General features: G+C 37.9%; 1 protein-coding gene and 1 long non-coding RNA gene across 2 annotated transcripts; one reads left to right on the top strand and one right to left on the bottom strand.

The window, feature by feature from the left end:
• Window positions 1-13,075: 13,075 nt before the first annotated feature.
• On the bottom strand, window positions 13,076-14,666 carry LOC148848811 (uncharacterized). The gene is made up of 2 exons (XR_016100931.1): window positions 14,412-14,666; window positions 13,076-13,528 (listed from the first exon to the last, which is right to left on the bottom strand). It is a non-coding gene; the product is annotated as an uncharacterized LOC148848811 (long non-coding RNA).
• Window positions 14,667-14,719: 53 nt separating this feature from the next.
• On the top strand, window positions 14,720-55,487 carry LOC148848812 (coatomer subunit zeta-1-like). Its single transcript, XM_088950603.1, has 7 exons — window positions 14,720-15,291; window positions 15,423-15,480; window positions 37,496-37,655; window positions 38,950-39,097; window positions 39,201-39,278; window positions 54,929-55,013; window positions 55,159-55,487. The coding sequence occupies exons 2-7, from the start codon at window positions 15,478-15,480 to the stop codon at window positions 55,216-55,218; spliced, it is 534 nt and encodes a 177-aa protein (XP_088806729.1). The 5' UTR covers window positions 14,720-15,291; window positions 15,423-15,477; the 3' UTR covers window positions 55,219-55,487.
• Window positions 55,488-72,089: the final 16,602 nt, after the last annotated feature.

A 72,089-nucleotide genomic window follows, 5' to 3' on the forward strand; every position in this document is an offset into this window, starting at 1 on the left:
GCATTCACGAGGGCCAATACTTCACCAAAGACAGGGGGCTGAAAATTAAAACCACCATTTCATCTGTGTTTGGCAAAGCATTAAACTATCATGGAATAGGGGCTAAAAGTTTAGAGGATATAACTTCCCCTGACCAAAGGGGGGTTAGATGCCCGGCCTCTGATGTCTAACATTTATCTTTTGACAATTCACTTCCTACCAATAGGTAGGGGGGTTTAAAATTTCGCAAACAACTTGAATACATAGTTGCCTACTGACAAAAAGCAAATTTTCAAAGATAGGGGGATTGAATCATAGAATGAATGAAAGGTTAGTCCAAAATGAACACCCTGATTCCTATCCGAAGATATTACTAGGCTGAACACAAGACTACTTATTGACTGGTCTATACTCGTCAATAAGCAGGGGGCTAATAATAGACCCAATCAAGTTTTCTCCTATACGCAGAGGATCCGAGCAAGACAGGAACGATCACTGGACTTAAAACACAAAGATCGATAGGCCACAATGTCTTCAATCCCTATCTACATTGCTCCATCACAAAATCTAAAAACAAATCAAAGGACAAAGATGCGTATTAGTAAGTTTCCACTTACTGATAAGCAGGGGACTAATGTAGGTACATAGTTGTCGCTTAGACCACTAGAGTACAGAAGGTGTTGAATTAATACAACACAAATGCTTGTGATGAGTTCACAACTCATCGAACGTCTGTGATGAGTTCATAATTCACTGCATGATTACAACAAACCTGTATCCAAAATGGATTCCAGTGAACTTTGGCCAGAATAAACCTACGATAAGCTTCAGACATTCGTGGGCTTGCGATGAGTTTTAGACATGTGTGATGCCGCGATGAGCTTTGTAGATGCGCAAATTTGTGATGGGCTTCAAAGTTATTACAAAATTGTGACAAGCATAAGATTACCACAAACCAAGAATAAATGCTAGAAACACGTGCATCTTTAATATACACGCATGACGGGACACTCTGTGGGCCTAATAAGGGCACACCAAATAAATAATGACATCATTCATGCCACATCGGTTAAAAGGGTCATGAAAGGAAGTAGTACATGCGGATTATGAGAATCCTCGGACGAAAGGAAAGTTCATCCCTAATAACTAACAACTGACAATGAATCCAATATTCCCTTTCCTAGTGGGAATCAAATGATTTTAGCTCCTTCTATTTGGAAACTTGGATCCCTTTCCACAAATAGGGGTCTATCTCATAACGAAAAGATCATCTTATCTCACATTACCCTATCCTTTAGCCTACCTCATGCATCCAATCTTCCTTTATCATTTAAGGAGACCCTCGTACGTAGCCTCACCACTACACTTATACTCATACTGAATCATAATAGGGATCATGTCTCCATTTAACAATTTGAATGGGGCTTCCTATTCTAAATTAGGAATTTGATTATGGCAAACTGAGTTCACTTGTGTACTGACGGGTTTGTCGAAGCCCTCAAAATTAGTATTAGTCCCACAATCAAATAATTGCAGTACAAAGTGGTACTAGGTCGAATCTCACATGGAGCAAATCAGTAATCTCTTAGCCGAATGGTTAAAGTAATTGAGTGGGAAAATAACTAAAATTTAAAAGAATAAGAAAGCAATAACAAACTAAACAAACAAGAGAAAATCAATCTTACCGAATTCTGGTTCAAGGGTTCGGGTTGAATCGATTGGCCATCTATCCTAGGTAAATTTCAGCATTCTTGCCATTCAAGCATTTAACCTTAGATTTATTAGAATAGCCATAATAAACCTTGTGTTTTCCTAATTCAGTTGACCAAACCCAGCATTCGATCAACACTTATCTTTAATCAATGGGGTACGATAGCGCTCCTTATTAATTAATGATAGCATTAAGCTTTGTGAAAACATTTAAACCAAAATAACAATAATTGAGATAGTTACAATTATTGAATCTTGTTCCATCGATTCCCTTTAGGTTAAAACATGTCAATACATTGGTCAAAGGCTGTCATGAACAATTAACCCAGAAAGATATTAACCTAATTGCTACTTGTACCACTATTCGTGACAATTAAGGATCACCGAAATCATGGATGGCAGTAGGAAAATCAACATTAATTCATTTTGTTAGACTAATTAACATTAACATCCAATAAAAATATGCACTAGAACCAATGAATATTTGAATTAAAAAGTAAGAAAATAAATTAACTACAGAACCTCACAATGACATAATCGAACCTCCCCCTTCGAATAAGAAAAATAAGCATAGCTGCTCATGATCTATGCACTCTCCATGCTTTTCTTCTCCATAGCCGAACTACCTTCTTGAGCTTCTTGGTCTTCTTGATGATCTCTTGAATCTGAGAGTGAGTGATGCTAGAGTTAGTTTCCCCCCCTTTTTATATAGCCAAAGGAGAGGGTTGTTTTTCAACTCCTTGTAGGAGATCATCTTATCTTTAGGGAGTCTTGATCTTCTTTGAACTAATCCTATCCTATCTCTTATCTAATGATCTAATCTCAATCTTCTTATCTCTTTAGGATTACATTCAAGACTTTAGATCTGATAAGATTCTCTCTTTGGAGATTACATTCGAGATTTGGACTCTTGACTCTTGAATTCGAGTTGGGCTGCTTCAAGGTACTTCTGCGAGTTGGGCTTAAGTTGCAAAATGGGCCTAGCTACGAACATGCTTCAACTTTGGACTCATTTCCGTACTTGATGCGGGCCGAATCTGTGAAAATCCAAAACATAAAAGTTGTGGGCTTTCCTTTCATTTTTCTAGTGCTTCTTGAATTGTCCAATTCAGAGTCCGAAATTGGGAGTTAGACCCAGATTACTGACTGTCGCCGAAACTGTGCAAAATCACCCGATTTGCCCTGTTTTCTTCCAATTGCCTTCTTTATTGCCCTAAATCGAAATACAAGAGTAATGAATTCATTTAAGTGCTAAAGTGATGTAAAAAGATGAAAATTATAATACAAAAATAGGGTTTTTTTCAGTCTCATCAAATCCCCCCACACTTAAACTTTGCTCGTCCTCGGGCAAGGCAAAAACTCAAGTAACACAAAAGAAACCAACTACTGATTTTCAATCTTTCTTTTTCTCTACATGAGGCCTGGTTCATTGCATGCTTTAGTCCAGACTTGGTAACCTTCCCTCTTTATATCTCTTTCTCCCCTTCTTCTCGTCCAAAAATGATTGCAAATCACCATTCCCCATGGTCCCAGGTTAAATCGATAGTCCAGGAGACAAGCCTTCCTGGCTGAAGCATCCTTGGCTGAATGGGTACTCATTGCTCTAACAAACTAATACAGCCAGATTCACTTACCTTTCTTTATTTCTTAAGCCAAAACAAGGTGTGCTTATTTCCATAAGCTTGCTATGTATCACATCTCCACCACTTAGTATGAATTCTTAGGATTTGAAGGTGAGAATGGGGTTGGGGTTCTAGGGTGAGTGCATTTTATGCTCCATCTCACCCTTGCCTTCGTTTCAATATGTGAGTGCATTTTATGCTCCATCTCACATTTGTTTTTGTTTCTAGATGTGAGTGCATTTTATGCTCCATCTCACACTTGTTTTTGTTTCTAGACGTGAGTGCATTTTATGCTCCATCTCACATTAGTCACGATTTTATTTTCAATTTTATTTTTTTTTTTGCTCAAGAATCACAGGATTTCATCGCCTGATCCATGAATTCATTGATCGTGGTCTCAATTTGCCTAACATAGCAAGTTCTATAATAATCAAACCCTATTTGACAGATAATTATGTGAAAATCAATCAAATCTTTATGCATCTTGCCTATTGATCGATTAAAATCATGAGGTACCATATGCAGCCAAGAAAGATCTAGTTAGTCATGCTTGCATCCTATCTTATCTATTCAGCCTAAGCACATGATTCTTGATAAGTTGAAATCGTTCAAGGATAAGTTTCTAAGGAGCAGAAATTTCAAGAAGATAAGGTCAAGAAGTGATGATCGAAGCATGCTGGGATTATTCAAATTTCCATTAGATTTCCCTAATCCCCCCACACTTAAGTTGTACATTGTCCCCAATGTATGTGATTATGCATAAAGTAGAAGGATTTGGGGGTACTTCCCTGTTTGTTTTGTTGGGTTCCTACTAAACACAAAAATCAAAACCAAACAAAATAACAAAATTAACCAAACACAATAGGTTGCCTCCTACAAGCGCAACCGTTTAACGTCGTTATGCTCGACGTTCTCCTTTGCTACCCTAACTCTCGTGGTTGCAGCTTCCAATGTGCTCCCCTTCCATCCATCATGGGCGGGTTCAAATCTGGAATAAGGGCCTTCGTATCCAATTGTGCACTCGATTCTAGCTCCTCATTCATGTCTTTTTCAAAAATTTCTTGCACAGTTGGATCAATAGTGTCAACCGAATGGTCTTCATTTGGGTACTTCATAGCTTCAAAAATATTAAATTTAATAGTCTCCCTGTCGATTTCGACGGAGAGGGTACCCTCATCCACATCTATTTTGGTTGCTTAATAGAAATGGGGCTGAACTTTCGATCGTGTCCTCCATCTTCAGAATGTAAAAATCAGTTGGGAAAATTAAATCGTTAACCTGCACCATTACATTCTCAACAATCCATTCTGGGTAGGGGTTAGAACGATCAGCTAATTGGATAACAACTTTAGTTTCCTTTAAAGGACCTAATCTCAAAGCATAGTAAATCGAGTATGGCATGACACTGATACATGCACCTAAGTCTAGCATGGCATGCTCGATTCGCTTATTGCCAATCACACAAGGTAGGGTGAACATAATCAGCATGTTTTTCTAGTAAGGTCCTCTTGATCACGACTTAAACGTTCTCTCTAACTCTTGAGTCATGTACCTCTTCTTCTCCCTGTCCTTTATCCGCCTTCATTGGTGAGGTAGGTTCTAGCTGCAATTCCTTCCCACTTCTCAGCACCACTGCACTTACATTTTCCTTGGGGTTGACTACCGTTTGTGATGGTAGTTTCCCGGATTTGATTCCTCAAATTCTGAATGTTGGGTCTTGTTTCCTACTGAAATTGTTGAGTATTAGTAGCTAGAGCCTTAACTATATCTTCTAATGGCGTACCTGAATTTGGGGGTTGGCCTTGTGTTGTGATGGGTGTTGAAAACTGGGGTTGTCGATTGAAAAAATGGGGCTGATATTGTTGTTGTCCTCCTTGGTTCCCGTAGCTTAAATTTGGATGATCTCTTCACCCCGGATTGTAATTGGAGTAAGGATCATACTTTCGTTGGAGCTACCCCAGGAATCCTCCTACGGCATTTACTTGCTGCATCGATCCATCTTGTAATGATGGACACATGTCCGTAGGATGGCCAGGGATCGAACAGATACCACACACCCTAGCAGTTTGTAATTGTCCTACAGCGAGTTGTCTTACCAAAACAGTCGAGTCAGAAATCTGATTTTCTAAATTTACATGGCTTAACTCATTAACCCGTCTAATGGTACCGTCGTCCTTGCATCGAACTGTTGTGAATTTTCGGCCATGTTGGAGATTAACTCCCTGACCGCTTTGGGTGTCTTGTTCACCAAGGCTCCTCCACTGGCTGCATCGACCATACTTCTATCCATGGGCTGCAGCCCTTCGTAGAAGTATTGGATTTATAGTTGTTCGGGTATTTGGTGGTGTGGACAACTAGCAACAAGTTGTTTAAATCTTTCCCAATATTCATATAGTGTTTCACCACCAAATTTCCGAACTCCACATATTTATTTTCTTATATTTGCAGCCCGGGATGCAAGAAAATATTTGTCCAAGAATATCCTATTCATCTCATCCCATGTGCGTACTGAACCGGGAGGAAGAATATACAACCAATCATTTGCTTTATCTCTTAAAGTAAATGAGAAAGCTATGAGTTTTACCTGGTCCTCGGTCATACCTTGGGGATTTATGCTTGCATAGACGGCATGGAATTCCTTTAGATTCTTATGAGGGTCATCTCCTAGAAAACCATGAAATATAGGCAATAATTGTATCAAACCAAATTTCAATTCAAAAGCTACCTTAAGAGTGGGGTACGTGATGCATAAGGGTTGTTGGTTCATAATCGATGCAGCCAACTCCCTCAATGTCCTCTCTCTGTCAGTCATTCTTTCTACTTCTTCGAAGATGGGAAAATCAAAAGTCGGCAATTCGCAATCTGAGTTCACCCTTTTTGGTGAGCGATCATTCCTTTGCTTAGCCTCCTTCCTTAAACGACAGGTGGTCCTCTCAATTTCGGGGTTGTACTCGAGTTCACCTCGTTGAGAAGCACGAGTCATAAAACAAGAAGATTAACAAAAAGAAGGTAATAGCTAAGAAATTAACGTTGCTCCCTAGCAACGGCGCCAAAATTTTGACGGGTTTGTCGAAGCCCTCAAAATTAGTATTAGTCCCACAATCAAATAATTGCCGTACAAAGTGGTACTAGGTCTAATCCCATAGAGAGCAAATCAGTAATCTCTTAGCCGAATGGTTAAAGTAATTGAGTGGGAAAATAACTAAAAATTTAAAAGAATAAGAAAGCAATAACAAACTAAACAAACAAGAGAAAATCAGTCTTACCGGATTCTGGTTCAAGGGTTCGGGTTGAATCGATTGGCCATCGATCCTAGGTAAATTTCAGCATTCTTGCCATTCAAGCATTTAACCTTAGATTTATTAGAATAGCCATAATAAACCTTGTGTTTTCCTAATTCAGTTGACCAAACCCAGCATTCGATCAACACTTATCTTTAATCAACGGGGTACGATAGCACTCCTTATTAATTAATTATAGCATTAAGCTTTGTGAAAACAATTAAACCAAAATAACAATAATTGAGATAGTTACAATTATTGAATCTTATTCCATCGATTCCCTTTAGGTTAAAACATGTCAATACATTGGTCAAAGGCTGTCACGAACAATTGACCCATAAAGATATTAACCTAATTGCTACTTGTACCATTATTTGTGACAATTACGGATCACCGAAATCATGGATAGCAATAGGAAAATCAACATTAATTCAGTTTGTTAGACTAATTAATATTAACATCTAATAAAAATGTGCACAAGAACCAATGAATACTTGAATTAAAAAGCAAAAAAATAAATTAACTACAGAACCTCACAATGCCACAATCAAACCTCCCCCCTCGAATAAGAAAAATAAGCTTAGCTGCTCATGATCTGCACAATCTCCATGCTTTTCTTCTCCATAGCCAAACTACCTTCTTGAGCTTCTTGGTCTTATTGATGATCTCTTGGATCTGAGAGTGAGTGATGCTAAAGCTGGTTCTCCCCCCTCTTTATATAGGCCAAAGGAGAGGGCTATTTTTCAACTCCTTATAGGAGATCATCATATCTTTAGGGAGTTTTGATCTTCTTTGAACTAATCCTATCATATCTCTTATCAAATGATCTAATCTCAATCTTCCTATCTCTTTAGAATTACATTCAAGACTTTAGATCTGATAAGATTCTCTCTTTGGAGATTACATTTGAGATTTGGACTCTTGACTCTTGAATTCGAGTTGGGCTGCTTTAAAACTTGGACTATTTCAAGGTACTTCTGCGAGTTGGGCTTAAGTTGTGAAATGGGCCTGACTATGAACTTGCTCCAACTTCGGGCTCATTTCCATACTCGATGTGGGCCGAATCTGTGAAAACCCAAAATATAAAAGTTATGGGCCTTCTTTTCATATTTCTAATGCTTCTTGAATTGTCCAATTCGGAGTCCGGAATTGGGAGTTAGACCCAGATTACTAACTGTCGCCGAAACTGTGCAAAATCACCCGATTTGCCCTGTTTTCTTCCAATTGCCTTCTTTATTGCCCTAAATCGAAATACAAGAGTAATGAGTTCATTTAAGTGCTAAAGTGATGTAAAAAGATGAAAATTAGGGGACAAAAATAGGGTTTTTTTCAGTCTCATCATGTACTTCTTTCTACATGGATCAATTAGTGTTTTCAACCTGCTATTGATCTAGTTGATTAAACCATTCGAACCGTCACATGACCTTGCTTCCAACTTCAATTCTGTTGAAATTGCTATTTGGTCAAAAACTATTTAACCTAGGTGGTTTAATTGCTAACCCATTCGACCCTGTCGCTATGTCATAGGCTGCACATTTACTTGTATGTAATCTTTCAGAAGTCATAACTTTGCATTCCAATGTATGATTGAGGTGATCTTTATTTTTTTTTATTTTGGGTAATTTTTTGAGATTTATGCATCCAAAGGTGTTGTAAGGTACCTTGCTCCACTTTTTTTGCAAGAAAACTCTTTTTCTGGCCTCAAATCTTAATTATAGACTATCCATTAATAAAATATGTATTTTTACAAACATATAATATATGTGTGTGTATATATTTATTGATTGATTGATAAAATATGTATTTGTTAACAAGCCAACTAGGGCTGCCAATGGTCTATGTCTTGTTCGGGACATGCTAGAATTGTCCTGAATTGATTACTAAAACCAATATAATTATTCCAACTTCGGTTCTATTGAAATTGCTATTTGGTCAAAAATTATTTGACCTAGGTGGTTTAACCATTGACCCATTCGACCTTGTCGCTGTGTCATAGGTTGTGTATTTAATGTGTGTAAACTTTCAAAAGTCATAACTTTGCATTCCAATGTACGATTGGGGTGATCTTTATTTTTTTTTATTTTGGATAATTTTTTGAGATTTATGCATCCCAATGTGTTGTAAGGTACCTTGCCCCACTACTTTTTTGCAAGAAAACTCTTTTTTTGGCCTCAAATCATAATTATAGACTATTTATTGATAAAATATGTATTTTTACAAACATATGAAGGGACTAGAGATCCATCATATGGATGGCTGAAGACTATAGGAAGGTTGGGCAAATTTTCAAAAATTTCTTTTCTCACATCTGGGAATCGCATTCCCTAATTTAGAAAACTGCATTTTCAAGGTTTGTTCTTAATTCTAAAACCGGACCAGGTCTGAAACCAAAAGGGAGGAGAGGGATATACCTGATACGAAGTAGCAATAACTCCCAATGAAGGTTTTCATGCCCAAGGAGAAGACCAAAACCTGCTTCCAATGAAAATGACACAGTGTGTGATGAAGCAGGATCAGCAGGATGGCTCTTCAGCGAGAACCAAGATTCTTCAGCAAGAATGAACAAGGGCTGGTGAGCACGACTTCAGCTTGTTTCTTCAACCAAGGAACAATATCAAGAACCTTTCTTGATCAACTCTACAAGAGGAGAACGAACTGAGTAGGGATGGAAAGAATATGAGAGAATTATACAGGTTGTTGTGTATTAAAACTGAGGAATTTGCTCCTATTTATAGTCTTCTATGGATCAACCTCCTAATCTAATTAGGAGAGAGTTTCTTGATCCAAATCTGATATTTGGATCTGGACTCTTAAATGGATAAGACTTATCTTATCCTTTCAGCTAATCCTAATCAGATTATAAATCAGATCTTGCCTCTTTTTAATTAATTAATTTAAGCCTAGTTCGAATTGGGCTTTAGGCCCATTAAGCTTATGCGCTCACTTACCCCTTATCTTGCTGCCCAGTTGGCTCTCTTTGTATGGCGTGGGACCCAAACATTGAGTCCATCACCATGGGCTCTTAATGGGCCTAGCATTTACACTAAATGGTCCTTGGGTTCATTAATGGTCATTGCCTCCTTTTAATTAATTAATTTAAGCCCAATTCGAATTGGGCTTTAGGACCATTAAGCTTATGCGCTCACTTACCCCTTATCTTGTTGCCCAGTTGGCTCTCTTTGTATGGCGTGGGACCCAAACATTGAGTCCATCACCATGGGCTCTTAATGGGCCTAGCATTTACACTAAATGGTCATTGGGTTCAACCACCTTAAGAAAACCCAATGATGGGCAGATGCAAGATTAGCCCATTAAGTATTACCCTCAATGGTCTTACACTTAACCTCTCAACCCATAATGATCAAACATTACCTGACAAGAGAGGACCCATCCATCGGTTGCAAGGTACAGTGCTACACTCTCTACTCACATGGATCCTGGGAATTAAAACTTTTTTGCAAACATTTTGAAACTATATATATATATATATATATATATATATATATATATATATATATGTATATATATATATATATGTATATTGCAAAACCAAATCTCAACGTTTGAAATCAACTGCTAGTAGATTAGGTTTCCATCAGAGAGAGTGCATTACCTAATCATTCACTTTGTCCGACAAAGGGGCTGATCATGTCACTATGATCACCCACTCAAATGAATTCTTGGACTGTCCCAACATACCCAAGTTTTGACCCCCTCTAAAGATTTCACTAATTGGCATATCAAAGACAACCCAATTCGACACCTAGTGTAGTATTATAATTAAGTATAGGGGTCAGGTGTAACATTTTAGTTTTGCCCATTTGTCTCCAAGGTTCAGGGCAATACTGAAATTTGGTCTGATTCAGGGTTTCAAGAAAATCCACACTGCATATACCTCAGGTCTCACTCTAGTAGCTGAGACAAGCCACCCCAACCAACTTGGCGGCACATAAGTGTCAGCCTTAGTAAGATAAATCTCCCCAGATCTATCCAACGACTGTGAATATTCTAAACTAACATGAGTCTCATAAGTGTCTAGTTTAAGGGTATTACATAGAAATATACCACAATGACATGAACCAATGATGTACTTTATTCATTTACTATAAATGCCAAAAGATACATCAACCTAATTGGAGTTAAAGGTATAATCGTCCAACAACATATAATATACATGTGTGTATATATTTACTTATTGATTGATAAAATATGTATTTGTTAACAAGCCAACTAGGGCTGTCTAGGGTGTTGGTCTTATTTGGGACATGCTAGAATTGTTTCGAATTGATTACTAAAACCAATAGTACAAGAGCCGAACCAAACACAATCACTTCTATTATTTTAAAACCGGTACCAAACCAATGGGCAACTAGGAAAATCAGGTCTAACCTGATTGGACTCGATTAAATAAAAAACCTTCTTAATACCTAAGAACTATGATTTTTGTAAGAAAAAAATACAAGAGTTAGAGGTGAATCTCACTGCCATTGCCACTACCACCAATGACGAAGATGAAAAAGAGAAAATAAACATAAATGGAAAAAGCCTTGTTACACTCTAAAGTCTTCAACTTTGAATGATTTGGTTTTTCCAAGTTCAAACTAGAGAAAACACATGCTTTGGCTACAATCTACTTTGATGTTTTAGGGGTTTTTCTGATTTTGAAGTCTTCAAACAATCTTTCTTTAATATGGATTCAATGGAACAAAAATCTTGAACTGCACCTTTACGCTTTGGCCGTTGAGAGAGGAGGATTTCCTCCTTTCAGGTTTGAGGAATGAGAACACAACTTCAAATTGGAAGTTCGAACTAGAAGTTGAGCTAAGAGGTGAGAGCTTTGGCTTCCTCTTTTTTCGTTCAATTTTAGACATGGTCTCTAAAAATGAACCGGAAACAAAACCAGTTAGGGGACTGGTTTCCAATTAAGCGGTTCAACCGTTCGGTCGAACATTTCAACCCGTGATGTCATAAATAAATTAAAAATAAAAATATATTTATAAATAATAAAAATAGCATAAAATTAAATAAAAAATAGAAAAAAGTACAGAAAACAAAACTATCTAAATAAAAAACAATACAATACAAAATACATAGAAATTTTAAAACAGAAATACAAAAAAAAAACAAAAAATTCAAAAAATACAGAAAAAATAGAAAAATAAAACTATCTAAATGCAAAAATAATGAAGTACATAACAAATAGAAAAATACTGAAAATACTAAAAAAATACAAAAAAACAGTAAAATAAAACAAAAAATGCAAATAAATAGAGGAAAATACAGAAAAAATATAGAAACGTGCAAATAAATACAGAAAAAACTGAAAAATAAAACATAAAAGTAAAAATAAGTACAGAAAAAATAAAAAAATAAAACATAAAAGTACAAATAAATATATAAAAAATATAGAAAAATAAAACAGAAAATTGTAAATAAATACAAAAATAATAATAAAAAAATACAAAAACAAAAAACAAAATATTCAAAAAAAACAGAAAAAAACAAAAAGTGTTATTGCCACTACAAACTCCCCGCCTGCCATTGCAAACTCGTCGGACAGCCACTGCAAACTCGCCACCCGCCGCTGCAAACTCGCCTACTGCAAAGCTTAGAAGTGTTGCAAAATACGCTAGCCACCGTTGCAAATTTGTCGTCGTCAGTCGCCGTTGGTCGGTATGTGTCACCGTCGGACGTCGGAGGTGCTGGCCGCTGCAGGTGATCAATTGGGTGTGAGGGCTGAGAAGAGGGAAGGGTTAGAACAAAAATGGGGGTTCTAACCCTAAAGGGCCTAAACATTCGATTTGGGATGGGGATATTGAAGTCATTTTATTTTTTGTTTTTTATTTTATTTTATTTAAAACAGTGAAAATAAAAAGGATAACTCGCGAACCGCTGCCCGAGTCGAAGTCCGACCGTCCAGGTCAACGATTTTCTGACTTTTTCAACGTTTTTAAGGAATTTCTGATTTCTAGTATAATCGGACCCCGGGGGGCTGACCGGTTAACGATTTTTCCAATCCGACCGTCCGGTCCGGTTTTGAAAACCATGATTTTAGACATACATAATACTTTTATTACATATAACATAATACAACATGTAAAGTACAATAAATATATATAACCGGTTCAGATCTAATCTGTTAGGGATAGCCAAAACTGGTGTCAAATTGAAAATAATCGGGACAGAAAAATTAAAACCAGAACTGGCTTGTTGAAATAATTCATAAAACTAGAGGTTCGAACGGTTCATGTTTGTTAGGTAGACCCGGCCCATTGAGAGGCCTGAAGCCAGCTAAAACCTTAGGCCCCGTTTGACTTCAATTCTGGGATTTTCGTTCTTAGAATCCTTTCAAAAAAGAATGCATCCTCAGAATTTTCATCTAGAGAACCACCAGATGTATTTGACACAGTAATCTTATTCTTGTTTCTTACAAACAAAATCACGTTTGGCATCATCCTATTTCTTAGAATCAATTCTCAAAAATGAGGTATAAGGAAAATCGTGTTAATTCTAATAAATATAAGCCCAATTGAAGTTACATTGTACTATATTGTGTGTAAATCACTATTACATTCATATAAAAAAAAGGAAGAGAAGTTACATGTTCTTTTCTCTCTCTACCCAAACTTGTGAAATAAAATTTTATTCATACCTTACCAAATTCAGGAATAATAAACAAGAGACCAACGAATAAGCCTGAGCCGAGCTGTATACGGTGAAAAAAAAAGAAGGGAGCGCGATTTTGTCGTTTCCACGTACCCGTCTGATCTCTCTCTGTGCGATAGATTGGATTTAGTAAGTGGTGATCCGTGTGATCGCTGCTGGTCACAACGCAACGGCATTACCCACGTTGTTTTCTTCAATGAAACTGATGGTGGAGTTCATAAACAAGAGACCAACGACACCCACGAAATCCTGCCGGTCAGGAGGCTTTCCCTGAAAAAGACAGGTGACAATCTCCGTCAGACCCGAAAAATCCATTTATTTGGGCTCTCGGGGATTTCAGCTCTGCAAGTCTCTCTCTCTAAACCGAAGACAGATTAAAACTAAATAATTTAAAAAAGAAAAAGAAGAGAAAAGGGGAAGAATTGCAATTTCTTGTATGGCCGAGAGGAATGGAAAACAGAGGAAAGTAAGAAGAAGAAAGGAGAGGAGAAAAAGGGTAAGGGGAAAAAGAAAGATCGGGGGAGAGAGAGAAATGTGAAGAAGATATCTAAGATAGAAGGGATTATCACTGCTATTATTTGTGTATTGTGAGATCCGGGAAGATGAACAATGTTTTTCTCCCAACGGTGGATTTCAACGAAAGACTAACTCATGGTCATAGTACAAAGGATCTTTGTGCAAAACAAAGTATAGGGGTCTTTGTCACATACCCCATTATAGTTAAGGGTGTCTTCGTAATTTACCCTAAAAAATCTAGAATGAACCTATATAATCAGGCCTTCATGTCTTCCCAACTTCGATTAGAACGTTACAACACCACCACAGCATAAAAAACAAATCCAAAAGCTGCTGTCTGAAATTGCAGCTTGGGTTTACAACAGAGGAGAAAAACGTTGAAAACACGTAGAACAGAGAAGCAAATGGTTAAAAGAGAAATAAAAAAAAAGTAAACCAGTGCGAGATAATGAGTAGAAGTTTGCTTGCCTAGATTTTATTGTGAGGTGGATGTTTGAGATCTAACGTTTAAGAACAATAGAGCTTGAAGAAACCTGGAAAAATTTTCAGAACGGAGGCAAAGTAGATGTCGGTTGAAAGAGAACAATATGTGAGTCTATAATAGCAAAAAGTTTGAAGAAAACGATGAGATCTTTACCTGGAAAAATTATCCAGGTGCCGCCCATGTTCTCACGTGTAATCGTAAACGACTTTTTCTCGTTTTCGAGAATCTCAGATTTGAAGTAAAAATCCCATCCAGAAACGGAATAATTTTTTTGAACCAACAAGTCCAAAAAGCATTTATCCGATTCGAGAATTATGTCTACCTCTACCCATAAAATACTATTCCATAAATTGGGAACATTTCCCCCTCATATAAATACTATGTAAAGGATAAGGTATTCTCCATCATGGCTGTAATAAATATGGACAGAATTTGTATTGGGGGGACTCCATTTATCCTCGTTTGGCATTCTTATACGGAATCGTTTATGGAGATTGTAGAAAAGAAGAATGTATTTGGTTTTGCCCAGCTTCCATTTCTCATTTGAAATGGGATGAAAAAACGGAAAAGATATATTGCAATTCACTTCAAAATTCTGAATTCCACTATAGAGTTACAATAATTTAAAATGTCAAATAAACTCACCCTATACATCAATAATCACCCTCACCCTCAGTCAACAACGATTCCGAATTGGCATATGCCCCACTTGTAGGTTGGCCTAAGAGCTCTAACTCTGGGCTGAACCGTTATTCTCCCATAAACAAATCCGCCAGAAATTCTCGATTGAGGTGGAAAAATCTGGATTTAGGAAATGAAAATTCTCGATTGAAGTCATTCTCGCGTCGTCATCGTTAAAAAAACGAACTCATGTGACAAGGGTCACACGTGAAGAGTGAAGACACTAACATCTTTCAAACCAAGGATTGCTTTCTTCCCCCGTTGTGAATCTCATTTCAATCGTTTCTTTCTTTGCTTTTCAGTCTCGGAGCTCATTTACAATCCTCTCCAGCGCCGTCGTCGTCACTCACAGGTATGTAACGTTTTCAAATTGATACCATTCCGCTCAAAGAGTCTCTTCTTTTTGAGAGCTTTTTGTCTAGATTCTTTATAGATCGATTCGATTTATAGTAGAAAACCTAAAGGAGTATCTCGCGTTTGCAGAGTGAATTTGGATCTGCTCGTGTTTTGATCCTTCGTGCAGCATAACCCTTCGAATATGGTAGTCCGCAAGCTTCTCTTCTTTTTTTCTTTGAACCGCTTTTGCTTTTAATTTGGTTGCAGTTTTGTTCGTTTTAGTATTTCTGAACATGAAGGTTTATCGGTGTGAAGCATATTCGGAAGGTTTGATCTGAGTCTAAATCCAATAGATATAGATTTAATTTAGTATCTCTGTAGAGGGAAGTCATGAATTGGAATTGAAATCTAAAAATTTTCTTTTCAGTAGCAATTTTGGGGTTTTGTTGTATTGTTAGGGAGTATCTTTCTTTATGAGACTTGTGATGTTAAACATGTCTTCATCGGATCCGCTAAACGAAGAAGTAATTCGATGAAGAACCTAGTCTTTCTCTTTGACTCGTTCACCACCCGGGAGGGGTGGGGGATATATCGAAGAAAAAATCAGTTCAGATTCTACTAAGAATCTTTCACATCCATACACATGAACCTCAATAACCTTTTCGTTTTGGCGGATAAGCTGATCTGATGCAGAAATCAATCATTGGATCTACAGGCCTAAGTACTTATTCCGACCTTCTTAGTTCTTTCTAGCTGCATTTTGGCAAAATAACCTTGGAAAAATTAGTCTCATACATAGCCCAGTAACCAGTATTACTAAGAAGTCTTGTTTCCCCAATTTTGTATGCCTTATCTTCCTTTTTTTGTCCAGTTCCTTGTTTTCCTCCTTGCCATCCAGATTCCTTAATCATTTTGCATAATTGCGTGCCATTAATTGTGCTAACATTTTAAGTTTAGAAATGAGGATCTCTTCTGACATGTTTAATAGGTGAATCTCAAGATTCTAGGACCTTAAATATCATAGGGAACACCAATTCAGCTGAGGACAGCCAATGAGAGGATGTCTCAAATCTAGCAATTGGGAGGTCCACTGAGCTCATCGGTTTCATCTCAACAAAGAAGAAATATTTATTATTTGATGCATAACACAGTGTTAACCACAACGCTGACCATGGAATCAACAATTTTTTTTCTTTGTTTCTTGTTTATTTATTTATTTTATTCACAGGTAACTTGGATGGTTTGTACTAGTCTACCAGACCACCTACATGAAAAACTCCCCAGAATACTTAGTTGTTTGAGGGTTTCCTGTTTTCTGTTTCATATTTAATTTGTAAACTAGATACAAAATGGATCAGATGCCCATTTCAAACAGTCCATCTGTCTTGATCAATCCTGTTTCAGAACATATTTTCTTAGATGGTGTTAATATGATCAAATTGCTGCTAAATTCTAGGTTTTCAGGGTTGCTTAAGATAGCATAGTGGTGAATATTGCATATTACATTATTTAACTAGTGGTGAAGTCTGTTGTGAGTTCAATTGGAACATATTATTCCTCTATTTCTTTTGTGATAAATAATGAGATTAAGGTGGCGTTTGATTAATCTGAAAATTCAGATATGAAAAGTTAAAAAGATATTGTCTGAAATCTGAAAAGAGGCATAGATGCTTTTCTACTTTTTAGAGGATCTGAATTCATAAGTTTGTTTGTTTTGGATCAACCCTTTACCATTTGAAATTTACTGATTTTACTATTTTACCCCTAAAACATACTATTTGGAAATGTTGAGTTCAATTTGCATTATAAAAAATAATTTTCAACCACAAAATAATATTGGAATAATATAAATAAAAAATAATAAATTAATAATTACTAATTATAAATGAAACGATTAAAATAATAAAAATGATTATAAAAATATTAAAATAATTAATAATTTACACAAATAAAAATTAAAATAATTTTTAAAAATTAATGAAATAATTAAAAATTACTAGTTAATAAAAATAATTATTAACTAGGGACATTTCTTCAAGAAACTGGAGGTGTGTCGGGCTATGCCTAAGCCTGTGAAGGAGCTGTTTATGAGTTGGAGATTGGAGGCTCTTAGCAAGAAAGGCAGGCTTGTTTGGAATACTATTCCGCAGGCTGTTCTTTGGTCCATTTCGATGGAAAGAAACAACAGAAATTTTTATAATCAATCAAAAAGTCCAGATGAGATTGTGCATAAAGTGGTGGGGAAGATTTGCTCCTGGGTATCGGTGAATGAGGAGTTTAAAAGTCAGAATGTTTCTCTCCTTCTTTGTACTAAATCATGGATGTTCTTGTAATCTGTTTTGGGCCCAGGAAGATCTAGTTGGCTTGAGTCTTGTTGTAATCTGCTTTCTCACTGAATAAAATTACTTTACCTTTTTCCCAAAAAAATAAAAATAATTATTAATTAATAAATAACACAAATAATTTAATAAAAATAATTAATGTTTAATAAAAATATTAAAATAATTAATAATTAATAAAAATAATTAATAATTAATAAATAACACAAGTAAGTTTAATAAAAATAATTAATGTTTAATAAAAAGTATTAACATAATTAACAATTAATAATTAATAATTAATAAAAATAATTAATAAATAACACTAATTAATGTTGAGTAAAAAATATTAAAATAATTAATTATTAATAAAATAATTTATAATTAATAATTAATAAAAAAATAAATATAATAAAAACTAATTAATGTTGAGTAAAAAATATTAAAATAATTAATTATTAATAAAATAATTTATAATTAATAATTAATAAAAATATTATTATTATTATTCACCGAACCATCGTTGTTGCATGTTGTAGCGACGGTGGCAGTGGTGGGAAGATAGGGGAGGGAGAGAGAGAGAGAACCAACACGGGGAGAGATAGACACCGCTGCAACTTGCAGCGACGGTGGTGAGAAGACAGGGCAGAGACAGGGCAGAGAGAGAGAAATCATAAGATGATGAACACTGTGAAAGCCCTCTTAGCAGAAGCCATGCGATCCCACTGATGAAGCCCTCTCTATCCCACTGGCGAAGCCCTCTCGACCCACCAACGAAGCCCTCTCGACCCACCAATGAAGCCATCTGTCTTCATAGAAGATGAACCGGTGCTTTGCCCAAACGAGAGAAGGGAATGGCCTAACTGAACTCCGGTGAGAAGGGGGGTAGCTTGCTTCTGAGCTTCACAGAAGCCCTGATTATTTGGCGAAGTCAGTGGCGATACTACGCCGGTCCTCCGCTTCACGTTGAAGGTGGGATAGGCGGTGGAAGGAGCAAGGGGTCTGGGAGGTGAAAGAAATGGAGAAAGAGGGTAGGGGAGTTTTACAGAGCGGGAAGGAGCAATCGACAACATGCGGCGAGAGAGGGAGAGAGAGAGAGAGAGAAGACAGGGAGAGAGAGAGAGAAAGAAGATAGGGGGAGAGAGAGCTGGCGTTGCAACTTGCAGCGACGGTGGCGGGAATACAGGGCAAAGAGAGAGAGCGAGAGCGAGAGAAGACAGGGGAGAGAGAGAGCTGCCACTGCAAGTGGCAGTGGCGGTGGTAGGAAGACAGGGCTAAGAGAGAGAGAACGAGAGCGAGAGAGAGAGCAAGAGAGAAGACAAGGGAGAGAGAACCATCGTTGCAACTTGCAGCGGCGGTGGCAAGAAGACAGTGTAGAGAGAGAGAGACCGAGAGAGACCGAGAGAGAGAGAGAGAGAGAGAGAGAGAGAGAGAGAGAGAGAGAGAGAGAGAGAGAGAGAGAGAGAGAGAGAGAGAGAGAGAGAGAGAGAGAGAGGTCAAATGTTTAGGTTTTTTGGGTTTGGGGGTATCAGGGCTAACTCGGGTCATTTACAAAAAATTGTAAGGATATTTTGGACTTTGGGACGGCTGTGAAACGCGCCTGAGTGCGTTAAGAGCCAGCCCACGGTCTATGATTTTCAGATTTGAAAATCAGTTTCAGACCAAAGTTAAGAGGTACAACCAAACAAGGGGTGAGGTCTGAAAAGTAGCATTTTCAGATTCAGACCTCTAAAAAGTGCAATCAAACGCCGCCTAAGTTTAGTGTTTGAAACTTATTTTTTATGCATGTTTAAACCATCATGTTGTATTTTTAACTTTAATTATAAGGTGTTGACTGTTGAGTGAGGGTCTAACATGAGAGGTCTAATGACTTACTTCATTTTAGATTTGAAACATCTCAATTGGGACATAAATGGTTATTATATGATGAGGTGGTAAAATCTCAACCGCTAGCACAATGATTTAAATGGCGCGCCTAAGGCTCGCCTAGGCACACAGGTGAGGTGCATTTTAGGGTAGGCGCCTCGCCCAACATCCCAATCGGGAGCAAGCATGTGTAGCTCTCTTATATGGTTGGCACATATATGGTTACTATATGATGAGGTGGTAAAGTCTCAACCACTAGCACAATGATTTAAAAGGCTCGCCTAGGCACACAGGTGAGGCGCATTTTAGGGTAGGCGCCTCGCCCAGGTCCTAGGCGCAACACTTTCAAAAGGTGCACGTCTGGTGCGCCTAGGCATGCGCCTGATGTGCCTTGCACCTTTTGAAAATTTTATGCCTTTTTTCCTTTTTTGATCTAGCGGCTGGGCCGGGGGCAGAGCCCTCGGACCTCGACCATGCCTCTTGAGGCGAGCCCAAACAAGTCCATGTTAGGGTCCTAAATTTTTAGCTCTATTACAAAGAATAATGTTTCTATAATTTTAATTGCTTTTGAAGAAGATATTTTATTAAAATGAATGAATGAACAACATTAGCAAATGGGACCCTAACATGGACTTGTTTGGGTTTGCCTCGGGGGGCGTGGCACAAAGGCGACTCATAGAATCAGGAATGTAATATGTTTTACATCACATTAGCTATTTGAAGTAATGCAATTGAGGAAAAAAGGAGATTGTGGGTGACTAGCACTAGGTGGAGATGTAAACTTGTATATGGGTGTGTGCAGGATATACATTTTGGTGATCCAAATGAGTGAACAGTTAAAGAATAATCACCATCAGAGAGGCATGCTTTCACTCATGTGCAAAGACAATACTAGTGTTAAACCTAAGAAGTTTTTAAGACTTGAGGTTTCTTTCAATCATTTTAATATATCAATGGTTGACTTTATGTATGAACAATATTCTAATATGTTGGATCTTGGATGATTAGAAGTGATACTTGGGTTTGGGAATGTTCAATAAGGAATTGATACCCTCAAACAAGATGTGTCATGGCTGAAGAATTGTAACCGAACTAGGAATCTTGTAGAGGCTTCATAATTAAATTAGGAGTCTTGTGTTAGCTCCTAGACAAAAGCAAAATGATTGCAGGAAGCTTTCTAGTTTAACTAGGAACCCTATGAGAGGTGTCCTAGTGTGATGGGGACTCCTATAGAACATCTGAATGAGAATTTAGAAGGTTTGTTTGGAAAGAAAACCCTGGTGGAAATCATATGAAAGGAAAGCAGATGACCTGCCTTTTGCACGATCCAAAAGACTCTACCAGCTGGGCAAATTCTCCCTTATCATTTTTATTCTTTTCTACCAAGAACTTCTGCAAATTTAGCTTAGCTTTCCACCCTATATCTGTAATGGCGAAGATGATCTCATCCAATAAACCTTTTAGCCATCCTGCTACCTCCTTGTTTAGAATCACCATTGCTCTTTTGTCTTCTCTGATCTTGATAGTAGGACCTTCTATTTTCCTTGAACAGAAAGTAATTCTTCTCCATGCCAGAGTCTTCTTCCACCTGTTCGCTGGAAAGAACTTCTCCTCCATGTTCTATTTTTTTTATGATTTTCCTATTTGTTAGGGTTCAATCAACTCGCATGTTGGTGTGACTATTTGATAGTGAGGGGGAGCTCTTGTAAGGGAAAAGAGGATTGTAAGTACTCACTTATAAGCTTCAAAATTTTATTGTAGGCCAATTTCTGAGAGGTGGACTTTGGGTGGGTTGGATTGGGAGTGTCTGGATGAGAATCAAGTTCATTCATTAGAAAGGAATTTTGAGAAAGCTGAAGTTAAAGAAGCCATATTCTCTATGGATAGATCTAAGGCTCCTGGCTTGATAGTTTCACATTGGCTTTCTATCAAGATTGCTGGGAGATAAGAAAATTTTATTTGATGAAAGTGTTCAAGGAGTTCCATAGGAGGGGAGTAATTAGCCTTGGGATGAATTCATCATTTTTAGCTTTGATCCCAAATAAGAATGCTGCTACCCAACCAGGGGACTTTAGACATATAAGCTTAGTGACTAGTATCTACAAGATAATTACTAAGGTGCTATCTCTAAGGCTCAAAAAGGTTATTTCTTCTATCATTTCCCTTTACCAAGGATGCTTTGAGAGTTTGGGCTGATGTGTTGGGTTGTGAAACAGGGGAATGGCCTCTGCATTATTTGGGACTGCCCTAGGTGGAAATCCTAGATTGGTTAGCTTTTGGAACTCAGTAGTGGAAAGGTTTGAAAAAAGGTTGGCAAGTTGGAAAAGGAATTATATCTCTTAGGGTGGTGCATTGGGTGAAAACACTAAAATTGTTGGCTGATTTTAAGATAGATGAGTTTTTCAGATCATGGGGAACGATCGCAAACACTACATCTAGAAAATCTACTGTAATTGAATCCTGGTCCCCTACGGATGCTGGGTGGGAGAAACTAAATTTTGATGGAAGATGTTTGGGAAATCTGGGGCCAGCGGGCTTTGGTGGGCTGATTAGGGATGAGAATGAAAATTTGGTTGCCATGTTCTCAGGTCCTATTCAGCATGGTAATGTGGTGAACTTCTGAAATGAAGGCTGCAGTGTTGGCCAATCTCCTAACCCAACCCACCTGAATAGACATATTTCTTGACATCCATTTGAACCTTCTTAAATCATTCTTTAGCTGCTAGGTCACTCCTTCCCCTTTTGCAACCATTTTATCACAGTTTTTGAGTCTCCCTCGATGATCAGTCTATTAATCCCCAGTTCTTTGGCCTTCTCAACCCCATATACTACAGCTAGAAACTTTGCCCCAGCTAAATCCCCCTCCTCCACAGGACCGGAGAACAAAGCCATACTGGAACCATTTTCATTTCTAATGCCCCTCCCCAATACCTAAAAGGCCTGGGTTACCCACACAACTCCCATCAAAATTCAGCTTCTTTCAACCCTCTGTTGGAGGGGACCAGGTCTCACAAACCTGTCACCCTCATAGTTGATGAAGTAGCAATAAATCCCCAAACCTTGAAGAAGTCTTCAACTTTAAAATCTGAAAACTGCTTTAAACTTTTTACCCAATGTGCCACCCTCAATGTTATTGTTTCTGTAGAGAACACTGATGTGGGCCCCATAGCTACGGTTCCACTTTGTTCGTAGGGTAGAAGATGTTCTTAGTCTGCCTAGGGTTAGCTATTGGTCATTTAGTTGTTTCAGTTGTTATTTATTTGTCTTATTTTTTGCTCTATTTGTTATGTAAAGACTAAGGGCAGATCTGTCCTTTCCATGTAATGAGCATAACCTATAAATATTAATTAAAGTGGCGGTGGCAGGAAATTAAGCTTATGCTCCTCCTTTCAACCCTTGTGTTCTATTGCTTCTCCTCCCTCTTCCTCTTCTTTCCTCTTACCTTTCTTCTTATCTTCGATCCTGAAATCCATTAGGGTTCAAGACTGATAATAGTCCTGAACTTCTACTTGGTATCAGAGCTAGGGCTTCTCATGTGAGTCTAGTCCAGCCGACCACATGAGAACCATCTAAGGCTGGAAGCTGAGAAAGCAGAAAAGCACATCGGGACAAACAGAGTGTTTGAGTTCCTGGCAGGACTGAATTCAGAATATGATATTGTGAGGTAGCAAATTTTGACCAGAGATAGTGTGACCCTCTCTCAGGCATACTCCTTAGTGCACAGTGAAGAGACCAGGAGGAAAGTCATGATGCAACCTCAGCCGCTTACACCTGCCTTGGTAGCTGTCAAACCCAAAACAGAGGGTGATTCAGAGAGGGGCAGAAAGAAGGAAGATAAAAGGGATGTGGTGTGTGAGCATTGCAAGAAACCTAAACACACAAAAGAAACATGTTGGAAGCTGCATCCACATTTGGTCTCGACAAACTTGAGAAATAAAAGGGGTAATGCTCATGTGGCTATGACTACTGATTCAGCATCCTCATCTGGCACGAGAGGCACACCATTAGAGACCTTAGCTGCAGTTCGGGCTGCTCTAATACAATTGGAGAAGGAAGTTGGCAGTTCAGCTCAGTTACCGCAGTCATCATCAGCTCCGGCCACATTGGCCTTTGCACACTCAAGTACTCAGCCTACCATGCCTCCGTTCCAGGTACTACTGAACCGTGTTGGGTAATAGATTCAGGTGCATCCGACCATATGATTAGCTTGCCCTCTTTGTTTACTACTTATCACTTATCTTCTGGTAGGGATAAAGTATCTATAGCTGATGGCTCTCTTGTCCCTATTTCTGGCAAGAGTGACATCAAACTGTCGGATACTATATCCTTGTCCTCTGTCTTGCATGTTCCTAAACTGGATACTAACCTCCTTTCCATTAGTAGTATTACTAAACATTTGAACTACTCAGTAACTTTCTTTCCTGACCGATGTGTTTTTCAGGACCTGGAGACGAAGAAGGGGTGATTGGGACTGGCTGTGAGACGAATGGGATCTATCTGCTCGGGGAGAGTTCTCGTCGGAAAGAGTCAGTGGATAAGAAGTTACTTGTTTCTCAGGTTGTGAGTCCGGTTATGCTTTGGCATAACCGATTGGGTCATTTATCTTTTCGGTCCTTGAAGAGTCTGTTTTCTATTTTGTTTGAGTCTGTTGAGTCATCTCAGTTGAAGTGTGAAAGTTGTGAGTTTGCTAAACATTGTAGAAACTCTTATTCATTGAGTAATAAAAGGAGTAATAGTTCTTTTGATATTGTGCATACTGATGTTTTGGGGCCATATCACATTCCTTCTATGGGTGGGTACAGGTATTTTTTGTTATTTGTTGATGAACACACCCGGTTTTTTTGGGTTTATCTTATGCGATCACGAGATGAGGTGTCTGCTCTGACCCAAAACTTCCACCAAATGATCCTAATCCAATTTGATGCCAGGATAAAAGTGCTTAGATCTGATAATGCAAAGGAATACTTTGCTAAGCCATTGGCATCGTACCTCCTTAATCATGGGGTTATCCACCAGAGCACTTGCCCTCATACACCTCAGCAGAATGGGGTTGTAGAGAGGAAGAATAGGCACATCTTGGAGGTGGCTGGAAGTATTATGTTTACCTCCAATGTACCTATTCGCTTATGGGGTGATGCTATCCTTACGGCGGTATATCTTATCAATCGGATTCCTTCTTGGGTTCTTGATATGAAACCTCATTTTCCCTTCTATACCCCAATGAGGAGTTGTTCACTATTCCCCTCAAGACATTTGGTTGTACCTGTTTTGTTCAGCTTCTCGGTCCCCATCACTCCAAGTTTGAACCCAAGGCCTCCAAATGCATCTTTCTTGGTTATGCACAAACTCAAAAGGGTTATTGTTGTTATGATCCTGTCTCAGGGAAGAAGTTTGTATCCATGGATGTCACTTTCTTTGAGGAAACACCCTACTATTCTCAGGTCTCTCCTCAGGGGGAGAGTAGTGAGCGTGGAGATTTGGGCCCTTTTCTTCAGGGGGAGTGCAGTGAGGACAGGGTTAATACCTTTGGGGCTGTTCTCTTACCTATTCCATTTGGTGATGAGGGCTGTAGTAGCGAGGGTGGTCAAAGGGATCGGGAGTTGAGAGTTTATCACAAGCGATGCAGGCAAGTTGATCCTGGTCATCAGCAGTCCCAGCCAGCTCCATATGTGGCTCCAAGTCCAGATATTACAGTCCCAGGGCCCACAGAGACTCCTTCCATTGTTGCTACCTCACCCTCTACAGATGACCTTGACCTTCCCATTGCCCTCCGTAAAGGAAAACGACATTGCACCACATCTACAGCCCACTGCATCTCCCAGTTTTTGTCCTATGATCGCCTATCTCCCTCCTATAGGTCCTATCTCACCTCCGTTGCTGATGTCCCTATTCCGAGAACAGTGCAAAAAGCCCTATCAGTCCCAGAGTGGAGAGGTGCAATGCAAGTTGAAATGGATGCCCTGTTGAAAAATAATACCTAGGAGCTAGTTGACTTGCCCAAAGGAAAGAAACCAATTGGATGCAGGTGGGTATTTACTGTGAAGCACAATGCGGATGGTTCCATTGAGGTACAAAGCTCGGCTAGTTGCAAAATGGTTCACTCAGACTTATGGTATAGATTACTTGGAGACATTTGCCCCGGTAGCCAAGATGACCACCATTCGGGTTCTATTATCTCTTGCAGCAAGCTACACTTGGCCTTTGTACCAAATGGATGTTAAGAATGCCTTCCTGAATGGGGATTTGTAGGAAGAGGTTTACATGCAGTTGCCTCCTGGATTCTATGATACAGAGGAAGGTAAGAAGGTCTGCCGGCTCAATAAGGCATTGTATGGTTTGAAGCAGTCACCTTGGTTCGATAGATTCAGGCTAGCCCTTGGGAAGTTCAGTTATGTACAGGCCCAGTCAGATCATACACTGTTCATCAAGAGGGTGGAGTCGTCATTGACACTACTTGCAGTTTATGTTGATGATATTGTGGTGACAGGAAATGACAACCATGAGATTGAGTCCCTCAAACAGCTCCTTCATCAAGAGTTTGAGGTGAAAGATCTGGGTACACTACGGTATTTTTTGGGTATTGAGGTTGCTAAATCTAAACAGGGGATCTTTGTCTCTTAGAGGAAATATGTTTTAGATCTCTTGGTTGAAACTGGAAAGCTAGGTGTCAAACCTGCAGATACACCCATTGAACAGAACCACAGGATTAGTGCAGAGAGTGGGGAGCTGCTTGAAGACAAAGTTATGTTCCAACGGTTAGTGGGAAAGCTCCTATATCTATGCCTTACCCGACCAGACATCAGTTATGCCGTTAGTGTTATCAGTCAGTACATGCATTCTCCTAGAACCACGCACCTTCTAGCAGCAGAAAGAATACTAGCATACTTGAAGAGATGCCCGGGTAGAGGTATACTGTTCAAGAACAATGACCACATGAAGGTGGAAGTCTATACGGATGCCGATTGGGCTGGGAGTGTTGATGACAGAAGGTCTACCTCTGGATATTGTGCTCTTGTGGGAGGTAACCTGGTTTCTTGGAGGAGTAAGAAACAGAGTGTTGTCTCCCGATCTAGTGCTGAAGCTGAGTACAGGTCAATGGCTAATGGAGTGGCTGAAATTCTTTGGCTGAGATCACTACTTGAGGAGTTGGGTATTGAGTATGAGAAGCCCCTGATGCTGTATTGTGATAATCAAGCGGCTATTAATATAGCACACAACCCAGTGCAGCATGACAGGACTAAACATATTGAAGTTGATCGACACTTTGTACGAGAGAGGGTCTCATCACAAGAAGTGTGTCTCCCATACATCACCTCCAATATGCAACTGGCAGATATCCTCACCAAAGTTGTACCACAGAAGAAGCTAGAGGCAGATCTATCCAAGTTGGGAATGATAAACATTTATTCCCAACTTGAGGGGGAGTGTAGAGAACACTGATGTGGGCCCCACAGCTACGGTCCCACTGTGTTCGTAGGGTAGAAGATGTTCTAGTCTGCCTAGGGTTAGCTATTGGTCATTTAGTTGTTTCAGTTGTTATTTATTTCAGTCTTATTTTTTGCTCTATTTGTTATGTAAAGACTAAGGGCAGATCTGGCCTTTCCATGTAATGAGCATAACCTATAAATATTAATTAAAGTGGCGGCGGCAGGAAATTAAGCTTCTGCTCCTCCTTTCAACCCTTGTGTTCTATTGTTTCTCCTCCCTCTTCCTCTTCTTTCCTCTTACCTTTCTTCTTATCTTCGATCCTGAAATCCATTAGGGTTCAAGACTGATAACAGTCCTGAACTTCTACTGTTTCCACTAAAGCCTCCTTGCATTTTTCTTTACTTTCAAATATTCTATCATTTCTTTCCTCCCAAATGGTCCAAAGTATTGCTACTCTATTGCACCTCCAAATAATCCTTCCCCTCCTTGTCTTACCACTACAACCATTAGGGTTGAATAAACCTTCCAACCGGTCAGGAGAAGACCACCTGCACCCAAAAAGGGAAGTAAACCAATTCCAAATAAAACTGATAAAAGGGCATGATAAAAGAAGGTGGATAGCAGTCTCACCATTCAACTTACACATGACACACCAATTAAGGGACAAGCACCAATTTGGCCTTTTCCTTTGAAGTACATCAAAGGTATTAATACAACCATGAAAGACTTCCCAACAAAAAGCACTGATTTTAGGGGGAATAGGATGGCACCAAATTTCTTTGATTGGAAACTGAAGAGAGACTGTGGTAACCATCAAATGAAGAAAGGATTTACAAGAAAAAGATCCATCAGAATTAGGACCCCAAATTCTAGAATCTGACCCACCTTCCCCCAAGAAAACTGAATTCAGCAATCCTAACAACTCAAAGACCGCAAGTAGTTCAGACTCTCTAAGATTCCTATTAAAACCAAGGTTCCAATTCAATCCTGGAAGGTGAGAATGATGGTTTAGGAAATCAGAAATAGGCTTACCTTTGAATAGACAGATCACAAAGAGAAGGATTTCTCCCCTAAAGGAGTATCCCCAATCCACAAATCCTCCAAGAATCTGATTTTACTACCAGAATACAAATCATACTTGATAAAATTAAAGAACATAGGGAGGACATTATGGATGGCCTTCTAGGGAGCAGCCAAGTTAGCCCTACGTAGACAGTCAGCATCCCATCCATTGCACGACATGCCATGAATGCTTGCAACCACTTTGTGCCATAATTTCTCATTTTCATTTGGAAACCTCTAGAGCCATTTGTCCAACAAAGCCTGATTCTTCATTCTAACATTACCAAGGTAAGCCTAGGTATATTTTGTGCAATCATCAAGGTATAATACAAAATATCGTATCCAAGTCTAAAAATGACAGGAGATGACCAAACATCACTATGTATTACTTGAAAGTGAATAGTAACATGCTTAGAAGAAGATGGAAAAGGCAAAATATGACTTTTCTAGACCACAAGTTATGCAAGATTTACTAATAGAAACTGAAGTAATAGTAAGCAAATAACCAAAAGCAAACAAACAATCCAAGTTCTTAGCGTGTGTTTGGCCTAAATGTCTATGCCATAAATGCCACACATTATTACAATAAGGAGGCAAAACATCACTAGTAGCAAAAAAGTAACAAGAAGTTGGAGATGAAGGTTTTCTTCTCAAACTCAAAAGTAAACACCCTCCCAAGCCTATGCCCCTTCCCCTTCACTTCTCTAGTGTGTTGGTCTTGTATAATGCAACCATCATGAGAAAATAGAACTAGGTTACCATCAATCAACAAGTTGGCTAATAAATATGATATTGGTTGTTAACAAAGTTTTTGGGAGATGGAGAGATGGCTGAGAAGTAGAAAGAAATAAATCATTGTGACCATCAATTTTTAGATACTCTCCACTAGTAGTAACAATCTAGTCATCACGAGAGTAGGGTTTGGGAGTCTGACCAAATGAGGTGCAAGTCATATGATTTGAAGCACTCGAATCAATAATGCGCATATGGCTAGGTGAAGAACTTGTGGTAGAAGACTTGCCAAACAAGCTGATAGTAGATAAAGCAGAAGAAATAACCGAAGACATAAGCTGCTGTATCTTCTCCATGGTTAAGGTGCTAGAACTAGAAGATTCCCCCTTTTGAGATGGAGTGGAGGAAAGAATATTATCGGATGACTTTGCAATTGCCTGAAGTGCCTTATGCTGGTCTTTCTTGGGGGGCCAAGTTGGGCATTCAGTAACGATATGCCCCTTTTGGAGTAGGTACAAAAATTCTTCTTCTTATAGTGAGAGGTTACAAGTCCAAACTCTTTGCGTTTATAACATTGAATCTTGGAAAAATCCTTCCCCTTAGGTTTAGTGACTAAGAACACTGTCTAGATTATGTTCTCTCTTGCTATCAAGAGATGACTAAGTATGCAGTCTAGTCTCTTCTCTCAGAAGTTCACCAAGTATAGTGTCTAAATCAGGCATATTTTCTCTACTGAAAATGCTAGACCTTATCATCTCATAATCTGGTCTAAGATGCATAAGAAAATGCATTATTATCCTTTGATCTAAGTGTTTCTTCATAGTCTTCACACAATAGTCGGTAGTAATAGCCCCAAGATGAACAAGTTGATATTCTGTCTAGAGATTAACAAATCTGTATAGTATTCCTGGATCTTCCTCTTTCCCTGAGTATATGAGAATATGTTCATTTCAATTTGATATTGTTTGGACATGTTTAACTGCTGATAGACATTCCCTAGATAGTCATACATCTCCTTAGAGGTAGGAGATGTTTAACCGACAACAACTAGGGTGATCAAAACAGACCTAATCTCTTCTACTGATCGGAGAATATTGTAAATCCTAGTAGAGGGTAGGATTACTGCATACAATAAGTGTCAAGCAATAAGGAAATCAATTAGAGAGCAACCTGTTCTGATACCATGTTAGTTCTAGGCGAGAAAGGCAGGGAACAAGAAAGACACTTGAATTGGAGGGGTGTGTCCAGTGTACCACAAGCTTAGAAAGAAAGAATATATATTGAGTGAATGGACAAGAATAAATAAAATACAGCAGAGCATAGAAGTAGTGTATAAAGAGAGATAACCCCCATCTTCTCTACAAATGAAGCTGGAAGAAGCTCAAACCACTACCAACTAAGGGCCTTATTCTTTGAAAGGTAATACCCTACCCCCTTGTCTCTCCTTTGCTTCCGCCACCACCTTCCCCTACTAGTCGCTGTCAACCATCGCCATTGGAAGCCCCCTTTCTCTTTTGCCTTCGTTGATGGCACCACTTTTGTTGTTGTAGATTTGGATGCATCAATTTTGTTGTGTTGCTTCAAAGCTCAGGATCCTCTTCATCATACTCTTTTGTGAAACTAGATGAAAAATAGCCTGATAGGGAAGCATACGACGTACAATACACAAACAAGGTGGGTCAAAGGGGGCTCATTGTGTTGTCCAAAGAGCAACTCCAGAATGAATACAAGTTTGGGATCAGTGATCTCCCAAATACTTGTGCTATGTGACTTGGCATGTTATGCTAGTTGATTGTCCACGAGGTTACTATCCATTGACACCAAGACAAATGTTGGTTATTTTCATGGCAAGGATTCTAGTGAGGAGCAGGAGCGGTAGTGATCCCATCTTGTTCTTCCATCTTTGAGAATGAGAGGATTGGATCAGATATTTTTTTTGAAAATTTGTAGAACAAGCAAGGGTAAATCTTTTCATAAATTTCGTCTATCATTAATGGCCCAGTACTCTAACATTGGTACTAGTAGTCATATTAGCAAACAAAAGGTATGCTTTAGTATTTGTCAAATAGATGGTAGGTTTAAGTATTTAACCTTTTAAGTTTAATTAAATTTGGCAAGGCATATGAGTCTTGAGAAATGACATTTATCTTCTAAAGCTAGATATAAGTGCATATTAGGAAATGGAGAGTTGCATTTCCATTTCCCATATCTATGTTCGTGTCCATATCTGTATCTAGGCATCATAACCCTCCACTTGTTTTTGTTGAAGATTTAGTCAGTTTTTGTGTTGTTTTAGGAGTAGTTGTTTTATGTTATTTGTTAGATAGGAAGTAGGGACCACAACAGTTATGTTGGGTCCATTATTTATTATTTCTTTAAGTCTTTTATGTGTTTTTTAGTGTTTGCCGCCCTATAAGGGCATAGTAGTCATTGTACTTTTCTTATATTTCTAATATAAATATTAAGTGAAGGGGGCGACAAGATTATGCTCTCCTTTTCTTTCTCAAGTTCTTATCTTCTCTTCTTCTCTCTTTCTTCTCTCCTTCAAGAAAATACTTTTTCTTTCATAGTTTTTTAATTCAGCAGTTTTCTACTTGGTATCAGAGCTTTGGCTAGGGTTCTTGGAGTTTTCTCATGCAGCCTTAGATCGGCTAACTGCATAAAGGGCTGATCGATCTATTGCAAATTGCCCAGTTCTTGGATTTTTTGGTGGGATCTAGTCATCAGGAAGTTGATCTACTTTTCGGCATCAAAATCAGGAAGAATTGGAGTATGGGGAAGAGTCCTAGAAAAGCTGGACTCTTGATTTTTGGTCTGATCTTGGGCGCTCACGTATCGTTGGATTTCTCTTGTTTTTCTGTTGGGGGTAGTTAGGTTTTTGGAGTTTTCTGGGCCTCCTGGAGTGGCTGATTCACTTTTCTCTCTGGTGGGAGACAGTGGGAGGAGAGAGATTTCTCTCCAGATAGGGTTTTCTTCTTCCGGAAAGGTTTGTTTCTATGTGTGTGAGATCAAATTGCTCTTGGAAGCTCTCAAACCTATTTTTTCTTACTGTTGAATTGTTTGAAGTAAGATGGAGAGTTGGAGTATCAAGCTGAAATCCACCGGTACCATGGGACTGGGTGTTGGAGGTAGTAGTGATATTTTTGGGTTTGGAATCATTACTATAGTGAAGTTTGGTGGTACAAATTATTTAGAATGGGCACAATCAGCCAAGATGGCTATTGGTGCCCGTGGAAAATTATGGTACATTAGTGGAGAGGAGAAGAAACCTGATACAGATTCTTCTCGATGGGTGTAGGAGAATTACATGGTGATGTCCTGGCTATGTAATTCTATCGTACTTCACATTGGCAAAAATTTTCTATGGGCTAATATTGCGAAGGAGATTTGGGATGGAGTGACTGAAACTTATTCTCAGAAGTAGAATGTAGCCAGAGCCTATCAGTTAAGGAATCAGGTTATTAGTATAAAATAGGGAGATAAACCCCTTGCCATGTATTTTTCCATGCTGAAAACCCTTTGGCAGGAGAAAGATCACTTAGAAACTGTGGTGTGGGAAGGTGTAAATGATGCAACAACTTATCAGAAATTGGTAGAGAAAAATAGGGTTTTTGAGTTCTTGGCAAGACTAAACCCTCAATTCGACATTGCTAGGCAGCATATCCTTTCTAGAGAGAGTGTGACACTCTCTCAAGCCTATGCCTTTGTTTCTATAGAGAAGAGGAGGAATGTCATGCTGAGACAGCCTGGGATTGACTAGTTTGCTATGGTTAGTACAACCAACCCTAAGCCAAATGGAGACAGTGGGAGTAGTAAGACTAGGAGGGAGGATAAGGACTTGGTGTGTGATTATTGTAAGAAGCCTAAGCATACCAGAGACACTTGCTGGAAGTTCCATCCACATCTCATACCTGCTCGGATCAAGAATAAGAAGGGAAATGCAAATGTGGCCATTACAGGTGACTCTTTGGCCCCTTTTCCCAAACTGATTGGGAGTCCATTGCAATTGCAGTAGCAGTAGTTGGAAAAAAATGGAAAGGTTTGGATAGCTTATGAGTAAGAAAGATGCAACTAGTTCTAGCCCTTCAGATGGACAACAGAGTGCAGGAGCCAACTACACCACTTCTTTTGCTCGTCCAAGTAGTTCATATGCAACTGCAAAATTTGCATCCACTTTAGGTAAGGAGGGACCTCCCTAGATTATAAATTCATGAGCATCTGAGCACATGACTAATATACCTACCCTTTTCAGTTCTTATCAGTTGTGCTTTGGTAGAGACAGAGTCTCTACAATAGATGGTTCACATATTCCCATTGCTGGGAAGGGGACAGTTAGAGTGACCAATGACATTACTTTATTTTCTGTCTTACATGTCCCTAGACTCCATACCAACCTTCTTTCTGTTAGTTCCTTAACAAAAAATTTGAATTGTTCAGTGACCTTCCTTCCTAGTAATTGCGTTTTGCAGGATCTGGAGTCAAAGAAGATGATTAGGAGTGGTCATGAGATGAATGGATTCTACCTTTTGGATGGGATTCCGAGACATTAGAGCCACCATGTTAGGAGCAGCAGTAGTAGTGGATCAGAGTTAGCGAGTTAGATTATGCTCTGGCATAATCGGTTGGGTCATCTTTCTTTTAGTTCATTAAAATTCCTTATTTCCAAAGTTGTTTGAGTCTGTCTAGTTATCTATCTTAGAGTGTGAGAGTTGTCAATTGGGAAAACATTATAGACATTCTTTTAAACCAAGTAATAAAAGAAGTGCTTTTGCTTTTGATGTTGTTCACAGTAATAAAAGAACCACTCTTTATCAGTCCTTCTAAGGCTCTAGATTCAGCAGATACAATTCCAAGTATTCCCCTTGAGCCTGAGCTTGAGCCTGTTATTTTTTTTTGATGATAATGTTCCTGTTCCTAATACTATTGTTGCAGCTGATCCCATTGACCTTGATCTTCCCATTGCACTTTGAAAAGGGAAGAGAAAGTGTATAGCCCATTACATTTCATACCATCTCTCCTACAGTGCATTATCACCCTTCTACCGAGTTTTCCCTTCTTCCTTGGATTTTGTGTCTATACCCAGGAATGTTATTGGGACTCTCTCTGAACCTAAGTAGAAAACAACCATGCAAGAAGAGATGGAAGCCTTGGTTAAAAATCAAACTTGGGAAATAGTTGATCTTCCTCCAGACAAGGAGACAGTCGGATGTAGATGGGTGCTCAATATGAAGTATAGGGCCGATGGCAGGATAAAGAGGTCTAAGGCAAGGTTGGTTGCAAAAGGGTATACTTAGACCTATGGCATTGATTATCTGGAAACCTTTGCACTGGTTGCTAAGATGAGTTCAATCCGTATCCTCTTGTCTCTAGCAGCCACCTATTCATGGCCCCTATTTTCGCTTGATGTTAAAAATGCATTCCTCAATGGTGATTTGTAGGAGGTATATTTGGACCCCTTACCCCAACTGGATCTTTTTCTTGTGCTTTCTTCTTTAAAGTTTTAAGCTAGTCCACTGATCCTGTTACCCCCCTCCTTGGTGCAGACCAATTCCTCATAGGGTTGGTAGTTTTTGTTGGGAAGCCTATCTGGAAAGAATTAATACTGGTGATTTGCTCCAAAAAAAGAGACCCAATACTTGTCTCCTCATTGGTGTGTTCTCTGCAAAGCGGAGGGGGAAATTGGTTTCCACTTACTGGCATCTTGCCAATATGCAAAGTCTGTTTGGGAGTGGGCCTTTTCTCTCTTTGGGTGTAGCTGGAATCCCCCATCAAACATGTAGAGTCTATTCTCCCCTTCTTTTTTCAGGTGGACAGTGAAAAGAGGAAAGATTATGTGGAAGGGACTGAGGGCTGCAGTATGTTGGTCACTATGAGAAGAAAGAAACTCCAGGATCTTCTCAGAAGTCGAGAGGGGGGTTGATGAACTGAGGGCCACAATTCATATTAGGGCCGTACAGTGGCTGAAATCCTTAGCGCTATTTACAGATTACACAGTGGATGATATGCTGAGGAAGTGGGGAGAAATTGCAAATTGTTTGCAGAGCAAATCAGCAATGAGTGTGCTTTGGACCCCTCCACCTGCTGAATTCTTAAAACTGAATTTTGATGGCAGTAGTAGAGGGAACCCTGGACAATCAGGGATTGGAAGTGTTTTCAGGGATGAGAATGGGGTCATTTCTGCATTATACTTGGGTCCAATTGGAGTGGGGGACTTCCTTAGAACTGAGATTTATGCAGTTATGGAAGGGATACAGAAAGCTAAGGAGATGAATATCAGAAAAATCATAATTGAAGGGGATTCAGAGGTGGTAATAGGGTGGCTGAATAAAGATAACAGTAGCCTATGGAATTACAGTAATGAGAGGAAAAGGTTTAAGTGGCTGGTGAGGGAGATGGATGTGAAGATGAGGTGGGTTCAAAGATTGGCTAATTCCTTGGTTGATGGATTAGCTAAACGGGTAGAAAGGGACTCAATGTTTTGGGCCAATTTGTAAACTATTGTTTCCATTTCCTCTTCTTTTCTTAAGTTCTCTAGCTGTATGTGGAAGACAAGAGTGCTTGTCTTCTTCTTTGTAATCATCTATATCCTGAATTAATGAAATTGCTAATGAATGCGTTATTGATAAAAAAAATCTGAAGCTAGAATCTTATACAGATGTAGATTGGGCAGGTTGTTTAGATGATGGGAGATATACATCAGGAGTATGTACCTTTGTAGGTGGAAACTTGATCTCATGGAAGAGTAAAAAATAGGCAGTTGTGGCTAGGTCAAGTGCAGAGGATGAATATAGATCCATGGCTCATGGTGTCTCAGAACTACTTTGGGTTAGATCCCAATTGAGCGAGATTGGGGTAAAAGCAGAGGAACCTATGATGTTACATTGTGACAATCAAGCTGCAATCAATATTGCCCACAATCCAATTCAACATGACAGGACAAAACACATTGAAGTTGGTAGGCATTTCATAAGAGAAAGGGTAACAACTGGAGAAGTTTGCTTGCCTTATGTCTCTTCAGAGTTGTAGTTGGATGATGTCCTCGCTAAAGGGGTTGCAAAGAACAAGCTTGAACATGATTTACGCAAGTTGGGAATGTGTGACATTTACTCCCAACTTGAGGGGGAGTGTTGAAGATTTAGTCAGTTTTTGTGTTGTTTTAGGAGTAGTTGTTTTATGTTAATTGTTAAATAGGAAGTGGGGACCACAACAATTGTGTTGGATCCATTATTTATTAATTCTTTAAGCCTTTTATGTGTTTTCTAGTGTTTGCCGCCCTATAAGGGCATAGTAGTCATTGTATTATATTTCTAATATAAATATTAAGTGAAGGGGGCAGCAAGATTATGCTCTCTTTTTCTTTCTCAAGTTCTTCTCATCTCTTCTTCTTCTCTCCTTCAAGAAAATACTTTTCTTTCATAGTTTTTTAATTCAGCAGATTTCTACTTGTTTCAATCATGTTACTCTTATAGATGATACCATTGCTCCTATGGGACCATCTTCTGATACTCCTATGCTAGCCTCCATCACTGTACAAGGAAGGAGATTATGTCCATCACCCATGAAAAGTGAACAACTTTGACAGTTTGTTCCTTCCTCAAGTAACACGACTACTCATGTTAGGGGGCAGCAAGATTATGCTCTCTTCTTCTTTCTCAAGTTCTTCTCATCTCTTCTTCTTCTCTCCTTCAAGAAAATACTTTTCTTTCATAGTTTTTTAATTCAGCAGATTTCTACTTGTTTCAATCATGTTACTCTTATAGATGATATCATTGCTCCTATGGGACCATCTTCTGATACTCCTATGCTAGCCTCCATCACTGTACAAGGAAGGAGATTATGTCCATCACCCATGAAAAGTGAACAACTTTGACAGTTTGTTCCTTCCTCAAGTTACTCTTATAGTAATACCTATGCTCAAACAGGTATTGCATGCCTCGCCTCACAAAAGCATCAGACATACTTTGGGTAGTTAATTTTGGGGCTCCAGATCATATGACTGAATTTCTAGGATGGTTCTCTATCTCATTCATCTACTTCCTAGTTTGTTACCCTTGTTTATAGTAAGCACTACATCATAAATTTTTGGTATTGGTAATGTGACCCTTGGCTCACCCTTATTTTATTTTAAACATTCCCAAATTTCCTTTTAATTTGTTGTCCTTAGTAAATTAACCAAGTTTTTTCATTGCTTAATATCTCCTAGGTGAAATTCATGCAAGAACATCACCCAATCAAAATGCTTGTTTTCTCACTCTCAAATTCAACTCTTATATTACGATCATGATAGGAAGTCCAGGAGCACTATGTTTCCTCGTTTTGAGTGATTAAAAATCAATACCAGGGTACAAAGAACCATCTGATACCTCAAAGTGGCATGAACAAATCTTAAGTGGATGTTAAAAAAATAAAGGCAAGTCTCTGAAAGGGGCAGGCTCATGTTAGGTCTTGTTAAGTATCACATATATTTTTTGCATATTTTATCAATTTTCCTTTTGATTGTTATGCCCAATGAGAATGTTCAGATGTTTTGGTTTACAGATATAAAAATTTGAAACCGGACTCAATATTCATGTTCTGGAGTTTGGTATCCACTTGTACCCAGTGTTGGTAAACAAGAAAAAAAATGATTTAACCTATAAAATAAGGTGGCAAGCCTACAATGGCTAAGCTATAATATGAAAGAATACATCTTAAATAATAAAACAATAGTGTCTTGTTTATAATGCCATATATTATTCCAGGTGCTTTTTTTTTTTTTTTTTCAATGTTTTGTTTTGTTTCTAATCATAACTCCTGTATTCTTCTTTTCCACAGGAAACTTGCCCTCTGGTAAAGAATATACTACTTCTGGATTCTGAAGGGAAACGTGTAGCTGTCAAGTACTACTCAAATGACTGGCCAACAAACAATGCCAAGCTGGCCTTTGAGAAATCTGTCTTTACTAAAATTCAAAAGACAAATTCCCGTACAGAAGGTGACTTATTTCTCCGTTAGCTTGTTTGTTGTCAGTCAAAAATCAGATGTGTCAACAGTGTTTTCAGTTTACCTGACTTTCTCAGCAATTAAATCAGTCAACTGAGATAATTTTTTATTTTTTGAAAGAAGATAATGGAATTTAATTAAGATAGAAACTGGTACATGAGAAGATGTACAACAGCATCAAGGCTCGCACAAGGGAATGCGAGAATTACATGGATAGAACTGTCACTATACAGAGACTCCCTAAGAATACCAGGTTTAGCTAGAGCATCTGCCCATGAATTTAACTCTCTCAGGATCCAAGTAAGATAAACTGTCATTGTAGCCAAGTTGTCTCTTGCCCTGGCCAAGTAGTGAGTCAGCCTCCAGGGGGCCCCCACCGTTTCACCTAGCCAAGTGATTATGTTTGCTGAGTCACCTTCAATGGGTAAAGTGGAAATGCCCAAACCTCTTGCTATCTGTAATCCAGTTAAGACTGATAAAACTTCAGCATCAGCTTTAGATGAATCAGCTATCTTAATCAGACCACTGAAAGCCTAACAAATGTTGTCATTCCTCCTCCAATATCAGCTGCATCTGGGTATCCTAGAGCATTTCCATCAAAATTTAGTCTTATCACCCTTCCATTCTAGAGATAGGGCCCCTAGAAGGAAGCAAAGTCATTGAAGAAGAGTGTAAAATTCTCCTAGTTCCCACAAAGAATTTCTAAAAACTGGTCAGAAGTACATGGCCCTCATACTCGGCACATAATTTGTACAAAAATTAACATCTGTGTGCTAATTAACATCTGTGTGCTTAAATTGATGGAGCAGGACAGTCCATCAGAGCCCTGTGAAATGTTCTTGTACATTGTTGAGCTGTACTGCTTATCCCTTGAGATCCTATCCCTGATCTAACAGAAAAGCCAAATATGCCTTTTTCTTATGCTTTGGCTCATCTCCTGTTGGTTGTGTTGCAATGATGCTTTATGACTAATTATTTATTCCACCTCAGGATGGCATCAATCTTAGCTCTTTGTCAAATGGTCTCTCATCTTCTGAAACTGTTTCAAAAGTCTTGCATTTTTAACAATATTTCAATATTGATAGTAGCACACAAGTTCCCATTAGAATAGTAAGAATTACAACAGTAACAAATACTTCTTCCAAGTTCTTAGAATTATATGGTAGAGTTTTGGCATCTAGTCTATTATGTTTAGTTGGCTTGCAAAGAGCTAATATATTCTGATCCATAGTTCAAGTTTTTGTTTCTTCTTAACTAATGAATATGCTTCTATTTCACCATCACAGCTGAGATTGCAATGATTGATAGCTACATTGTTGTCTACAAATCTAATCAAGATCTATACTTTTGTGTAACCGGTGGTGATGATGAGAGCGAGATCATTTTAGCAACAGTTCTTGATGGGTTCTTTGATGCAGTCACTATTCTCCTCAGGTCCTGGTTGTCATAGTTGTGCACTTTTGTGTTTTCTTCTTTGCCTTTGGTTTGTTACCATCTCTAATTTGGTTTCTTACCATGCATATTCTTGATCTACCAGAGAAAATGTCAATAAGATTGCAGCACTTGAAAACTTGGATCTCATCTTCTGTTGCCTTGATGAGATGGTTGATGGAGGGTATGGACAAATGTGCCTCTCACATAATTAATGCGTAGTTAACCCTTCACTGATATTTGTGTTGTGATTTATCTTGCATTATTATTTAGATATGTTATTGTTCTTTTTCTTATTTCACATAGGCTGGTTTTCTTTTCCAAAAACAAATGTTATATTCCCCAAAAGAGGTATGCACTATACAGTACTGACCCTTGAAGAAGTGATGCATGGGAGATTAAAAAGAATCTTCAATTTTTGTAGATCATTACCTCTAATTAGTACAAACATAAGAAAAGGTCCCTCAAGGCATTGTAGAATCAAGAGCATCTGCCTGTAGGCTTTAGTGGGTAGTATCTTCACAATCCCCATAAAGGCCTTTGTTTGACTTTCTGAAAGGCCTGAAATCAAAACCATGTGTCCTTGGTGCAAAGTATTGGCTCCAATCCACCAAATGAGTGAAACGACACTTGTTTTTTCTTTATCAGTTCTATTGTACATTCCTTTTAGCCCATAGGAAGCAGGGAAGAACAAAAGAAATTATTCTGGAATTTACAAAATGATACCTCAAGTGAAGTCCCTGCTTATGGTATGGAACATTTCCCTTATGTATGGCTGATCTTCCAGCCTGCAGATCATGTTGAAGGGTTCAAATTAGGCACCTTTCCAGACATCACCTTAACAACTAGATTCAACAAGAAGAGCTTTGTCTGCTCAGTGTAGTTAGCAATCATCGATGGCATGTCAATGGAGAAGTGAGTGGACGATTGAGAAGAAGAGCTTCATCTTAGAAGAAGGTAATAGTCGAAATCAATTGATTTTAAAGCTCAGGAAGAAGGGAGAGCCACTAACTTTTTATTAGGAGAAGCAGTTCAGTGGCTGAAAGGCTTCACTGATGGAGCTCTACTTGCTATTAAGATGGATGGGTGGAAAAGCTATTTGAATCTGCCAAATAGAAAGTATCAAGTGACCTGAAGATACAACCGAAAAGGGTGCTTTCTGGAGATTATGGGATTCTTTGGAAGAAATAGACAACAATGCATTTGTATCCCAGAAGGAAAAAGAGGCTGGGGTTGGAGATTGGTGTCTCAGAAGCTTCAAAATTTTTTGGTTCTTAAGGCAGATGATTTGGCCATCTATAGATTGCTGGCTTTCAATGGAGGAGAACCTTCTGAGCTCTTTTCCGAGAGTCCTTGGTGTGAAGGAGATCCAGAGTGCAATGATCTCGAGTAAGTCCGTCAACACTTCTCGATGGCTAATAAGTGAGAGGAAGTACAGAAACAAATATTGGTTGTTAGTCTAGGAAAGCTTAACGATGGTAGAGGTTCGGAAAGAAGACAGATTTTAAAGGCTATGAAAATGGTTCCTGATTGGCAGTTGATTGTGGAGGCTATTATGAAGAAGCTACTTGTACCCTCTTGAGTATCGGTTTATCCTTTTGATGACAAAGATCTATTCTGGATACAGGGTTGATAATGGTTAATTTCAGGTCTGCAGAGACTGATTTAGGGGTGGTGGAATTAGAAAATTGGACATTCTCATTAGGTGGAGGTTGTGGCTAGAGCTTTTGAGATAATGATTTTCAGATTACCTTTCACATTATGGAAGAAAAATTCCTTTCAAAGAATCTCTCAAGCTCTTGGGGGTTCTCTTCTAGAGGTCGACACAACCATTTTGTGAGCAGTGAGGATGAAGATCATTGGAATTACACCTACGGACGTTCCTCGTAGTCGTACGATTGACATTCTTGTCAATGGTCTTGGCACCAAGTTTGGTTGGTGACGGAATATGAGTTGCCGTTATGGAGGAATGGGACGGAGATTGAAGACAATGATGACCTGGCATTTATGAGCACACATGGCGATAGAGGTAAGAAAGGGGATAAAGATCTGTATGGCATGCTTTTGGAAGGAGAAAAGTTGAATTTGGGGCCCAACACGAGGTAGGCCTAAAAAATGAAAGTGATACTAATTTTTCTAGCGGTAAATTTAATTCTATGAGTTAGATTTCCAACGCCAAAGTACTAGGGATGGGGCTCGGTTAGGGGTGGCAACGAGCTGAGCTTTTCATGAGCTGCTCGAGCTCGGCTCAGCTCGAGCCCAATTCATTGGCTCGATTATAAAACGAGTTGAGCTCGAGCATACTAGAGCTTCGCTAGTGAGGCTTGCAAGCTAGCTCGAATATATATATAATAAAGTTATAGAAAATAATATATATAATAAAAATATTATAATTATTAATTATTATAATTCTTAATTTTTTTAAATATCAAATAAAAATTATTTTTATTATATAATTTTTTATTTTTATAAAATATTTTTTCTTAAAATTGAGCTCGAGCTTATGAATTTTTGACTCGAGCCAAGCTTGAGCTCAAGGTTCTGGCTTGAATTGAGCTCGAGCTCGAGCTCGAGCCTTGTAGCACAATCTCGAGCTGAACTCGAGCCTGGTACTATTCAGCTTGGCTCGGCTCGAATCCACCCCTAGGCCCGAATATGCCGATCTGAGCCGGATGGGGGCCTACCCCAATCAAATCTGATGCTTGGGAATATTGGAGAAATATTTAATATGGCTCCACTAGATACTGTGCCAATCCAGATGTGCATGCAGGCCCTAGATAATGGGTGTGAGAAAATTGGTCCAAGTGAATCATTACAAAGGCATTTGGCTAAGTTTATAGATAGTAGTTCTTGTCTATCATCGTCTAATGTTACCTAGTTGGTTCGATCAAGGTCTTACTGTCCTAAAAGACTTTTAAGAGGTTAGGTATTTAAGTACTAATCGTAGTGGCAAAAGGGAGATTTGTAGGTTTGGAAGAGGTAAAGCGGACAAAAGATCGAATTTAGGCCCCAATAGAACAATTTTTAAAAGAGATAGGACGTTTGGAAGGTGTAGGTGCCATAGACTCCATGTTCAGCATGGCTTGGTCAAACCTTTGAAGGTCTAAAGAGAATGATAGGGAAGAGAGGAGAGGAGGAAGAAAGAGAGATCTTCTGATCAATCCTAGGGTTGGGGTTATATGGTTGCCCCCGTGGGGAAGAGTTGTTCCCCACGGTTATATAGGGAGGACAACAAGGTTGTAAGGAGAACGATTTAAAAGGAGACCTTTCTTATTAGGAAAGGGGATCTTTATCTTTATGTTGACTATTAAGGGAGCACCATTGGGATTTCACCACGTGTTCAGCAAGATCCTTCAAAGACAAAGTTTCCTTTCTCTTGAAGATTCTCATGGGGCACGTGTAGGGTACGTTCCCTTATGGGTTTCCTTATAACCACGCGTTAAGGACAAGATCTGAATCTGACTAGCGTGCTTGGATGTTTGCTCGATCACCTTCGAGATGCCTCATCGTAGCTCGTTGTGACCAGAAGGAATGTCAATCTTCTGTAGGCGGGTGTTGTCGGCTTTAGGGGTGTCAATGGACCAGTTTTGGGTTGGACCCCGTCCAAATCAAAATCCATTTGGATGGATTGGATGGACCAATAAGACATATTGAATTTGGACGGACTGGATGGACCAATATGACATTGGATTGAACCTGGTCTGTCCATAATGAATTTATATTAGATTGAACCAATAACCGGTCCATTGATAGAAGATAAGAACATAAGTGTCAGTGGTCCAGTTTGAGTTGAAATCAATATAAATTAACAAGAATTTGAACAGATTGGACAACATCTGGATCAGTCCAAAATGGTCCAAAATATTCATTGGACTGGATTGGACCAGGTCCATTTGTAATGGACTCTCATTGGACTGGATCGGATTGGACCAAATCCAGTTCAATTGACACCCCTAGTCGGCCTCGGGGTTTACCATTCATTACAACATGGGCTGTCGTTTCGTGTCCATCGCAAGGTGCTAGTAGTAGTGTATAGGGTTTATCTTAGACTGGCGATGCCATTTTATGTCCATTGCAAATCTTGGGCAACATTTATTGTTCATCATAGGTTCCAAGAGGTGTTTTATGCTCATCGCAGGTCTTGGTTGGCTCTGTGTGCTCATCGCAAGTGTATGAGCTTTCCATTGCTTTGATAGAGTGTTTTTGTACCATTATAGGGGTATCTGGGCCGGGATTTCTCCATAAGGTTTTTCCTTTGATGTCCTCATCGTAATCTAGTGATGGTAAAATACATGTAAACATGTACTTACAATTGGCCCCCCTACTTATTGATAAGAGTATTCTTACCAATAAGCATCCTTCATAGTTGTCTTCTATTTGATCTTACAAGCATGATAGGTAAGGCAATGTCTGGCAATTTGCATCTTGTAATTTGCATCCTTTTGGGGGTGACGAAATTATTCAGTGTTTATTCATCGAAATTAGGTGTCGCTTGGCTGGCGGCAAAAATTGAAACAAATCTTTGTTCATTTCATTATTTTCTATGAGAGTGTAACCATTTTGTTGTGTTGTGTCCTTAGGCTTCTAGGTTGGCTTTGTTGCATGTCATAAAATGCGGAACATGAAGATTTGTACATGGTGGTTCTGAAGGGAGGGAATGTTGTCATTAGTGCCTTTGTTCGATGGTGGTTATGATTTGATGTGTCTTCTTTCATATTAGCCCCTCCGTTTCTTGATAGAAGTCATTGTATCAAGAAACACTTAAAGTAAATAGCCAGTTATTTTAATGTTTAGCCCCCCTGTATCTTGATAGAATGTCTTCTATCGAGAAACACCTAAATGCGGTTTGTTGGGTGTAGTATCTTTGCTGTCCCCTTATGTTAGTGGGAGGGAGTTGAGTCACCATGTGTGCTTAGCGGGCAGCCCCCCTACATTTTGATAGAAGGCATTATATCAAGAAACAAGTAGAGCATCTAGGCAATGGTTTAAATTTTCAATTCCCTATGGCTAGATGGAAAGAATTCTGTCAAGAAGTATGTCAAATTGAATTCATAGCCCCCCTTTTTTCTTGACAGAAGGCATTCTGCCCCCAAAAAAAAAAACATTCGAGAGAGAGATGGTCGAGTCCATTTTGGAGCCCCCACATTTAAATTCTTCTAGGGTTGGGCTGATCATGTTTTGTTGAGAGGTATATATAGAAGCTCAAGCACATGGGTACATGCCAAAAGTTGTTGAAACACCCAAATGCTTGCACAGCGTTGTTAGTAAGTATATGTTACGAGATTTGATGTGGTTGATGTGCCTTGGCAACCCTATAATCTTGGTGTGAGATGGGCTACTATTGAGTTCTTTTGCAACTGTTTCGATTATAGTAAGCTTTGCAGTCTACTATATTTGTGTTTGTTTGTGATATAGACAAAGATAAAGTAAATTACTATTGCTTGGGACTGGGTACCTAGAGTTTCATAAGCAATGTGCAATGCCTGGGGTTGCTAGGGCTTTGTGAGGCACTCACTTGGGGTTGCTAGGGCTCTTTGAAATATTCACCTGGGGCTGCCAGGGATCTTGTAAGGTTCAAAGTATCGATACGATATGAGTTTCGGCCGTATCGTATCGACACTTAGAAACGGTCGAAACACCTAGAAGCAGGCGTTTCGGACCGTATCGTTTTCAAAAGATATGATTGGGTGTATCGTATCGATACTTTGAACCATGCTTATAACTTATTCGGTTGGGGTTGTCAAGTTTAGTGATATGAGCACTTGGGGTTGCCAGGGTTTTGTATGTGAGCGCCTAGGATTGCCAGGGTCTCCAAGGGTTGCTAGGGACTTGTGATTGAGCACTTGGGGTTGCCGAGGGATTGTGATGAGCTCTTGGGGTTGCCAGGGAACTACGATGTGCACTTGGGGTTTCCAGGGAACTGAGATGTGTGCCTGGGGTTGCCAAGACCTTCCTGGGGTTTCTAGGGAATTGAGGTGTGCGCTTGGGGTTTCCAGGCCATTCCTGGGGCTATCAGGGAATTATTATGCACGCCTGGGGTTGCCAGGGCCTTCTTGGGCTCTCTAGGGAACTGCGATGTGCACCTGGGGTTGCCAGGAAATTATGATGTGCGTTTGGGTTTGCCAGGGCCTTCTTGGGGTTGCCAGGGTCTTCCTAGGGATGCTAGGGAACAAAGATGTGCGCCTAGGGTTGCTAGGGAATTATGATGTGTGATTGTAGGTGCCATAGACTCTATGTTCAGCATGGCTTGGTCAAGCTTTCGGAGGTTCAAAGAGAACGACAGGGAAGAAGGAGAGATCTTTTGAGAAACCCTCGGGTTAGGGCTATATGGTTGTCCTCGTGGGGAAGAGTTGTTCCCCTTTTTATTGGGAGGACCCCAAGGCTGTAAGGAGAATGATTTAAAAAGGAGAACTTTCTTATTAGGAAAGGGTATCTTTATCTTTATGTTGTTTATTAAGGGAGCACCATTGGGATTTCGTCACGCGTCCAGCGAGATCCTTTAAAGACAAAGTTTCCTTTCTCATAAGGATTCTTGCATGGCACGTGTAGGCTATGTCCCCTTATGGGTTTCCTTGCAACCACACATTAAGGACAAGATCTGAGTTTGACTGGTGTGCTCAGGTGTTTCTCGATCGCCTTCGAGATGCCTCATCATAGCTCGTTGTGACCAGAAGGAATGGCGATCTCCTGTAGGTAGGTATCGTTGGCCTCAGGGTCTACCATTCGTTATAGCATGAGTTGTCATTTCGTGTCCATCGTAAGGTGATAGTAGTGTATTGGGTTTGTCTTAGACTAACGATGTCACTTTATGTCCATCGCAAGTCTCAGGCAACACTCATTTCATCACAGGTTCCAAGAGGTGTTTTATGTTCATCGCAGGGCTTGGATGGCTCTGTGTGCTCATCATCGCAAGTGTATGATCTTTCCAGTGTTTCGATAGTGTTTTTGTATCATTACAGGGGTATTTGGGCCCGGATTCCTCCATAAGGTTTTTCCTTTGACGTCCTCATCGTAATCCCAGTGATGGTAAACTCCATGTACTTACAAAGGGTGCGCATCTTTGGAGTCTAAAAAGAGAATGGGGAAGAGGTGGGTTTGGGTGATCGCCAAATATGATAAAAGTGGGAAGAAGAGGTTGGTTAGAGGAATAGGTGATTTTCTTGCTGATGAACAGGCTTTTGTGGTGGAGAGCGAACTTGGGAGGTGCTTACTTGCTACCAAAAGTTCTATGGAGGGTTGCACTATGTATGAACCTGGGGCTGCAGAGGTGGATCCTCAAGAATTAAAATTCGATTCAGAAATTACAGCTGCGTCAAGCCTTGAGGGGGACACTCTTAAGGGGTCTGAGGGGTTGGAGGAAGGAAAAAAGAAAGATGGGAGCAATCAATCTATCTTTTTTTTTTTTTTTTTTTGATAAATAACATCAATTCCATTAAAATAATGAATAGATATAAGAAGATCCCCGTAGAGGCGCGAGGATCAGCCTCTCCAAACAACAAATACACAAACTACAATAGAGAAAACATGAATGTTGAAATTAAAACAATAGTTACAATTGTGCCCAGAACAATGTTTCCCCATTTATCCCTTGTTTTGCCAAGACATCAGCAAAAGCATTAGCTGATCTCCCAACCCATTGTACTGTTGTAGACATATTTCTTGTCAGCCATTTGGATTTCTTTAACTCATTTTTGTAGCCCCAAGTGACATCCTTCGGGTTATTTAACCAGTCCACCATCGTCTTAAAGTCTCCTTCATTTAGAAACTGCTCCACGCCCACTTCTTTTGCAAGAAGTATTCCTTGTATTGCAACTAATAGTTCTGCCTTCCCAATTCCTAAAGGGCCAGAGTAGATTAAGACAACCTCTCCAGCCTCGTTCCTTGGTACACCTCCCATCCCAGAGGGACCCAGCTTACCCTGGTTACTCCCATCAAAATTCATTTTCAAAGAACCAAGAGGAGGGGGGACCCAACTAGTCACTGCCCTTCCCGATGAACTTGACGATAATCCCAAAAAGGAAAACACGTCTGGAGAAGAGGGGATTACGATTGCTGGCGGTGGTGGGGGTAATAAGAGTAGAAATCACTGTTTGGAAATCTAGATGAATTCCTTTTGAAGAGAAAGAAGAAGAAGATGAAGAGTTTCAACAGTAGAGAAGAAAAGAGAAGAAAGAGTAGGATGTCAACCAAAATTGAAAATTAGTTTTGGCCGCCAACCCCTCATTATATTTTATACTTAACTTAAAAGAATAAGAGATTACAAGAATGCCCTTAGTAGGGCGGCTACTAAAGTAGCTGAACAGTCACAACTTAAAAACATAAGTTAATGGGCCTAAAGCCCAACAACTTCCTAACACAAAAATATAAGAGCTAAATAACTAGGCCCAATAACTAGAAATCGGCCCAACTCAACACTCCCCCTCAAGTTGGGAGTAAATGTCACACATTCCCAACTTGCATAGATCATGCTCTAACTTGTTCCTTGCAACACCTTTTGTGAGAACATCAGCAAGCTGCAGATCAGAAACAATATATGGGAGACAAACTTCCTCAACTTTCTCTGATGAAATGTCTATCCACTTCAATGTGCTTTGTCCGGTCATGATGAACTGGGTTATGGGCAATGTTGATTGCTAACTGGTTATCACAATACAACATCATAGGTTCTTCTGCTTGTATACCAATCTCTCCTAACAGGGAACGGATCCAGAGAAGTTCTGAAACTCCATGTGCCATGGCCTTGTATTCAGCTTCAACACTTGATCTTGCCACTACTGTCTGTTTCTTACTCTTCCACGTGACAAGGTTACCACCAACGAGGGCATACTTTTGAAGTAGATCTCTTGTCATCAAGGCATTCTGCCCAATCTGCATCTGTATAAGCCTCAATTGTCCATGATCAGCAAACAAGATGCCTCTGTGCGGGTGTCCCTTCAGATAAGCAAGAATCCTGTCAACAACTTCCCAATGTTGGACTCGTGGAGCATGCATATATTGACTTACCACACTTACTGCATAGGAAATGTCTGGTCTTGTCATACACAAGTATAGCCTTGTTTTCAACTCCGTTACCCTCCATACTTCTCAAAAACATACTTCTCAAAAAGGGGATAGAAGATTACTATAATATGCAAGAATATCAAATAAATCACTTTTGGTACCAACGACACCCTTCTAGTGCCCTAGATGGTCCTTACACAAAAGATTCCTTTTCTGCGAGATGGGAGAAGAGAGAGAAGAGGCAGCCGCTCTCTCCAGAAACCTCCAAATCAGGCAGGACTTGAACCACCCCTACAGAAAAACTCCAAGGAACCCTAAAAAATAAGGGCGCCACTTCCTAGGTCAAAACTGAAGAGTCCAACAAAAACAGGACTCCCCCTTTCTCCAGTTTTCCCTGATTTTGATGGAAAACCCTAGACCAGCTACATGGCAAAACAAATCCACTAAAAAATCAAAAAACTGGGCTTACTTGAGATCTTTAATCAACCTCTTAAATCATCATGTAGTCGGCCGATCTAGGGTTACATGAGAAAACAACTCAAGGAACCTTCGGCCTGCTCTGATACCAAGTAGAAATCACTGTTTGGAAATCTAGATGAATTCCTTGTGAAGAGAAAGAAGAAGAAGATGAATAGTTTCAGCGGTAGAGAAGACAAGAGAAGAAAGAAAAAGTAGGATGTCAACCAGAATTGAAAATTAGTTTTGGCCGCCAACCCTTCATTATATTTTATACTTAAAAGAATAAGAGATTACAAGAATGCCCTTAGTAGGGTGGCTACCAAAGTAGCTGAACAGTCACAACTTAAAATCATAAGCTAATGGGCCTAAAGCCCAACAACTTCCTAACTTAACAACTTAAAAATATAAGAGCTAAATAACTGGGCCTAATAAGTAGAAATCGGCCCAACTCAATAATAAGGATCAAAGTAATATTGATGACCACTTATGTTTTGAGGTGCTGGTTGGAAAGTTAATACTAGAAAAAATCGCATCTCAAGAAATCATAATGTTGTGCACGTAACAAAAATTTTTTCTAGGCTAAAGCTCGGATTGATCGGGAAAGGTCCTACAAAGTACTACAAATGGGTTTATAGGAGAATGGGTGCAAAAGGCAATGTGATAATTGGAAGTGATCAAAGGGGGTCTACAATGCAAGTTCAACCATCGGATCCCCTATTAGGGAAGGAACATCTAGTAAACAAGGTGGATGTTGAAGGTGTAGGTACATAGTGGTTGCTAAGACCATTAAAGTACAGAAGGTGTCAAACCAACACTACATGGACGCCTGCGATGAATTGATAACCCATTGCACGTTTGCGATGAGTTCATACATCGCAAATATGCGATGAACTCATACCCGGGACAGGTCGCAATGAACTTCGGCTAGCACGAATATGCAATAAGGTTTAGACATGCGCGAACCTACGATGATCTATAAGACGTGTGCGGATTTGCGATGAACTCCAAACACGTACGGAATTGCGATGAACCCCGAGCACGCGCGAAGTTGCGATGAACCCGAGATTGTTACGGAACCATGGAATCACAGAAGATCAAGAATAAACGCCGGTTACACGTGTGCCTTTAAATTACGCATGTGAGTTTTATGAAAGTACGCCTGCCAAACTATGATGTCACCTGCGCCACGTCAGTTTGATAGGGTCGCATACGGAGAGAACCCGGAAGGGATATGATCCTCTAATAATGATAGTCAAGCAAAAGGAAATATCTCATTTCCTAACAGAAAAGATTCTCTTTCTTAACAGGAAAGAACTTCCTGGATAACCTCAACTTTCTCTCTATAAAAGGGGGAGAGCAATTCTTCCCCAGGGGGTTGACCTGTTCATGGGCCAGGTAGCCTGATGGCCCGTCCCGCACCCTAGTTGGGCTTGGTCATGTAATTAGGCCCGTGGGACTGACCTTAGGCCTAACATAGTAAGCCTGACTGTGTTTCGGGCTAGGCTTGGGATTTGTCAAAAAGCCCGGCCTAAGCTCGACCCGACCCGACCCGATTCATCATTATATATTTTATAAAATACATAATGTGTATTTTATATATTATATAAAATATATAAATAATATAATATTTATTGATTTATATATATTTATAATCTAATAAATACATTTTTTATTTTTTTCTTTATAATTTCTCTCTCTCTCTCTCTCTATTCAGTCGCTTCAGCATTAGTAACATCATGGGCTAAATTTCGGGCTCGGGCCCAAGTTGTAGGCTTGATGGTTGGGCTGGGCTTGGGCTCGGGCCTTAGAAAAATCTGTTAGTACAGAGTGAAAGCCCGACTTGAGCCCGGCCCGGCCTGGCCCGACCCATGAACAGGTCTACCAGGGGGACAAGAGAACAATAACTTTGGACCTAGGGTTTTCTCACAAGGGGACTTTCCCTTCTCTCCACTCCCCTACTCTCTTCCCTATCGTCTTCTCTGGACTTAGAGGGACTAGACCGTTCGCAAGTTGCCTGACCACCCCCAACCTATAGAAGGTGCTGACTCTGGTGAGAACTTGTTGATACAAAAAGCAATAGAAAGGATGATTCAGGTGGCATGCCTATCTAGAAATTAGTGGAAAAAAGCTTAGGATTATTTTTTTGGGGTGGCAAGGAATTTGCTAAAAGGGTCTTTCAATTGGAATGAAGCAAGGTTTGGGATGGGGACAATTCAGGGCAAGAAGATGCTCTAGTGGATGAAGATTGAGGTTGTGAGTTGAGGCTTTGTCAGTTGAGCTGTTTGTTTGGTAGTGGTCTTAGTTCTAGGGGATTTCTTTTCTTGTTTGGGGTGTTTAGTTGTTCTCTGGTAAAGATTGATTTTTGTTTGTTTGTGTGCTTTGGGTTGGATTTGGGATGGCTGTTGTCTCTGAAAGGGTCTTTTGATGTGCCTCTTTCTAGGGTGATACCTTATCACCTTTGCTTTGTATTCTTTATATTTTTAATAAAATATTTTTTTTTCTTATTCTTAAAAGAACAAAAAAGATAAAAGGAGGCTTTCTTGTTTTGTACTTTGTAATACCTGCCAACTCTGATAGGTTCATTATATGGTGTGCCACAAGAACATCATTTTTTTTGTTAAGATGAGCAAGTACTTGGCATATGGAATTGCTTCTCATGTCCAACAGTTTAAGCAATTTTATTGGGAGGTTGCATTACAGATGATCAGCATAGGAGAGATCCTTCAAAGGAGACTGAAATTTGGTCTATCTCCTCATGTGTGTTTTCTTTGCCTAAGTAGTAGGGACTGGGGAGAGTATTAGGCACCTTCTCTCATCCTGTTAGTGTGCTTCTCAGGTACAGAACCATTTCTTTATCTTTTCAGAGTCTTTTGGGTGCTTCCATCAAATATCCTTAGCCTGTTTTCTGATCAGTAATTTGCTATTAGTTGTTAGTAGTTAGTATAAAAATCAATAAGACTGTTACGTAGTCAATTTCATGGAGCTCATGGGAAGAGGAATACAAAACTTTTGAAAACAAGGAACATAGTGTCCAGAGGCTGATAGAACTTACCATTGGTAACAATCTCTCTTTGGCTGCTGAGCAGTTAGGAATTCAAAAGAATCTCTATGGGTGTAACTACAAAGGGGCTGGAAGATAGTGGTTGGGTATTCATTAAGAAGATAAGTGATTGTTGAATGGAAGGCACCTGAGAATGGAAGAGAAACTAAGTTGTAGGTGCAGTGGTAAGGTGATGGAGTTTGGTCAAGTCTTTGAAGGTCTGGAGAGGACGGCAGGGAAGAGAGAATATGAGGCCAGATATTGGTTGTAGTGGACAGTGGGAGAAGAGTGTAGGAGAGAGAGAGAGAGAGAGAGAGAGAGAGAGAGAGAGAGAGAGAGAGAGAGAGAGACCTCTGAGATGCCCTAGGTCAGGGTTACATTGGTATTATCTGACGTGGGGGAGAGTTATTTCCCTATTTATAGAGAGGACCCCAAGGCTATAAGGAGACCTTTCCTTTTAGGAAAGGGGATCTTTATGTAATCTATTAAGGGGGCACCATTGGGATTTCGCCACGTGTCTAGCGAGATCCTTCAAAGACAGTTTCATTTCTCTCAAGGATTCTCACATGGCACGTGTAGGCTACGTCCCCTTATGGGTTTCCCAATGGTCACGTGTTAAAGGACAAGATCTGACTGGCAATGTTATCGCAAGTTTCAGGCTACGCTCATTGTTCATCGTGGGTCCCAAGAGATGTTTTATGCTCATCGCAAGTCTTGGAAGGCCTTTCGTGTTTAACGCAGATCCCCGATAGCTTTTAAGCTCATTTTAATTTCTGCGATGGATATTAAGCTCATTGCAAGTTTGCGATGGTTATTAAGCTCAGGCGACGCCCATTGTTCTCCGTGGGTCCCAAGAGATGTTTTATGCTCATCGCAAGTCTTGGATGGCCTTTCATGTTTATTGCAGATCCCGGGTAGCTTTTAAGCTCATCACAATTTCTGCTATGGATATTAAGCTCATCGCAAGTTTGCAATGGTTGTTAAGCTCATTTCAGGCATAGGTGGAACAGTCAGAGATGACAATGGACACATTGTTTGAAGTTTCTTGGGACCAGCTTGATTTGGAAACTCCTTGAAGTCATGAGCAGTGACTGCAGTTCAAGGGCTAAATTTTTCTATAGGAATACAAATTGAGGGAGATTGCCAAGTTGTAATAAATTGGCTAAAATCAGGGGAAGTATCTTGGTTTTACCTTTTTTGGTTAGAAATTTAAGTGAAGCCAAATTGATAAAAAAAAAAAAAATTAAAGTGACGCCAAGAATTTCTTGAATTGCTCATTCAGATTGACCAGAGAAGCAAACAGTTTGGCAGATGCTCTAGTTAGGGCAGGGGTTTAATGAACAGTTGTGTTGAGGTGAGCAGAGCCAGGCAAATCCATGTAACAGAAAACAGTAGTTAACATGTGTGTGTGTGTGTGTGTATTTGCTAAGTAATGCTTCAATTTATTCATTTGTGTAAAATATATACAAAGGGGTTGTGCCAAGCACTGCAAATTGTACCAGTATCTTACCCTTTCACATTACATTTATAAGTGTGACAACCCCGTAGTGATCATCATCATCCAAGCCTTATCCCAACTATATGAGCTTGCTTGCTTGGAATCTTTTTTGCCAATCTGTTCTGTTTAATGTCATATTATTGTCACTTAAATCCTTTCTCACCACTTCTATCCATGTCCCTTTTGGTCTACACCTTATGGGTTCTGTTAATGGTCTTCTATGCACGTGAGCAAACCATCTTAGTCTACTTTCTTTCATTTTATCATCCATTGGAGCTACTCCTAGGTTACTTTGAATGACTTCATTTCTGATCCTATCCTTTCTAGTTTTTCCACTTGAAAAGATAGGATCAGAAATGAAGTGTGGCAACCCCATCCCTTGATTTATGTTTCCCCAAAAAAAGCTGTTTCTTTTCACTCCTTGTCTGGCCATTTGCATTTGCCACATTGTTTGGTGATCTCTTCACCCTCTCAGCTGATGCCCTTAACTCCTTTCATTAACTCTGCTCAATCCCTTCAAAGTCTCTAAGGATTAGAGCTCATGAGACGATCATTCCCTGATTGGAATTGGAACCAATCATGGACTGCTCTTCACATCTCTTCCTTTTAAAAATTTTATTACATCTTTCTTTCTATTGACAGCAACAAATTGCAAAAGGAGTTCAACTCTATAAGATTCACCCTCTGCTACTAAAAGATCTCGCTGGCCAAAGTCCACTGAACCCACAAGGTCACCAGGGATGACCCAATTACAGTAGAACAGTTTCACAAAGTGCTACCACACCCTGGTAGAAAATCTAGATTGAACAAGTTGATGCTGCACCATCTCCAGAGACTAATCGCATAACACATTCATCTGTCATAACTTTTTCCCTTTCAAACAGCAAGTCTATGAGTTCTGTGTTATTTTAAAGAAATACCTGCATCATTGTGGGATTAATGAATCTAGTCATACATGGTTCATGGTCATGTCAGTGCTCATGTGACTAAACCAATATTTTCTAGCTGCTTATTGTGGAATATATTATAATCTAATAGTATAGCAACAGCCTGCATTTTGATGTTGCTAGTGAAAGACACTGCTTTAATGATGCCTATCAGATTTCCGTGCTAAACAAAGTGAAACCTTCCTCATTGCTCACCAGTAGCCCTCAACTTCCTCTTGGTTTAAGGATTTTGACAAGTTCGGCTCTGCTCAACCTCCCTTTTGCACTTTCTGTTATCTTTTTCTGCATCTCCTTAGCTTCCACAAAGAGAATTTACCATCAAAGCAAGCGCTAACATTTGTATGGGGAAAGGCTAATAGGATATGGAGAAGGGAAATAAAAACTTCACCCAGACACCCATTCTACCAGAAGCTAGATCCACCTAAGCCAGACTGCAAATTGAAACTTGGATGACCTAGGTCTTCAAGATGAAGCCTTGCCTATTCCTGATATTCTTCTATTACTTTAAGATACTTCTCCACAATCTTGAACAGGATTTAAAGTCCTTTTAAATTTATATCTAGAGGGGGAGATAAAAGTCCAAGGGCCATTTGATTATGGATGAAGTGACTGAACTGAATGACTTGTTACTTTGTCCTTTTAAGGTATATAAGTCATGATGGAATATTATTATTTATGGTACAGGAATCATCAAAACATGCCATTCAGCACCTAATTTCTTTCTTGGGGCCATTTGATAATGGCTGAATTGGTTGGATTGAATTGCCTATCCATTTGCCTTTTCTCGGTCTTGCAAACAAATCAAGTATAAACGTTTAGTGAATAAATGTCCACGGTTCCAAACACATACTACAAGTGGTTGATTTGGAGTGATGGTTGTGTTCTTGCAGGATCATTCTTGAAACTGAAGGAAGTACAATTGCAAGCAAAGTTTCATCCAATGGTCTGGAATCTGCAACATCATTATCTGAACAGGTAAAGCAATTCTTTTTAACCAATGAATGGAGAATAGAAAAGATAAAAACTACAATATAATATAAACAGAATAAAAGATCAAAAGATTCTCCCATCTTTCCTGAATCTCCTTCAAATTCTCTAACCAACTTTTTTTTTCTCGCAGACAATAACCCAAGCACTAGCTACTGCACGGGAACATTTAACAAGATCCCTTCTTGGATGATGGCACATAAGCAGAGAAAGTTTCATCATTTCCTTTTCTTCATTCTTGGTGGGACGGAGGTGGTGATAGAGTAATACTTTTCCAAGTGGCCTTTTCCCTCTCTTTTACCTTTTCTTTGGTAGAAAATCAGCCAGGCTTGTGGGCTGAACCTGAGACCTTTCAAACTAGTTGGCGAATTTTTTTTTTTTTTTTCTTAATGGCGCTTCTGTTACTGTATGAATGTTTACAGTCAAAATTTTCGATTACATTTTACAGTCAAAACCAACAAACCATGAATTGTTTTTTTTAGTGGTAGAAACAAACCATGAGTTGTAAAAACAAACCATGAGTGATGACTGATGAATTCAAGTGGCGCTATACTAGGCCGTGACGTGGTGTATTGTAGATTGATGCTGCCTTATACAAAAGGTTGGGCAGTAACTGCAACTTGCAGCGGCAGCGGTTCCGCCGTTCTCTCTCTCTCTCTCTCTCTCTCTCTCTCTCTCTCTCCCTCCTATCTTCTCACCACCGCCTCTGCAAGTTGCAGTGGTGGCGGTTCTGCCACTCACTCTCTCTCGCCATTGCCACCGCCGCTACAAGTTGTTCCGTCGCCCTCTCATTCTCGCTCTCTATAATAATAATAATAATAATAATAATAATAATAATAATAATAATAATAATATTATTATTATTATTATTATTATTATTATTTATTATTTATTAAACATTATTTTTTTATATTTTATTAATTATTAATATTTAATAATTATTTTTTATTAAGCATGACTAATTATTATTTATTTTTATGAAATAATAATTTTTAATTATTTCATTAATTTTTAAAAATTATTTTATTTTTATATGTGTAAGTTATTAATAGTTAATTATTTTAATATTTTTGTAGTTAATAATTATTTTTCTAATTTTAATCATTTCATTTATTAATTAGTAATTATTATTAATTTACTATTTTTTTGTATTTTTTCAATGTTATTTTGAGGTTGAAAATGATTTTTTTATGAAATAATACAAATTGAACTCAACATTTACAAATAATATGGGTAAAATAGTAAAATCAATAATTTCAGATGGTAAAGGGTTGATCTAACACAAACAAACTTATGAATTCAGAGCCTCTAAAAAGTAGAAAAGCATTTATGCCTCTTTTTAGATTTCAAACACTTTTAATATATTTTTAACTTTTCATATCTGAATATTCACATTTATCAAACGTCACCTTAATCAAAATCCAATTTGAAAATAAAAAACCAGACCAATCGTTGTCCATTATAATGCAATCTGATCCAACTCCTTATGCAAGACATGACTTTAATTAGGGATGGTAATTTTTCCTGTAGGGATCTTTCTCTTCTCTGCCCCAAATTGGGTGGATTTTCTTTGATTTCAAGCAAGGATGGGAAAAATTATTTTTGCTCCAAATTAGGGACGGAGGAGATAGACTTTGCATATAATTCTTTCATTCCAATGATAAATTATTAAAATACTAGTAATGAAGCACATGTGTTGCATGTGAGAAAATTTTCTTCATATTAATTACTTCAATTTTATAAATATTATAATTAAGATAGAAATTGAAAATTAACAAAAGTAATAATATGATTAAAAATAAATTTAAATGTTTTTAGAGAATAACATTTATTATTATTAAATTTTGTATTGCATCTTTATCATAAATAAAAACAATTTTTATTTTAACAGTTATAATATGACGAATATATAACATCAGAAACGTTCTCAAATGTTTTTGACAACTCTGTACATTTTTTTTTGTGTTCTATCTTTTTTTAAATATTTATTATTCAATAATAACATGGGTTTCTTTGAAAAGTTGGATCATTGACCCACCATCTAGATAAGAAAATAGTTTTGCTTTTGGATTAGTTTTAAATTATGGAAAATTATAGTCAGAATCGACTATACATTTAAAATTAGACTACAAATTGGTCTATAAACCAACAAAACTCTAATAACTAATTCTACATTTCAAATTATAAAAACCCTTGCCATGTCATCATAGGCTTATGTTATTGTTGCCAACATGAGACTCTTGATCCATGTTAGACATAATAAAAAGTTTATCCCTCACTCTCCCACTCTCACAGTCATCTTTATCTGCTCAACGACTATGTAATTTGAAAATAAATAAAAATGATTTTTGGTTTCTGTATTTACGTTCTTTATATCAATTTCTCTCATTGTCTCTCTCTCTACCTATTGTTCTCCCTTAATCTCTCTCATTCTCATTCTCAGTCGATCTCTCCTCCCTTAATTTCTATCGTTCTCCCTCAGTTTCTCTCTTACTCCCTTTTTCATTTTTCTTTTATTTTCTTACACACTTATATGGTATTAATCAAGTCGTATAAAAGAACATGAAACCAACTTGGTATGGTTAAAAAATCATTATACCAATAAAAATTCACAAGAAACTTTTGGCTATGAAATTTACACTAATTGGAGAACGATAGATATTGGCAGAGGAGTTTTGACCAAGAGGGAGAGTGAGGGAGAAGAATGAGAGAGATTAAGAGAAAACGATAGAGAGAAAGAGAGAGAGGTTTTGATTTGGCTACATACCGAAGCCGAGAGAGTATGAGAGATAGAGGGAGCGGCGGGAGACTGAGAGGTGATTGTGAGAGTGAGAGAAGGGAGGGAGATCGAGAGATAGAGGTAGTGGGAGAGAAACTAAAAACCTAATTTCGGTATAGGCTTTTTGTTGTGTCCAACATGGACTAAGAGTCTCATGTTTGCAACATCCACATATAAGCCTCCGATGACATGGCAGAGGCTTTTATAATTTGTAGTGTAGAATTGATTATTAGAGTTTTGTTGGTTTTTGGACCAACTTGCAACCTAATTTTAAATGTACAACCGACTTTGGCTATAATTTTTTCCTTTAAATTATATATTTCATTTACATTATATAAAATATTTTTTACTTATCACACATAATTTTTGTTTGTATATGGTATTATTTGACTCAAACCACTAACCCACCATCTAAAAAGAAATAGTTTGATTTCTAAGTTGACACTAAATTTTGTATTAAATTTATATAATTTTTTAAATGATTTCTTATGTATTAAACTTCTTTTTGTTCAATATAATGAATGCATAATATTAGAGATGTACCTGATATTTTATTTTTTTATAAATATATAACATTAGATATGTGTCCAAAATTTTCTCTCTCTCTCTCTCTCTCTCTCTCTCTCTCTCTCTTTTTGTGATACTTTGTATTTTCTATTTTTAAAAAATTTATTATTTGGCTATGACATCATTTCATTTTTAGGTAGATTTTAAATTTGGCATTCCATTTTCATCATTAATAAAAATACTTCTTACATTTCATAGTTATTTATTTTAAATTTTTATTATTTAATTAATGGTTGAATTGCTTGGCCACCACCGAGAGGGAATAAAATGGTTTTGTTTTCAAATTAATTTTCAAAATATTTACTTTTATACTATTAAAATTAATATTATGGATTTAATTACAAGATTTTAATAATGTGAAAAATATATATCAAATATAGGATTTAATGAGAGAGAATAGGAAAAAATTTAATTCCAATTGGTTTTAAATTTTACATTCAATTCCATCATTAATAAGAACACTTCTTATTTATCATACTTATTATTGTTTAATATGTATGTTAAAAATGTTTTCAATTTTTTTTAATTTCTATTTTTTCATATCTATTTTTTTTTTCATTTTATTATTTAAATGTGGCAACATGGATTGACCCATTTGACACAAAATGATTTAATTTCTTACTACCACCTAGATGAAGACACTAATTTTGTTAGGCAGATTTTAAAATTATAAGCTTTTATGTTATTTGAATTATTAATTTATTAAGTATAGATTTAATTAATAGAACTTAATGATGAGAATAAACAAAATGACTTAAAATTTATTAAGTATGGATTCAATGAATATGAGTGCAAGTTAATAACTTAAATGTTGGGTTTAATGAGAGAGAATTGAATGCATTGAATATCTTAAAATTACCTCTTTTCAACTCATTTAACATCAAGAACCAATTACCCTATTTGCCCTCATTTTTTGTCAATAAATTTAAATATACATGGGTAAATTTTGTCCTTAAAAAATTCAAAAAATATTAGAGTTCATTCGTACTTTTTAAAGTAGTATAGATGTGTGGCTACAAGACCCGAAGGAGAGGACAGTTTAAAATATGATGTGTGGAGTCGCCAACTAATTTTTTTTGGAAATGGGAATTTAAGAGAACCCAGGGTTTTTACAAGAAAAACATTTTGTTTTCTTGGTGACTCGTAACCCAATGGAGATGAGACTCTTAGGGTTCGGGGACCAAGGTGCGGTTTGGGAAAGTGTTAGGCAGCCAACACATGCCCAATTAAACCGGCCTTTACTTTGCCAATATTCCAAGGAAAATTTTATAAGTTTTGGGCATTAAAAAAAAAGAAAATTTCTTTCGAGCAATAATTCAACTTAACAAACATAACACAAGAGAAAAAAAAATCTGATCTAACACGAGAGAGATTTATTCATAACAAATAAGTAAAGAAACTATGTGAAAGTAGTCAAGAATTCAAGAATCAAGTACTTGCAAAAAGAAAATTCACAATGGAAATGCATTATTGGTTAGAAAACTGGATAACTAGCAAACTAGAAGCACAATGATTATGCGAAATCTCTAAATGCAACCTTGAGAATGTTGACTGTAAAATCCTAAGCAATTTTACTAAGGAGATTTCTTAATTTGTATGCTGAGATAAAAAAAAAAAAAGGGCCGAATCGATTATCTAGGATATGTACTAAGCAAATCATCTAATCTAGAAACCTAGATGTGTATTAAAAAAGACAACACTATCGGTTAAACTTATGAGTAATTGGGAGGGTGCAAGCAAATCAATTAACCACACTATCTTGTATTCTTGTACATGCTGACGTCAAGATGGCACTAAAAACATATTAATGATAATATAACTCACTCTAGGGGATAAAGCTAGGAAATGAAAGTCTAACGGTGGGCTTAATAATAATCTATTGATGAAACCAAACAACATTGATTAAAAAAATGACTCGCTGATATCTAATTAAACAAATTAATAACTATCAAAGAAATCTGAGTGGCACTAATCGAATTTCTTGTACTAACCAAACTAGTGAATGAGACGATGCAGAAAATTAGACAGAATTGTAACGACTATTTATTGAAAACAACGAGAGAGAATCTAGCAATGTAAAGCTTGTTTTCGGTTGGCTGGAAAGCCAACCCTACTTGGCTACTTAACAAGAAAAGGAAAAATAAAAGCAGATCCTACCTAACTACTGAAAAAAAAAAAAGAAAAAAACTGATCCTAACTAGCTTCTAAACGTTAACAGAAAAGAGAAAGAAAAAAAAAAAACTAAGTGGAATCGGCAAGTATGCTGGTGCATTCCCATCACCGTCTTTGGAGTATGGTGATCTCAACTTCTATCATCAAACGTCCACCATGCAGCTAATGCCTTGGAGTCTCCCCTCATGCCTTTTGCTCAATTGATTACTAGTCTAGGGGAGTCTAGGGAGAGGTATGCTTGAATGTACCCCAATGGTAAGGACACCTCTGGAAATTGGACAAAGCTACAGAATTATAAGATTCACGCTCCAAACGGATTGAAAAAGTATGGATTTAATTTTTTCTAAGAGGGTCTTCAAGCAAATGGTGGATGACTTCGACTAAATTTGGAAATGGGAAAAGATAGAGAGAGTGGGGATGGGAGTGATGGGTTTGAAGCTACTTGGGATGTGAAGGGGGGATTCTCAAGGACAATGGGAGTAGAGCTCTTTCCCTAAGCTAGATTGTCTTAAGTGTGAGAAAGAGGGTGTATTTATAGATTTTTGAGAATGGAATGGAGGGCTGAGATAAGGAGATAAGCATATCAAAGGCTGAGGTTTAAAGAGTTTTTGGAGGGAGATTGATTGAGAGAATGAGCTGTTAAGACAGTTTTGGGAGAGATCCTCTCAATCAATCAAGACAAGAAGTGGAAGACTTCACCAATTTGCCTAAATTGGACATCCCAAGTTTAGATGATTGGCATGATTGATTTGAGGCTCCTACTTGGTCAAATATTGAATGGTTGTATAGGCTGAGAGGAAGCATTAGTCGTGGGATGCCCTAGGTTCGAAGTTGTAGGAAGAGGATTCCAAATGGAAGGCTTGGATTGAATCTAGCTTTGGGTCTCAAGATGGAGGGGTTAACAGTATCAAAATTGGACGATCTTGATACCATTGGACATGGAATTTCAAGATCAGTCAATCTCTAAGGTTGGATTTCAGATTTCATGTGAAATAGGGTTAAGGATAAAAAATGATCCAAATTGGATGATCAAAATCAGTTCCGGTTTTGGGTCTTGAGATGAAGGGCTAAATGATGTCAGATTTGGGTGATCTTGGTGTCATTGGATTTGGATTTTTGGTATCTACGTATCTATGGTTTTGGATTTTTGAAGCCTCAACTTTTGTAAAATTCCAAAAATACTCCTAAGTCGGCTGAGAGGTTAACTGAAGCATGCTTGAAGCTCGAAGTGCTAAAAAAAGACTGAAGGACGCAAAAATGGGGTTTCTACAGATTGCCCCTCTTTGTTGGAAGATCCAAACTACAAAGCTTGAGGAGACAACCCATTTTTGCGCATAAATGCGATGGAATGACTATCCTATTAAAAAAAAATGTTGCTTGAAAAATTTTTTCATGGCAAGAGTGTTGATGATTCAAACAAGATTGTTTTTTATTGAAAATGACTCCCCTGGAATCTCCTCCTATGGTATGCTTCTATAGCTGTCTAGCACTTGTTTGGCTGTTGACAGAAGGATTGTAGTATGTAGGCCAATCCCCGGATCTCCCCAAAGGGGCTTTTGAAATGAAATCTCTCACCCACAACATTTATGTAGTTGTCTAAGACTACAGTTGCTCCTACAACAGAGGAATTGCAGAATTTCTCACTGGCTAATTCCCTAAGATTTTTCGGGATGCATGATTTGATAGACAAATGATGAAGAAAAAGAAAGATGACCTTTGTCAATGAGAAAATCTTTTTTGCATAAAGCTATTGAGTGTGAGAAAGTCATTCCAACGTATTTCCTTGTAAAGTATAATTAAAAGACATTCAGTAGGTTCTTACACTTGAACCATGTATGTTTGACATGGGCAAGTCAATATGTAGGATCTTTGGACATTTGGCTTTGAATTCCGAAGTATACTTTGATGTTGGGAATTGGGTCAGCCACCTACTATGAGGATTAGGGGTGTATACGACTCTGGGTGTGAGTAAGGAGGTAAGGCTACGTACGAGGATCTCCTTGAAGGACAAAGAAAAACCAAGAGCAGGAGGTAGGATAAAGGCTAGGGTAAATGGGGTGATAGAATGATGATCCTGTTATGAGTTGGACCCCTATTTATAGGGAGAGATCTTGAAGTCCTGAAAGGAAGGAGTCAAAAGTGTTTGATTTCCATTAGGAAATGGATCTTAGATTCGACATCAGTTGTTAGGGAACACTACTAGGGTTTTGCCATGTGTCATATGAGATATCTCAAGGACGAGCTTTCCTTTCGTTTGAGAATTCTCACAATACACGTGTGCTAGTTCCTTTCGTGACCCTCTTAAACCGAACTGGCACGAATGCCGCCACTACTTATCTCGTGTGTCTTTATTTAGTTTACGAAGCATCCTGCCACATGCGTCGTCAACAACACGCTTATTCCTTTTGCTTGTTTTTATTCTGCAATGAACTTGCACCCATTGTGGGTGTACGATGAACTTAAGCTCATCATAGATCTGTGTGGGTCTTGAGCTCATCGTAGCTCATTTCGGGTTAAGACCTCAGCGCATGTCTACGCGGATTTTGAGTTCATCGCAGATGTGCGATAACCAGACCTACACAAAGAAAAATTAAATGAATAAACCTAAATCAACACAAACAATCCTGTCTAAAAAATCTAAAACATTTTGAGGGAAAAACATGACATAATCAATTTAACCAACATAACTTATACCACTATCTAGATAACCTAATTATTCTAAGTTAAACAAACCCAACATAATTAGAGAAGCAGGGAAGTCAACTCAATTCCATAAAAAAGTGAAAATTGACATACTAAAATCATAGCAAAGAATAAACATGCATCAATCCAAACAAGCAAGTTTAAACCCGTTTTAACTTAGATGAACCAAACAAATCTCGATAAGCTAAATCTACTCACTAGGAATTATAAGTTCCAAAACCGAAACAATTGGAATAGATTCAAGGTACTCTCCCTGGTCGCATAGACGTCCCTATGCCAAACAAACTCACTACACTTCTAAAAACCAAAAAAGAACTTTTCGTATTTCAAAGCGTTAATTATTCTTGGCACCTACAATTACTCAATCAGGCAATTCTTCAAAAACCCTAAGTGATAACACGTTATTAGTTTTGAAAATTATAATCCATTTTGACTCTCAACCTCTTAAAAAAATCCTCACAATAGAATCCCGTACAGCACAACACAAACCAAACCTAGCATGGCCAACCCCAATTCGAACCAACAAAACCATGCAAGGTCGGCCGAATTAGTCACTCAGTAACCGATGTAATAGAAGCGTAGCAAGAAGTAATCCACTTTTTCTAACAAAATCCAACCAAATCTATCAAGACATTGCCAAAGGGAAGCCAAGAAAGCAAAACGTAGTTGAAATCAATCCAATCAATCCAAGACCATCCAAACTGACCTAAACTATAACTAAACGAAATTCAACAAAATCGAAACAAGATGCAGACAATATTAGATAACTCACTTTCAAACCAGCCTATCCTAATACAAATGAATCCAAATTGACATAAATAAAACCATTTGGTAGACATCGAATATAGCTTAGCTTAATTAAGCACACTTTTAAAATAACGGGAAATTGAGTCTTGCCAAACCTAGGTAAAACCAACTAAACATTATCCAATACTTACCAAGCCCTGGCCAACCAACCAACCATCAATCAAAACTATTCCCACTTACAAAATATAACCAGACCGACACAAAGGAAAATAAAACGAATAAACTTAGATCAAACCAAACTATCCCATCTATAAAATCTAAAATAATTCGAAGAAGAAACCTGAAAAAAATCAATTTAACCTATAAGAATAGGGACTTTTGCAACTCTAATCTCATTAATCTAACTTAAACAAACCCACATAACTTATACCACTGACTGGATAATCTCATTATTCTAAGTTAAACAAACCCGACATATTTAGTGGAATAGGGAAATCAACTCGAGTCCAATAAAAATATAAACCCGACCTACTCAAATCAAAACAAAGACCACAAACATGGATCAATCCAAACAAACCCGTTTAAAGAACGAGAAAAAAACACAACATGAAAACTTGACATAATCACATCAACCAACAAGGGAACCAAGCGTATTAAAACACTAAAGTCACTGTTTAAACTTAGATGAAACCAACATATTTAGAGAAGCAAAATCTACTCACTCAGGATTATAAGTCCCAAAACAGTAACTATGGGAACAAATTCAATGTACTCCCCATTGGTCGCATAGACGTCCTTGTGCCAAACAAACTCACTAGACTTCTAAAAACCAAAAAATAAGTTTTCATTTTTTGAAGCACTAATTATTCTTATCACTTACAATTACTTAGTCAGAAGAGTCTACAAAAAACCCTAAGGGATAATAAGTTATTTATTGATTTTGAAAAATCCAAACCATTATGACTCTCAACTTCTTAAAAAAATTCTCACAATAGAATCTATTACAATGGAGCACAAACCAAATCCAGCATGGACAACCCAAATTCGAACCAACACAACCATGCAAGGTTGTACGAATTTGTCATTCAGTAACAGATATAACAGTAGGTTTGGTAGAACTAATCCACTTTATTTAACAAAATCCAACCAAATCTATCAAGACATTGATAGAAGGAAGTCATCAAATCAAAAGGTAGTTGAAATCATTCTAAACAATCCAAGGCTATATCCAAACTGACCTGACCTAAAGCTAAATTAAAGTCAACAAAACCAGAACAACATGCAGATAATTTTAGATAACTCACATTCAAACAACCTATCCTAATAGAAATGAATCAAACTCAACATAGATAAAACCATTTGGTAGACATCGAATATAGCTAAGGTAAATCAAGCCCATTTTTAAAATCCTGGGAAACTGAGTCTTGCCAACCCTAGGTAGAACCAACTACATTTTATCAAATACTATCCAAGTCCTGGCCAACCAACCAACCATCAGTCAAATCTATCCACACTAACAAAACTTATAAGAACAATAAACTCTCTTTACTAATTGAAACGAACCCAACACACCCAGATAAGCTTGGAAATCAAGTCAACACCTTTAAAAAATATAACCAGACCTACACAAAGCAAAATTAAATGAATAAACCTAGATCAACCCAAACAATCCCGTCTAAAAAATCTAAAACATTTCAAATAAAAAACATGACGTTATCAATTTAACCTATAAGAACAGAGATTTTAACAACTCTAACCTCGCTAAACTAACTTAAACAAACCTACATAAATTATACCACTGCCTGTATAATCTAATATTTCTAAGTTAAACAAACCCAACATAATTAGAGAAGCTGGGAAATCAACTCAATTCCATAAAAAAGCGAAAATTGACATACTCAAATCATAGAAAGTATAAACATTCATCAATCCAAACAAACCATTTTAAACCCGTTTTAACTTAGATGAACCCAACATATTTAGATAAGCTAAATCTACTAACTCAGAATTATAAGTGCCAAAACAGAAACAATTGGAACAAATTCATGGTACTCTCCATTGGTCACATAGAAGTTCCTATGCCAAACAAACTCACTAGACTTCTAAAATCCAAAGAAATTAGTTTTCATATTTCAAAGCGTTAATTATTCTTGGCACCTATAATTACTCAGTCAAAAGAGTCTTCAAAAACCCTCAGTGATAACACGCTATTAGTTTTGAAAATTATAATCCATCATGACTCTCAACCTCTTAAAAATATCCTCACAATAGAATCCATTACAGCAGACCACAAACCAAACCTAGCGTGGCCAACCCAAATTTGAACCAACAAAACCATGCAAAGCTGGCTGAATCAACCATTCAATAACCGATATAACAGAAGCGTAGGAAGAAGTAATCCACTTTTTTTGAACAAAATCCATCCAAATCTATCAACACATTGCCAGAGGTAAGCCATCAAAGAAAAACGTAGCTGAAATCAATCCAATCAATCCAAGACTATCCAAACCGACCTAAACTAAAGCTAAATGAAATTCAACAAGATCGAAACAAGATGCAGACAATTTTAGATAACTCACTTTCAAACCAACCTATCCTAATACAAATGAATCTAACTCAACATAAATAAAACCATTTGGTAGACATCGAATATAGCTAACGTTGATTAAGCCCATTTTTAAAATAACAGGAAATTGAGTCTTGCCAAACCTAGGTAGAACCAACTACACATTATCCAATACTAACCAAGCCCTGGCCAGCCAACCAACCATCAATAAAATATATTCCCACTTACAAAACCTATGAGAACAATAAACTCCCTTTACTAATTGAAACGAACCCAGCATACCCAAATAAGCTTGGAAATCAACTCAACACCTTTAAAAAATATAACCAGACCAACACGAAGGAAAATAAAATGAATAAACCTAGATCAACCCAAACAACCCCGTCTAAAAAATCTAAAATATTTCAAATAAAAAAAATGACATAATCAATTTAAAAAAATCCTCTTAAAAAATCCTCACAATAGAATCCATTACAGCAGAGTGCTAACCAAACACAACATGGCCAACCCAAATTCGAACAAACCAAACACTGCAAGGTCGGCCGAATCAGTCTTTCAGTAACCAATATAACAGAAGCGTAGGAAGCAGCAATCCACTTTTTTTTTAACAAAATCCCACCAAATCTACCGAGACATTGCCAGAGGGAAGTCATCAAAGCAAAACATGGCTGAAATGAATTCAATCAATCCAAGACTATCCAAACCGACCTAAACTAAATCTAAATGAAATTCAACAAAATCGAAACAAGATGCTGGCAATTTTAGATAACTCACTTTCAAACCAACCTATCATACTACAAACGAATCCAACTCAACATAAATAAAACCTTTTGGTAGACATCGAATATAGCTAAGGTTGATTATGCCCATTTTTAAAATAACGGGAAATTGAGTCTTGCCAAACCTAGGTAGAACCAACTACACATTATCCAATACTAACCAAGCCTTGGCCAGCCAACCAACCATCAATAAAATATATTCCCACTTACAAAACCTATGAGAACAATAAACTCCCTTTACTAATTGAAACGAACCCAACATACCCAAATAAACTTGGAAATCTACTCAACACCTTTAAAAAATATAACTAGACATACACAAAGGAAAATAAAATGAATAAACCTAGATCAATCAAATCTATTCCCACTTACAAAACCTATGAGAACAATAAACTGCCTTTACTAACTGAATCGAACCCAGCATGCCCAGATAAGCTAGGAAAACAACTCAACTCGTTTAGAAAATATAACCAGACCGATGCAAAGGAAAATAAAATGAATAAACCTAGATCAACCCAAACTATCCCATCTAGAAAGTCTAAAATAACTCGAAGAAAAAACATGAAATAATTAATTTAACCTATAAGAACAGAGATTTTTACAGCTCTAATCTAACTAATGTAACTTAAGCAAACCCACATAACTTATATCACTGACTGGATAATCTCATTATTCTAAGTTAAGCAAACCCGATATATTTAGAGAACTAGGGAAATCAATGTCCATCAAAAAATTAAACCTAACTTGCTCAAATCAAAACAAAGACAATAAACGTGGATCAATCCAAACAAACCCGTTTAAACAACGAGAAAAAAACACGACGTGAAAACTTGACATAATCACATCAACCAACAAGAGAACCAATCATATTAAAACCCTAAAGTCACTGTTTTAACATAGATGAACCCAACACATCAAGAGAAGCAAAATCTACTCGCTAGGAATTATAAGTGCCAAAACAGAACCTATAGGAACAGACTCAAGGTACTCTCCATAGGTCAAATAACGTCTTTGTGCCAAACAAACAGTCAAGACTTCTTAAGACCAAAAAAGTAGTTTTCATTTTTTGAAGCATTTATTATTCTTATCATTTACAATTACTCAGTCAGAAGAGTCTATAAAAACCCTTAGGGATAATACATTATTGGTTTTGAAAATTATAAACCATTATGACTCTCAACTTCTTAAAAATATTCTCACAACAGAATTCGTTACAATGGAGCACAAACCAAACCCAGCATGACCAACCCAAATTCGAACCAATACAACCATGCAAGGTTGTCCAAATCTGTCATTCAGTAACCGATATAACAGAAGTGTAGGAAGAAGTAATCCACTTTATTTAACAAAATCCAACCAAATCTACCATGACATTGACAGAAGGAAGCCATTAAGTCAAAACGTAGCTACAATCAATCCAAACAATCCAAGACTATCCAAGCCGACCTGACCTAAAATTAAATTAAATTCAACAAAACCGAGATAAGATGCAAACAATTTTAGATAACTAACATTTAAAGGAACCTACCCTGATAGAAATGAATCAAACTCAACATAGATAAAACCATTTGGTAGACATCGAATAAAGCTAAGGTAAATCAAGTCCATTTTTAAAATCCTGGGAAACTGAGTCTTGCTAACCTAAGGTAGAACCAACTACACATTATTCAATACTAACCAAGCCCTGGCCAACCAACCAACCATCTATAAAATCTATACAAACTAACAAAATTTATTAGAACAATAAACACCCTTTACTAACTGAAACGAACCCAACATACCAAAATAAGCTAGGAAATCAACTCAACACCTTTAAAAAATATAACCAAACCTATGCAAAGTAAAATTAAACGAATAAACCAAGGTCAACCGAAACAATCCCATCTAAAAATTATAAAATATTTCGAAGAAAAATCATGACCTAATCAATTTAACCTATAAGAACATAGATTTTTTCAACTCTAACCTTGCTAATCTAACTTGAACAAACCAACATAACTTATACCACTGGTTGGATAATCTAATTATTCTAAGTTAAACAAACACTACATAATTAAAGAAGCTATGAAATCAACTCAAGTCCATAAAAAAGTTAAACCTGTCTTGCTCAAATAAAAGCAAAGACAATAAACGTGGATCAATCCAAACAAACCCATTTAAAGAACAAGAAAAAACACGACATAAAAACTTGACTAATCACATCAACCAACAAGAGAACCAAGCATATTAAAACCCTAAAGTCACTGTTTTAATTTAGATGAACCCAACACATCTAGAGAAGCTAAATATACTCACTAGGAATTATAAGTGCCAAAATAGAACCTATAGGAATAGATTCAAGGTAATCTCCACAGGTCGAATAGACATCTTTTGCCAAACAAACTCACTAGACTTCTAAAAACCCAAAAAGAAGTTTTTGTTTTTCGAAGCGTTTATTATTTTATCACTTACAATTAGTCAGTCAGAAGAGTCTTCAAAAACCCAAAGGGATAATATGCTATTGGTTTTGAAAATTATAAACCATTATGACTCTCAACTTCTTAAAAAAATTCTAACAATAGAATCCATTAGAACGGAGCACAAACCAAAGCCAGCATGGCCAACCCAAATTCGAATCAATACAACCAGGCAAGGTTGTTCAAATCAGTCATTCGGTAACTGATATATCAGAAGCCTAGGAAGAAGTAATCCATTTTATTTAAAAACATCCAACTAAATCTAACAAGACAATGATAGAAGGAAGCTGCCAAATCAAAACGTAGCTGAAATCAATCCAAACAATCCAAGTAAATCCAAACTGACCTGACGTAAAGCTAAATTAATGTCAACAAAACTGGAACAAGATGTAGACAAATTTAGATAACTCACATTCAAAACGAAGCTGAAATCAATCCAAACAATCCAAAACTATCCAGACCGACCTGACCTAAAGCTAAATTAAAGTCAACAAAACTGAAACAAGATGCAAACAATTTTAGATAACTCATATTCAAATGAACCTATCCTAATAGAAATGAATTAAGCTCAACATAGATAAAACCATTTGGTAGACATCGAATATAGCTAAGGAAAATCAAGCCAATTTTGAAAATCATGGGAAACTGAGTCTTGCCAACCCTAGGTAGAATCAACAACACATTATCCAATAATAACCAAGCCCTGGCCAACCAATCAACCATCAGTAAAATCTATACACACTAACAAAATTTTTTAGAACATTAAACTACCTTTACTAACTAAAACGAACCCAGCAAACACAGATAAGCTCGAAAATCAACTCAATACCTTTAAAAAATATAACCAGATCTATGCAAAGTAAAATTAAAAGAATAAACCTAGGTCAACCCAAACAATCCCATCTAAAAATTCTAAAACATTTCTAAGAAAAAACATGACATAATGAATTTAACCCATAAGTACAGAGATTTTTCCAACTCTTACCTCGATAATCTAGCTTAAACAAAACATCATAACTTATACCACTGGCCGGATAATCTAATTTTTCTAAGTTTAACAAACCCAACATTATTAGAGAAGCAGGGAAATCAACTCAATTCCATAAAAAAAATGAGAATTGACATACTCAAATCATAGCAAAGAATAAACATGCATCAACCCAAACAAACCCGTTTTAACTTATATGAACCCAACATATCTAGATAAGCTAAATCTACAACCTTGGAACTATAGGTGCCAAAATAGAAACAATTGGAATATATTCAAGGTACTCTCCACTGGTTGCATAGACATTCCTATGCCAAACAAACTCACTAGACTTCTAAAATCCAAAAAAAGTAGTTTTTGTATTTCAAAGCATTATTTATTCTTGGCACATACAATTACTCAATCAGAAGAGTCTTCAAAAACCCTAAGGGATAACATGCTATTAGTTTTGAAAATTAAAATTCATTATGACTCTCTACCTCTTAAAAAAATCCTCACAATAGAATCCATTACAGCAGAGCGCTGACCAAACATAGCATGGCCAACCCAAATTCGAACCAACAAAACACTGCAAGGTCGGCCGAATCAGTCTTTCAGTAACGGATATAACAGAAGCGTAGGAAGCAGTAATCCACTTCTTTTAACAAATACTAACCAAATCTACCGAGACTTTGCCAGAGGGAAGCCATCAAAGCAAAACGTAGCCGAATCAGTCTTGAAGTCGTTGTTTTAACTTAGATGAACCCAACACATCAAGAGAAGCTAAATCTACTCACTAGGAATTATTATTGCGAAAACATTTCCTATAGGAATAGACTCAAGGTACTCTCCATAGGTCAAATAACGTCTTTGTGCCAAACAAACTGTCAAGAATTCTAAAAACCAACAAGTAGTTTTCATTTTTCGAAGCATTTATTATTCTTATCATTTACAATTACTCAGTCAGAAGAGTCTTCAAAAACCCTAAGGGATAACACGTTATTGGTTTTGAAAATTATAAACCATTATGACTCTCAACTTCTTAAAAATATTCTCACAACAGAATCCATTACAACGGAAAACAATCCAAACCCTGCATGGCCAACAAAAATTCGAACCAATACAACCTTGCAAGGCTGTTCGAATATGTCATTCAGTAACCAATATAACAGAAGCATAGGAAGAAGTAATCCACTTTGTTTAAAAAAATACAACCAAATCTACCATGACATTGACAGAAGGAAGCCATTAAATCAAAACGTAGCTGAAATCAATCCAAACAATCCAAGACTATCCAAACCGACCTGACCTAAAGTTACATTAAAGTC

The sequence above is a fragment of the Nelumbo lutea genome, chromosome 6 (assembly GCF_056320005.1).
Source record: "Nelumbo lutea isolate HS-2025 chromosome 6, American lotus-T2T, whole genome shotgun sequence".
In the NCBI taxonomy this organism is placed as follows: domain Eukaryota; kingdom Viridiplantae; phylum Streptophyta; class Magnoliopsida; order Proteales; family Nelumbonaceae; genus Nelumbo; species Nelumbo lutea.

Bases quoted from the DNA above. Each gene is read 5' to 3' on its own strand.
- LOC148848812 (XM_088950603.1), top strand. The intron at 39,098-39,200 runs GTCCTGGTTGTC...TTGATCTACCAG, and splicing joins GCAGTCACTATTCTCCTCAG to AGAAAATGTCAATAAGATTG. The intron at 55,014-55,158 runs GTAAAGCAATTC...TTTTTCTCGCAG, and splicing joins CAACATCATTATCTGAACAG to ACAATAACCCAAGCACTAGC.